The following is a 72,089-nucleotide window of genomic DNA, read 5'->3' as shown; positions in this document are numbered from 1 at the left end:
TGAGTCTCCGACTCAACTTTCTGAGTTCCGGCCTATTAGCTGCTATAATGTGATCTATAAAATTGTCTCGAAAACGGTGGCAAATAAATTGAAGATGGTTCTAGATAAGGTGATCTTTGTTAATCAGAGTGCTTTTATTCCAGGTCGGCTTATATAGGACAATGCTCCTGTGGCTTTTCAAATTTTCCATTCCATGAAGAGGGGTGAAGAGGGTAAGGATGGAAGCTTTGCCCTGAAGTTAGATATGAGCAAGGCGTATGATAGAGTGGAATGGGTGTTTTTGGAGAAAGTTATGGATAATATGGGTTTTTCGGGGGCATGGATTGGTCGAATTATGGAGTGCCTTCAGAGTGTACAATTTGCTTTTAAAATAAATGGGCAAATTTCTGGTTCAGTCATTCCATCCAGAGGGCTTCGGCAAGGTGACCCAATCTCTCCTTATCTCTTCCTAATATGTGCTGATGCTTTTTCAACCCTAATAAATAAGGCAGCTAGAGATGGAATTGTTCATGGTGCTAGAATTTGCGTGGTGCTCCCCGAGTTTCACACTTATTTTTTGCTGACAATAGTATCCTGTTTGCTAGAGCTAATACTCAAGAGTGCTCTGTGATAGCTAACATAATTAGCAAGTATGAAAGAGCTTCGGGCCAGAAAAATAATTTTGATAAAACTAAAGTGGCTTTTAGCAAAAATGTATATCCAACTCGTCGGAATGATATTGTGGATACTCTGGGGATTCGGGAAGTTGACAGGCACGAAAAATACCTTGGCTTACCGACGATAATTGGTAGATCTAAGATAGCTATTTTTGCAGGTATTAAAGAACGGCTCTGGAAGAAATTGCAGGGTTGGAAGGAGAAATTGCTATCTATGCCCGGGAAAGAAATATTGATCAAAGCAGTAGCTCAGGCTATCCCGACATATATGATGAGCATTATGAGGATACCCGATGGAATTATTGATGAGATTCACGCTCTTTTGGCTCGTTTTTGGTGGGGGACTACGAGATCGACTTAAATACTACACTGGCATAAATGGGATGATCTGTGTAAACCGAAGAATGTGGGTGGAGTGGGAAACGAGGTAGGCATTCCGGCTTGGGAGGCAGCGTGGCTGCCTGGTAATTCTTCGGTGTGTGTTCCTTCACTGTTGGCTGATAGTGATATGGGGTTGCGGGTGTGTGATCTAATTGATCATGTGTCAATGTCTTGGCGAACGAAGATCATTAGCAAGAATTTTAGTGCGGCTCAGCAAACTCAAATTCTGGCTATCCCTTTGTTATACCGAAATATAAGGGACAGTATGTATTGGTGGCCTTCAAGGTGTGGGCAATACTCTGTAAAATCTGGTTATTGGATTGCAAAGCAAGGCCCTGCTACTGTACAAAGGCAGCCACATGATGAAATTTAGCGAATTATATGGGGTCTAAAGGTCCCCCCGAAGCTAGCCCACTTTCTTTTGAGGGCCTGTAAGGGCTTTCTAGCGGTTAGAGAAAAGTTATATAATTGTCATATGGTTGATAACAAAGCTTGCTCCATTTGTGGAGGTGGGGATGAGACAGTGATTCATGCCACATTTGGATGCAAGGCAGCAAGTGATATTTGGGCTGCTAGCAAATTCACTCACATGATTGCTCAAGCGCCTACTACCTGTTTTAGCGAAAGGTTATTGTGGCTAGCTTCGAAGGCCACGAATGACGAACTGAGGTCGATGGTAACTCTAGCTTGGGCTGCGTGGTGGTGCCGTAACAAAGCTATTTTTGAGAATGAGAATCCATGTCCTATAAGTATTGCGACAAATTTGACAATATCAGTCCATGAGTATGTGGAATATGCCAAGAAGGCGTTCATGAAAAATGGAGGTCAAAGTCTGCCAGCTACGAGCTCTTGGTCTCGGCCTAGTGGGGGATTGGTGAAGGTTAACTGTGATGCTCATGTGGGAAGGGTGACTAGGCTAGGGGTTGTAATCTGGAATGAGGATGGCATGCTTCTGCTGTGAAACAAGAAAGAGCAGGGTGGACAGCAGAGCTTGCTGAGGCAGCAGCATGTCGCTATGGGATTCAGGTGGCGAGGAGGCTTGGTTACTCAGCGATTGTTCTGGAGAGTGATGCGTCTAGGGTCGTGCAAGGCGTGAGGATAAATGCTACCAGCTATTCACCCTTTGATATACTTGATGGTATTTGTACTCTCTCGTTCATTTGTAGCCTTTTCTATATCTCATGTTAAACGTGTGGGTAATACTTTAGCTCACCATGTAGCTAGATGGGATGCTAGAAGATGTAATGAATTTTTGTGCTTAGGTCCGTTTCCCCAACGTCTATTATCTTTGGCGGAAATTGATCTCTTTTAATGCTAATCCGCATGTGGTATAAAAAAAAATTAGTTATTTAATTTAGTGTGGTAAACGACTCGTATTATTATTCGTAAATATATATACGAAATAAAATTATCAAAATTGCACAGTAGAATTAGAGCTGATCAAATGAACAAACAATCGATCTATCTAGAACAGAACGAAGAACACAATGATTTTAAGCCATCACTGTTTTATCCTTAGATACCGAGCTCCGGCAAACTAGAACTAAATTTTATTGAAGAAGATGAAGTAAAGTTAATGGAATGAAAATAAGGTAGAACAATCCTATTTACTACATCTGAATTGTATTATATCCTTCATTGTATTATTTGTAAGTTATTAAAAATTCCAAAGTTGCATACGATAATAATCGGAGGTAGTATTACAAATTAAACTGGTTGGAGAGTTTGTTATTGCTGTAATAGACTCTATTGAGTCAGCTTATTGGTTGTTTCACACCTTTCCATGTGCCACGTCAGTTTCATTTATAAGATTCAATCTCTCTAAAAAAAATTGTGGCAAACTAATTGTTTTGAAAAAAATAAAATTTTACACTTACTAGTCACAAAGAAATCAGTATCAAGCTTTGAAGTGCTTCTCCAGAATTAGCAAGTAGTTTCGGTGTACGAGTACGTAGTGGTGGTTTCGGTGGGAGTTGTGGTAGTTTTGGTGGGTGTAGAGGTGGTTTTGGCGGTTTTCGATGGGAATGGTGGTGATTTCGGCATCGGCTAAGGTTTTAGGGTTTTATTGATGGTTTTTTCGATGGGAATGGTGGTGGGTGGTTGATGGTGGTTTCGGTGGGAGGTGAAATCACCTGTACAATGGTTTGGGGGGTTGGAGTAGCTTAGGTGTAGTTAATGTTTAAGAGTGGTGAGTGATTAATTAAGAAATGTAATGTTGTTTAAGTAAGGGTAAAACTGTAAATTCAATGTAATAAAACTTGCCATATATAATGTGTTAAAATGCCATTTCTATTTATAAGAAGTTGTGCATTAAATAAATTAATAAAAAAAACCGGAAGTATTATATATATTTACAACAAACTGACATGATATTTCGTAGTGTTTGATGAGCAAAACACATCATCAATAATAATTTTGTAATTGTTTCATTGATTCTAAACTTTTAAATCCCTTTGACGTAAAACAGTTATAGAAAAGTTTTCATTCATTTGATCCGAAAGTAAAGAAGAAACTGTAAATCAAATTGATTTAATAGCTAAAAAATAGGCCGGTTTAAAGTAAAGTAATCATGAATTAGTTTGAGAGGTTGCAAAATTATATAAGTACCATTAATGACACGTAAATCAACTTGTTCATTGGATAACATTGATCTAACGATGCAAATTGGTTTTTAATTCTCATTTTAGGTTGTGGTTCTCACTAGATTTTCAATTTAAGTTTATATACTTCCTCCGTTCTTTTTTTATTGCATCATAGAGGTTTTGGAGACAAAATTTGGTAATGGAAAAAAGTAAGAGAGAAACGTAAAAATACAAAATTGTCCATGTAATGTAAAGATATAATAAAAAAAAAAATAAGTGTTAAAAAGTAAGGGTATGTTGGGTATTTGCAATGTGAACATAGATATTTTTTATCCTAAAATGAAAGTGCTGCAATATTTGTGAAACTTCCTTAAAAGGAAAGTGATGCGATATTAAAAAAAACGGAGGAAGTATAAAAGACCCGACCAAGTTCTTTCCAAAGAGAACCGGGCTAGTTTATTAATGAAATTGGTCGGATTATCTGGGTTATATATTTTATGAAAAAGAAAATATATGATGAAACATTTTAGTAAGAATCCTTAAAAAAATCTAATAACGTAATAAAGATAAATCTAATAGGACTAGATTACCCAGCTAAGATTATTTATAATAATCAAAATTATTCATTGCTTAATCACATAAAGAGATAGGAAAAACAAATTTTCGATTTAAAATTTCCTAAAAAATTAAAGTATCTTCACCCTATTACCTTTGAAATCAAAGGTTGAATATTGATTTCGTTCCAAACCATACAAGGTTTAATAAAATTAAAAATAAATATACATAGAATGAACATACCATGATAAATATGTTAATTATTAGCACTGTCAAAAACCGAACCGAATCGGTGAAACCGAACCGATTCAAACCGATCCGAATGAGAACCGAACCGATTAAATACCGATTTTTTGAAACCAAAAACCGACCCGAACCGCATTTTAGTAAACCCGAAACCGAACCGATCCGAGTAATGTTAAACCGTTTTAGAACCGAACCAAATCTAAACCGAACTGGAAAGGAAACCGAACCGTTTCTAACCCGAAACCGTTTAAACTGGCATAAAAACCGTTATAAACCGAACCGTTATAAACCGAACCGTTTACAAACCGAACCGTTTACAAACCGAACCGTTTATAAACCGGACCGTTTATAAACCGAACCATTTATAAACCGAACTGTTTATGAACCGAATCCTTATAAATCGAACCGTTTACAAACTACTTACTACTAGGAGTGGTTATTGGGTGGGTCAGTGTGGGTCGATGCAGATCATTTACGAAGTGAGTCGGTTGCAGGTCAAGATGAATATTTAGCGGGACATAAATAATAACCAATAACTCGAGATAAAAAAAGGAACAACATATCAATATGTAATGTGACTAAAACTATTAATACTTGTTCTATGAGATTAAAACATTTTAGCAATGAAGCAACACAATATATATTAAGCATCACTAGTTCACTACAATACAACATCCATGTCTTCTTAATTAGATGCAAAACTTTCATCTATCACTTCTTTACCAATTTCAAGGACGTCTTCTTCAATATCACAATCATAACCACGTAACCAATTTTGTGTGGTCACCAACGCCTCAACATTCTTAGGAAAAAGCGCACTCCTATACTTGTTTAAAATACGACCACCCATGCTAAAAGAAGACTCTGAGGCTACCGATGTAATAGGAATGGCCAAAACATCCCTAGCCATAACAGCTAATATGGGGTACACACTACTTTGAGATTCCCAATACTTAAGAACATCGTACTTCTGCCCTTCATAAATTGGTTGTCGAGGAGTACACAAATAAGAATCAATCTCCATCGATGGCCGATTTGATGTGTCATCCTCCTCATCATCATCATTATCAACATACTAGAAAAGTTCAAACAAAATGCTTTTATTAAATAATAAAATTAAAACATAAAATTATTAATTTTGTAAACCACAATAATCAGAAATTGATTACCTTGAATATATCATCATCCAAGTGACTATTTGAATTTTCGATAACAGTTGGGATGGAGGGTGGAGCATTTGTACTTGATGTAAAACCGGAAGACAAAGAAGAATAAAAGTTATACAACTCTAAAAGAGCATCTTTAATCACCTTCGCCTTTTCAACACATGCCTCATCAACATAAAGCACTTTTAACATCTTCATCACTCGAACAAGCTTATAACGAGGATCAAGAACAATAGCAATTGATAGGATCAAACTATATTCATCCCAATAGCCCTCAAACTTTTCAAGCATAACTTTTGCCATGGGTGCAAGTTTAGGATCTATATGGGCTTTACTTATTGTGTGCTCAATTTTTAAAACACTAGCAAAATACAAATTTGCAGTAGGATATTCTGAACCAGAAAATAACACAGTGATTTCATGAAATGGCTTTAGGAAATTACATATTTTAGTAAGGGTATCCCATTCATCATTCGAAAGTTTGAATTCATAACCTATAAACCTATCAATAACCAATTTCAAGGCTTCCTTTGCTTCCAAAGCTTTTCGAATCATCGTATATGTGGCATTCCAACGAGTCACAACATCAAGACGTAACTTTCCATTAAACACACAGTTAACCTCATGAAGAGCATGCTCAAATTGAGTGAGTCTAGAATCTGAAGAATCAATATATTTACAAACCTCACACAATTTTTGAACACTACTATCAACTTCTTTTAAACCTCTTTGAACAATAATGTTCAAGACATGAGCTGAACATCGAATATGAAAAAATTTACCATTACAAGGAAGAGGAGAAGTCAACATTAAATCTTTCTTCAAAAGGTTAACCATAACATCCATGGATCGAGCATTATCAACAGTCATTGCCTAAGACACCAATTTTTATCAACATAATCTAAAATTCAGAATTTTAGACCTAAGACACCAATTTTTATCAACATAATGTGCCGTTAAAGTAAGATAACCTCGATTAGTACATGCTGTCCACAAGTCACAAGTGAAGCTAACTCTACCTTCAATTCCCGAAAAAGATTGCAACAACAAAGACTTAAACTTATCATGCTCATCAATACAATGTTTCAAAATAGTGTTTCTACACACATGATTCACGTTGGGGTTCAAATTCGTAAAAACTTCCCTAAGGCCATGATGCTCCACAATACTTAAAGGATAGGAATGCAAAATTATAGCTCTAGCAAGCAATTGTAAATGACGTGTTTGATTAAACAGGAGCTCAACACCACTTTCATGATTTCCAGGATGGTGTGGATTTTTATTCATGCATGTCTTAGTATGAGCTTTACAAGTTGAAGTACCAGCATTACCTGGAGTTTTATATTCATTACCGCAAACATTGCATCGAGCATATTTTATCGGAGCAAGACCAACCATCTTATCAAAAAAGGTGTAATACCTCCAAACATCTGATGTTCGTCCACGCTTACTACCACTAGTGGTACGTTGAGTAGAATCTTGATTCTGAACAGTAGAATCTTGATTCTTTACAGTAGAATCCTCATCAAAACCAATAAACTCTTGCTCCATTGCTGAAAAAACAAAAACACAACAGTATAAATCAAGTGAAAAAAAAAGGCAAACTAAGGGCAAATAAAAAAAGATAGGCAAATTAACACAGCAGCTCCGGACCTGCTTGCTTCAAGCAAAGCACACCAGCAACCTAGCCCAGCAACAGACAGACAACACAGCCCAGCTAACACAAGACGACAGCAAAACCACAGCTGCAATACCCTAGAAAACCAGCAGCAACCAACCCCAGCACCCAGCCTGCAGCAGAGACATCAACTAGGACAGCACAAACCATGGCCAGAAAGACTCTGCTCTGAACAGGGCAGAAAACACCCAGCAGATCCTACAATCTAGCCTTGTACATCTAGCAGATCTGGCCAGACATTAGAACAGCAGCAGCACAGGACAGACCCTAGCTAGTACTACATGCTCTAAGCTGAGGTAGTCCATCTACAATTCAGTCCTAAAATATACTAAACACTATTAGACAACTCCTATCTGAATGCACTTGCACTTTTGCAACAAAACAAAACCCAAACTTAAATCAAAAAATCCTGCTAGCATTCAGCATTAACCCACATAAACAGAAACACTAATGAGAGAACAATGCAGCTGATAGAACAAAGGATAGCATTCAGTATATTTGAAGACTAATAGAGCATTATAGACAAAGCCATACATTTTAAATGCTCAACAAACAGCAAACAGTCACAAAGGCAGACCAGCAACAACACAGCAGCCTGAAAAAAACCAAGCACAATTAATAACACGAAAAGAAACCACGAGCATGAATAAGGTAACCAAATCAACTCAATTGTTGCTCATGGTACTACAACCACAACCCTGATCAGAACTGAGCATAGCCAAAGCTGGTAAGGCCAGAACACCTCACAAATAGATATAACAAAAAATGAACAACAAGAACAATAAAATTAAAAAATCAGAAATTAAATGAACAACAAGAACAATAAAATTAAAAATTACATGAACAACATCAAAAAATCAGAAATTATATGAACAAATCAGAAATTATATGACATTATATGAACAAATCAGAAGTAAAAATCAAAAAATAAAGACATGCAAATCCTGCAAACAACGAATCAGCAACATAAAACCGAAATGAAAACAAAAAAATTAACATAAAATTACCTTTGAGCAGTGACGGCTTGAAGGAGAGGAAGATTTGAAGATGGAGAACTGGAGAATGAAAAAAAAAACGAGAATGGAGAGATCGAAAAAAAAATCAAAAAAAATGAAACGAAAACAAAAACAATTAACTAAAATTTACCTTTGAGCTATTGAAGGCTAAGAGTTCAGAGCTTGAGAGTTGAGAACTTGAGAGTGAGTAAGGATTCAACGCTTCGATTTGAGGATGAAGAAGAAGAACGGTGAATGCTGTGGAATGAAGAGGATGAATGAAGAACCTAATTGCCTTTCAGTCTTTCACAGTTTCACGTTTCACTTTTTTTTTTTTTTTTTTTTCTCTTTTGCATAATATATGAACCACATGTTTATTTAATTATTAAAGAATCAAAATATCTAAATTCTAAATCTAAAATGTGTTTTTCCTTTTGGTTTTTGGAGGGAAATTTCCCACCATATTTTGTTGAAATTGTCAACCAAAAAAATGAAATTAATTTTCCACTTTGTAAAAATCAAAATTTTTAATTTTATTTTAATAACATTAAACAAACTTTTATACAATTAATTAATTACATGACTTAAAAAAAAACTAATTACATTTCTCGGATCCCGATAAAACGATATTCACCTTCATAATATCAGCTTTTATAATTTTTTTTAACACACACATTAAAATATTAAGTTCTTTAAATTATAAAATGTGAATCGGTTAGCGTGTAATTTCTAGGCGTTGCGATTAATAAAAAATCGAAAATTGTTCAATAAATAATGATGTCATATCTTAGAGAGTTAGAAGTACTACGGATTTGTTATATGGTTATATTTATATCAGTTTAGCTGTACCTATAAGCAATACACTTGTAATCGTGTAAACTTATAAATGATATAGTTGACTAGTAGATTAGTACATAAATACAAATTACTTAATTAGATATGAGTTATGTCTACATGAGTGATTGACTAATATGACTATATGAGCAATTGTCAATTTAGCATAGCTGCATAACAGATTAGCAGCGTACTAGACTATCATACTCGGTAATATACTAATACCATTTCAGTATTTGATCTACTAGACTCAAGTTAAAAGTTACTCTTTCTGATTAACTTGTTAGTCTAATTAAGTAATTACTAATTACTAATTAGTGACTTAAGCCTTAAGGGTAAACCAGTAAAGGATATACAAAAATATAATAATCTTATGTTTCTCATCCCTTTATACTAATAATATCTAACTATGAGAATATGAGATGGTTATATGTTATGTATCTGTATAATCGATTGAAGGAATCAACATTACCTTCTTCTTCATTAATGTTTTCTTTCATTATACAAATCAAACTACTCTGTAATATCTTCATGTATAACTTTATGCAAATATATAATGATAAACGAGTCTTAATTATCAGTCTTGTTGACTAATTAAGTATCGAATACCAAATTGCAAATTTCGATGTCACAACAACTCATCAAATCATGATTATGACACTATTAACTAAATGATCAAATCAGAAGCAGATAATAATCTGATAGTAAAACAATAATACATTAATGCACTAAACTTTTATAATCTACTTCATAATAAATTAGTAAGATCAGTATAGCTAAACTTAAATCATAACATGATATGTATTTATAAAATTAATGAGAATTTGCATATAATATGATGCCTCAATATGAAGTGATGAAGTCTCGGCTTGATATAAAACTTGTTAACTAGCAAAAAGTTAGAAAGTAGTACAAAATTTTTTGAAATCAAAAACAGACTCGAACCGTAATTTAGTAAATCTGAAATAAAACCGATCTAAATAATGTTAAATCGTAGAAGAACCAAACCCGTGAACGAACCGAACCAGTTATAACCGAACTAAAATAAAACTAAACCAAAAAACAACCGAACCGTTTCCAACCTGAAACTGTTTGAACCGGGATAATAACCATTTACACCGAACCGTTAACAAACCGCAACCCGTCTGCACCGAACCGTTTACTACCTGGAATTTTTACAACCCGCACCGTTTACAAACCGAACCGAATTTAAACCGGGTTAAAAACCATTTACACCGAACCGTTAACAAACCGCAACCCGTCTGCACCGAACCGTTTACAACCCGAACCAAATTTAAACCGGGTTAAAAACCGTTTACACCGAACCGTTAACAAACCGCAACCCGTTTGCACCGAACCGTTTACTACCCGGACCGTTTACAACCCGAACCGAATTTAAACCGGGTTAAAAACCGTTTACACCGAACCGTTAACAAACCGCAACCCGTTTGCACCGAATCGTTTACTAACCGAACCGTTTATAACCCGAACCGAATTTAAACCGTTCAAGAATAAACCGAAACCGAACCGAACCGATAATTATTTAAACCGAACCGAAACCGACCCGTAAGACATTTGAACCGATTTCAAACCGAACGGATTTCAAACCGAACCGAAACCGAACTGTCAAACGAACTGTTTTTCCTCATCTTGGTGTTTATAAATTTTTTTCAAATCTAATTTTGTTATTAAAATAATTTCATTCTTTTAATTAGTTCCTTTCTACATACGGACTATCTAATGATTTTAATCTACTTAATTATATGTTACGCAAAACAAAATACACTACAACGAATTTCATTTGTGATTCAGAAATAAATTTTTCTACTAATTTCTGTAAAGTTACAAACAATCTCTCGTCTTTCCACATAATTATTTAATTTTTTTGTTTCCGTCTTTTAACCTCTAAAATAATCGCTTAGCTTGCAGAAAACATTCCAGCAGCATATGGAACACCAGTCTGAGGGATCCATTTGTCGCCGCTAACGAACAACTTAGCAGGAGTGAAACCATCAGCTTGTTGAGGGCTCAAAGTCTTGAGTCCCGCCCATTTAACTCTCTTAGATGTATCAGCACCTGTACCTTTGTTTTGGTACTCGGCGTAGAACAATGTGTCAAGGGCGAAGGTTCCTCTCCATTCTGTCCATCCTTGAGGAGCGATGCAGTCATCTATGTTCGAGTACATGAAGATGGTTCTAGAGTACTCCTTCCATGGTCGTCCCAAGTAGGCTGGGAACTGAGCCTTTACTGCCTTGTAGTCAGGCTCACCGGAGATTGTACAACCTTCCATCACGAACCCTCCTGGTCCTTTCTCCTCGGTCCTACCTTGGGCTGTTACCATACATTGTTGGTTGGGTCCTGGCTTTCTTACTAGCAACTTGCAGTTTTGGAACACTGCTTGTGCATCACCAAAGATGAAATCGATTGTGCCTGAGATTGTACAGTCTCTGTAGAATTGACGACCTCTTACTGCGTACAATGTGTCTTGGTGTCCGCTAATGTGGCAGTTGTATATGACGGCGAAATCACTCACCACCCTTAAGGCAACTGCTTGGTGGCCTTGTGGTCCTGCAGTGTTCTCAAATCCTATGTCCCTTGCCATGAATCCATCTCCAACAGCGCCTATATTAATTGTAATTGGAGAAAATTATTAGCATATAATACATTTTTGAGATATATCTAGCATATTTTATAAGTGAGAAAATTGCACCTATAATTTACACGTAAGTACTTACCAACCGTTGAAGTCTTAAAAGTTTGAATACCATCAGCAAAGTTCTTGCTCCCTGTGATGATAGTCTTAGTAGGTCCATCACCGACCAGAATGACATTAGTATGCTTCTTTTCGATGAGGACGGTCTCCTTGTATGTACCTGCCTTAATGTAGATAATGAAGGGGATTTCGTTCTTTAGGGGCACCTTTCCTACGGCTTCACCAATGGTCTTGTATTGGCCAGAACCATCTTGAGCGACAATAGCATCAGGCTTAATCTGAGAGACAGGGACGTTCATAATTTTGCGCTTAGGGTCATTGACCCAAGGAGGCATCTCACCAGCAACCCACACTCCCTTACCTGCCTTGTGAAGAAGACGACGGTGAGCTGAAGAACCAGCACCACTACCAAGGGCACTAAGGTCAAGCCCTGGGATGTCAAGGTATTGAAGCATAGATTTGGCCTCAGTGATGATGTTCAAGGCATTGCTGCTAAGCTCACGCGACACATTGAAGAAGCTACGCATCTTAGTACCTGCATCACTAGTAGAATTCTCAAACGCCTCGAAACAAACCTCTTGATAAGTAATGGCACCACCAATCCAAACCCTTAGATCTTCAAGGAAGTCATCAACATTATCCATCGTAAAGGCACCCACAGAATCCACTGTCCTCTCAAGGTCATTAACGGCATAGCCAACCACTTCCTTACATATCTCCAAGCCTTCAGCTGCACGAGGATCATCTTTAGCAGCCTTAATCGTGTTGGATTTCTCCAATGCTTTTGTTATCTCGTCCTTTGCCACCCTAAATGCCGTCTTCACCAACTCCTTTGGGTCGGTAGTGTTTCCAGCCGAATTACTCAGGGTTGTTTCACAAGCTTGCTTGTACCGCGTTGGTTGGCATATGCTTTGGATTGCTTTCGTACCGGAGGCAATCTTATGGTCATCTCCGCCACCTTTGTTGGGTCCGTCATTACCATGGCCATACTTCGAAACACCAAGTGTAACAGCCGCTACACATGCCACCACACATATGGCCGATATAGCAATAACAATAGGGCTCTTTCCCATTTGGTAAATTTTTTTTTTTTTTTGTTTTAAGGGTAAGAAAAATGTGGTGGGATTAGTGTTTTTTTTTTTTTTTTTTTTTTTTTTTTTCTTGTTTTTCTTTTTTGATTGGTAGAGCTATTGGGGCTTAAGTCCCTATTTTTATTTTAATTATTGAAATTGTACAAGCCCCCAGAAGGCTCTATAATGCTATGTAAGATTGCTGGGAAGAAGTGTTTAAATAGAGGTAAAATGCTAAATAAGAAAAAAAGAATGATGTAGCGCATCTATAGTCAAGATTAGAATTTTGTGGTTATTTTCTAAGTTAAAAAAGTGTTTTGAATCCTTTATCTTCGTTTGGTTATTTTGGGGTTGATTAATTTTAGGACAACCAGTGGATTGCAATGGTCTTAAGCTTTGGTGATTGATATTAGTGGAGCTAATAATATCATATGAAATGAACACTGTTAATTTACTTTATTTAGATTTATGCTATGTTTGGGGTAACTCATAATCATTGTATAATGCTTAACAAAACTATATTGTCAAAAGAAATACTACAATATAAACTTATTACTTCTTCAGTTTTTATTTAGTTGACACCATTTGATTTTTGCACTATTTACAAACTATACTTTGACTAACTTTTATGATCTAAAGTCATGTGTGATCTTATTTGAATTGTCCCAATATATATTTTATTAATATCCACTTTTTATAATATCACAATGCTTATAATTAAAGATATTAATCGTAAAAAATGTGTATTCGTGATAATAGAAAAGTGTTCATTTAAAAAAAAACAGAGGTAGTATTACACTTACAAAAACGAGTTCATACGAAATTTTGGTGATAAAACTGTACATGATATGAAAAGAGTAGTGCTAATCATGTATTTATTAGAATGGAAAATTATATTCATAGTAAATATAGTACTTCGTATTACAATTACTTGAATAGGACAAATTAATTAACATAAAGCACACTCACCAGTCACCACTATGATGTGACTTATTTCTTATCCAACGAAAAACACTATTTCATTTATTTAAAGTCAATGCTATAAGTCTAAGAACTGGAAAGTGATCAAATTTTATAATTGTATAGACTTTCTATATTTTTCATTTTACCTCCAAGGACTTTTTCTTAACAGACAAAAGTAGAATATATTTAAAGAAGGCAAACATACTGCCTTTGCATACAGCCGTCAGAAAGATTAACCAAAGCACCAACACTAAAAGTTTTTATCACCCAAAAAAGAAGACACAATCGGCAGTAAGATTAGTTGGAAGCAGCAGCTTTCATTTTAGTCTCATAGACTTATGGTTATTAATTATTAATTTATTTACGATTTTGCCGGCAATAAGATGATAAAGTGGGGCTTCCTCGGAAAAAAAATTGAGGAAAATAAGATGATAAAACGAGAGTAAAAAAATTACACATGACTTAACCTTTAAATTTCTTTCAATTACTATTCATTTTTCTCATAATATAAGTGTACATTATAAAAAAATACATTTATGTTTCTCCATTTGACTTTTGATAACTTGTGCATCACTCTGATCGAAGACTAATTACCATTGGAATAGTGTACACAAGAACATTAATTGTTTGTTAGAAGTTAATACATGGCTTAAAAATAAAGTTGTACTTCGTACCTGATGACTCCACCTTGATTTGCTATACTTTAGTTTTGATATGATCATATGATAGTGTGATGGAAGTCAAAAAGAGTCCAATATAATTATGTATTTATTTTGTGGTGGACTTATATTATTTTTGCTATTATGTTGCTCGTGTATGTTTTTATCTCTAACAAATTACAAATCTATTTTGCAGCTTACTTATAGAAATAATGATTAATTTTGTTTTAATCAGAATATTTGATTAGCATTGCTTTTGAATTTCGAATTTATGTTGCTAACCAATTTTTCCTTAAGTTGAATATTTGTTTGACAGATTTTTCTAGAAGATTTCTGTTAACAAATATTTTATATTCTGTGATTATATTTCTGTCAAGATAATTTTGTTAATAATTTTATCTTATAATCTTGTTAATTATTTTATCTTATAATATTGGAATTTTATCTTATGTATGTTGTGAATAATATTTATCTTATATTGCCTAACCTCGTTTCAAGGAATTTGTTAGCCTGCTATTGAAACAGATTACAGCTGGCTGATATCTTCAAAGATAATCGTTGAAAACAGAATGCAGCAGCTTGCAAACGTTCAAAATTCAAAAGGCTGAAAATTCTGTTGAAGCAAGTTTTAAGGAAATCTGTTGAAGAATTTCAAACCGTTTGAAGTCAGCTTCACAACGTTTGAAATCAGTCTTGAAGCCTTATAAATAGCGTGAAGACTTGCTGGGATTAATCATCGAAGAATTCAGAAGTTTTTATGCTATCTAAAGTTGTATTTTCTCTCATTCAATCATAGTCTGTTTATTACTTAAAGTGAGGGAAAAATCGAGAGTGTACACTTGTACTTAAATTTGTATTCTTGAGTGTTACACTTCGGAGTAAAGTTATAATACTCGAAGTTATTCTTGAGTGAGGGTTAGCTTTTATTTCTAGGAATTGAGTGTCTAATGTGTAGCGGGGATGCTACGGAGAGAAGATAGTGAGATCCTCTAGGATGCTTTAGAGCTCTAAAGGAGGAAATAAAAGTTGGTTTAAAATCCTGCGGGTCTAACAACCATAGGCGGAGACGTAGGCCTTTGTGCTGAACTTCGTAACAATTGTTTATTTCAGCATTTACTTTTGCCTTGTTCTTGCTTTCGTTTTTGTTTTAAATATATTTTAGCAAAATCCAAACAAACGTTTCTAACATTCTGATTAGTAACTGTTTTACTTTATAAATAGTTTTCAAAGTCTTGAATTTTAAAACAGAGATCAGTTTATTCCGCCCTGTAACTGATCTCAAGGTCTTGACTTATCAGTTTTGCGAAAATTGCCCATATTCTATTCAATCCCCCCCCCCTTCTAGAGTATTAGTACGTTTGTTTCATCACTATCGTGATCCTTTCAGTACCCAATAGATGCCAACTTCTATTGCCCAAACCTTCATTCTCCTTACCCTTGGGGGTGTTACTCTTTTCTCAAACACTATCATTGATCGTTTACCCACTAACCCAAATCGAAGTTGACCAATGTGAAAATCTGGCCCAAAAAGAATTTCTCCTTATAGAAAAAATGAAAACTAAATTATAACTTTCCAATTCTACATGTCTTAATTTTGGTCTTCAAAGGTATTGTGATATAACACAAGCATAAATCCGCTAAGACTTCCACAAATTTTATCTTCAATTTTATAAATTAAAGTTAACATAAGATTTCCTTGATGTCATACGTATGAATCCAAAAAAAATAAACTATAATTACAAACTTGAAAAAAAATTATGAACTTTAATAAACTTATGAACCTTTAACTTGAATGAAATTATGACGAAACCGTACAAGAATCTTCTCATAATCATATTGCTTAGATTTGTTGTTAAATCTTTCTTGTATGGATTTATGTATAACCATCATAAGACCAAATAAGAACTAAACATGAGTAATAAAATCAGAATTAATCTAGAAGATGAATAACTTTTTTCAAGAGCAACCCATGCTCACCTCATCTATAATGTTCATTACTGAGAATAGTAACACAAGAATCATCTCAATACTCACGAAGTCGTGAACACCATACGCCGGGTGAGCCAGATGACTCAAAAGCAGGACTAGATCTTCTTTCATCCCCTTGTTTTTTCTTTTCACAACACAAAAGAAATGGGTAATTAGCACCATGTCCTTCACCTATAATTTCTTCCCTTCTGCCAAGCTTACTCGCATTTGTCGGCCTTCTAATTCCTATGTTTAAGGAAGCGCAAATAATGTGTTACTATACAAAATTTTATAAACTATACTACTTCAGCAAACATCTGAACAAGGCGAAACAGATTGTAAAAGGAAAAGAATGTGATAAAAGATTACCACTCCATTAAGAGATTCAAGGGCACTTTCCATTTCTGATCTTGTTGAGTAACAAACGAAACCATAGCCTTTTGACTTACCGGTCTCTCCATCAAACAACACTCTTGCTCCCACCACCTTTCCATACTCTTGAAACGCTTGGTACAAGCTATCTGAGGTAACTGACCAAGACAAGTTACCAACGAACAATTTGTGATCGGTCTCTGGAAATAAGGGCTCTCTCTTCCTTGGATTATCAGCAAAATTCACTCTCAAATATCGCCCACCATATTCCTGCATCGAATAATCAAAGCATCTTAGTAATTATTTCGTCTTTTGGTTGATCGCCCTTGTGCATTGAATTTTAACAAGGCCATCTTAAATGATTGATCTCATGATATCCGCTAATTGCCAAACAGGACCAAAACGAATTCTAAATTTGTCATTTCACAAATTGCTACTTCGTATTTTGTACATGTGCTTTCAAATCACCTTGCAACATCCGACTAAACCACTATGTTATCATAACAACCAGTTAAAATCCGCGTTAACAAAACAATTAAGCATATTGACACATTCAATTCACATGTATAAGATGAATTTACACTAAAATCCTAGCCACTTCCAAGAAACTGTAACACTAGAACTATTTTTCGATAGAAACTTTTAACTTATGATTTTAAAACTAAAATGCAAGACTGATAGATTCTTACACTTCCATCCAAATTCTCAATAACAGCATTGCAATCCTCAACACTGCTCATGGTGACAAATGCAAATCCTCTGCTTTTCCCTGTGTCTCTATTATATAGAACCTGTAAAATGCAGTAAATTTGTAATATATTAAAAATGATGATATCTAATTCGTGCTGCAACACTTTGACCAGCATAGAGTATTAGGATGTTGGGTCGAATGTGTTAAACTAATTAAGAAAATGTGTAGAAGATTTTGATTTAACGAAATGTTTCACTAAGAAAAAACAATCATTTTTATACAATTAATACTTTAAAAAACAAAAAAAAAAAAAAAAAAAAAAAAAAAAAAAAAAAAAAAAAACATTGAAGGGATAACTAAATAGGAATTAATTAATAAGGTTGTGTCACAACGGTAATATATTAAAGCTAGTTTATACTCTTTCGTATAGGGGTGCTTGAGTTTCTAAGTGAATTGCAATCCACTTTCAAAGTCATTATGATATCAGCATAATCCATTATACACTCGGATATACCTAGCCGCTAGTCTGCCTAAATCAGAAGACTACTCAGAAATTTAAAATAAGAAATTACAAAAAAAAAAGAATAAATAAATAAATGTCAAACATGATACCTCAACCAATTCAGGGGTGCCATACTCTTGGACAATACCAGCAAGTTGAGCACTATCACAATGATAAGGCAAATTCCCAAAGTAAAGCTTAGTATTCACTTGAACTTCATCATCTTTCTTTTCACTTGAACTTTCACTTTCAATTTGTGCTTCATCTTGTGCCTGCTCCACATCACCTGCAGTTTCTACCACTTCCTCCTCGGTCACCGCAGCAGCTATCCTCGGGGCTCGCCGCTTGTGGGATACGCAAGCGATCGGAGTTGATTCATTTGTAAAACAATAATGTTGTGAAATTAAGGGTGAGTATGATTTCTTTGTTGAACCAAATTTTACTTGGATTGGGTCAGATGGTAGTTGTTTGTTAGTTAAAAATGCGAAGGATGGTTTCGGTGTCGAAAGCGAAGATTGCACGGTTGTGCTAGCGGTTGCTGCGGCAGCCATGGGTAAAAGAGTTAGAGTGTGGAGGTTTTGTGTGGTGTTTTTCCCCCTTTTGAGCAGCTCAGGCAGTTTGGTAAGAGTTTGTGAACAGGAGTTGGCTAAAATATGAGGTTGAGATGAGGAAATTCTGGCCAAAGAGAAAAGGAAAGGCTAACTTAATGGATTTTTGGATAAGGTTATTAGGAAATACTTCCTCTGTTTTTTTTTTATAGTTGCAATAATTTTCTTTTCAAACTTGTTGATATATGATTTCAATCATTAATATCTTTAATTACTAATATATAAAAATTATAAACATTTGATATTAAAATAATATAAATCGAGACGAATCTAACAACATCACACGTGACTATATTTTTGCATAATTATAAATCATTAAAGGTAGTCAAAGTGGAACACATGAATAATATAAAAGTCAAATTGTGACAACTATTAAAAAACAAAAAGGAAGAAATAAGAATTAGAATTTGGATTGAAAAGTGTTTTTTCCTTAGTTTCAAATTAGATGACACATTTGTTTTATCATATTTGTTAATGTATATATTCAACTGTAAATATATCTAATTATCAGTAAAAATTTTAAAAATTTGATATTTTGAAAATACATATTGAGAAAATTTTAACAATTCTACCCCCATTATGCTTTTTCTCATCTATAAATCACAAAGGCAAGTCAAAGTAGAATTTTAAATAGTGTTAAGAGTTGAGTACTTTCTACTTCTTCTGTTCCAAATTAAGTGAATCAATTTGGCTAAAATGATTGAAAATGTATAATTTTGACCATTAATTCTTTTAATTAGCTATACTCTTCCTTCATTTTATTTAAGTGTAACATTTTGATCCTCATTTAGGAGCTTGAGTTGGATTTGTCAAATTAATATGTATGTAGAATTTGTTGGGAAATTTATATATAGAAAAAAGAAAAATACAATGTATTAGATAATTTTTGGAACGAATGGTGTAATTTCTATATCCTTAATGGTTTCCCTACTTTTCTTCATGTGCAATCTAAAAGATTGTTGTATTTTAATATTTTTAAACTGACATGATCCCTTTTTCTTTTTTTTTTTTTTTTCTTTTTGCCATTACTACTTCCTCTATTACATATCTCTAACACTTTTCGTTTTTATCTGTTTTTATAATGTTCTTAATATATTCACGTTATTCTATTCTTTGACAAACTTTTAAGTAAACTAAATGTACAATAATGTAAGAGTGATGAATAGCTTAAGTGAATAGAGCTTCCCTTTCGATTATAGGAGATACATTATTTGTAAAATTAAACATTATCAAGAGGTTTTCCAATATGTTTCAAAAAAAAAAAAAAGGTTCTCCAATAAACTAGATATGAATAAAATTTAGGATATTTAGAATTTAACACCAGACAAAAACCCGAAAATGGTTTTTAACACCCCCATAAAAAATAAAAAAAAAAGTTATTTTAACACCAGACAAACTTTACAAAAATGGTTTTTACCACTACTTAACGGTCTCCGTCCAAAAATTCCGTTAAGTGGGGTCCACAGTGACATGTGTCACCATTTTACTTGTTTTTAAAAAAAAAATTAAAAAAAAAAAATTCCTTAATCTACCCAGCCGGCAGCCACCCTAGCCCCACCACTGCCCCACCCAGCCACCTTCACCCAACGCAGCCGCCGGCCAAACACCGTCGCATCCCCTCCCCCTCCCTTACCCAACACACCTAAACCCTCCCCCTCCCCCTCCGCAACCCTAATCCGCCCCAAAACCACCTAACCACTAATGATTGAAACCCTAATCCGCAACCCTCCTTCCCAAAAATGGCCACGAAATCGGCCATTAATGGCTGAAATCGGCCGGTTTTGAGGCTGAGTGGCCTTAACCGGCCGATTTCGGCCATCAATGACCGAATTCGTGGTCGTTCTTGGAGAACGATGGCTGTAGGTAGATGGTTTTGGGGTGGTTTAGGGCTGCGGGAAAAGGGTGGAATGGGTTTAGGTCGGTCAGTGAGGGAGGGGGAGGTGGTGCGCCGATGGCTGCATCGGCTGCTATGGGTCAAGGTGGAGAAGAAGGTAGCAGTGGTGGGGCTAGGGTGGCTGGGTAGTTTTAGTTTTTTTTTTTAGCCAATAATAAAGCGACACGTGGCATCATGGCCCCACTTAACAGATTCCTAAACGGAATCAGTTAAGTGGTGGTAAAATCCATTTTTTTTAAATTTGTCTGGTGTTAAAATAATTTTATTTTTTTTCTATGGGGGTGTTAAAAACCATTTTTGGGTTTTTATCTGGTGTTAAAATCTAAATTATCCTAAAAGTTACTTTTTTTTATTATTATTATTAATAACACTGCTCTTTTTCGAAGAGTAAAATTCAAATTCTAGTATTTGAAGGTAATCATATCATCCACTTATAAAACTTATACCATAACTTATTACCATTAAAATTATAAAGTTACCCAAATTAGTTAAAAATCACCATAAAATTGGTGGATTGCTAAACATCGCCTACAAATTACCAACTAAAGCCCACAAATTTCCATTGAGTTGACAATATTGCCCTTGAACAAAAAAAAAAAGAAACACTCCCTTATCACCCAAAAAATAAATTTCACCCACTTTCATTCTACGTTTTTTTTAAAAAAAAAATTCAAAGTACGGCAATGTCGAGGCGGCAAGGCAAGAAATTAGCGGCGGCAGCGGCGAAGGGAAGGAGGTCTCACGCTGGAAAGGTAAGTTTTTTTTCCCAAAAATAAAAAAAATAAAAAATAAAAACTGTTGTGGCAAGGCGGGGCGCATGGGGAGGACGCCACGCCGGTGGTGGTGGCGCCAGGAGCAGACGCCGGAACCACGGCCCTGGCGCCTGGGTTGGACGCCGCCGCCACGCACCTGGCGTCTAGATCTGTCGCCGCCGCCACCGGCGTGGCGTCCTCCCCATGCGCCGCCACCACCGGTGTGGCATCCTCCGCATGCGCCCCCCTATTTTTTGTGTTTTTTTGTTATTTTGTTTATTTTTTTTTTTTGAAAATCAGTTTTGTTTTGTTTTTTTTTTTGAAAATCAGAAAAAAAAAAAAAAAAAAATTGGTTTTTTTTTTAAAATCAGAAAAAAAAAATTTGTTTTTTTTTTGTTAAGTAATTCTTTTTTGAAATTAGAATTTTTTTATGTTTTTTGTTTTTTGTTTTTTTTAGTTTTTATTTTGAAAATCAGATTGTTTTTATTTTGTTTATTTTTTTGAAAATCATTATTTTTATTTTGATTTTTTTTTTTTCAGTAATTTTTTTTTGAAATTAAAATTTTGTTTTTGTTTAATGTTTTTTTAAGTTTTTTTTTTTTTTAATCAGAATTTTTTTGTTGTTATTTGTTTTTGTATATTTTGTTGTTTATTTTTATAAATTTTTTTCAATGTTGTTGTATTTTTTTTTACGTTTATACTTCCTTTACATTTCTTTGTATGTTTGTTTTGTACATTTTTTTTTTATATTTGTTATTGCAATTTGTTAGTAGGTTTTTCTGTTTAGTTTATTTGTTTTAATTTTTCTTTTATGTTTATATATATTTTGTATGTGTTGGTTTTTTATGTGTATACATTTTTTAATTTTTTGAAGGTGTCGCATTTTCGCCATGGTGCGGGGAAGAATCTAAACCTTATTAGAAGTGGAAACTACTCGATGGAGAGCTTGGGGCCGAGACATCTTAGATCCCGTGGTATTTCGGCCTCGGCTCGTAGAGAACGGGTTCACCATCGGGATGAGGATGAAGATGATGATGATGATGAAGAGGAGGAGGAGGAGGAGGGCGCATATGAGGATGTGGACGATGGGAGTGGACCATATGATGAGTATTGTCCATTCAGTCGGAGGCTAGATGACATGTACGAGACGCATAGGGTAGATGTGCGTAAGGGTAGGGATGGTAGGTTTGTTAGTAGATCTGGCACATCAACTGCGTCCACCGTGTCTGGGGCAAGCAGAAAACGGTCGAGGGTCGTTAATGATTCTTGGGTGGTTAAGGGTGAGGTGCCTGGGGGGCCTGTAGACGGGAGTATGATTCCTAGCTTTCTAGGACACATAGATACCCGTATCTAGGAGGACCAGGAGAGGGGTTTGGTGACGGGCATTTTGAAATGCCAAACCCGGGAAAAGACTTGTACCGTTTTGAGCAGATGGGCTGAGTCTTGGCCGGTGGAGAGCGAGATGTTTGAGCGACTGCAGGGCACCGGGGTGAATCACCTTCCTTCCACCAAGCACGATAAGATTGACTGGACACTGATCACGGCTTTCGTTGAGCGATGGCAGCCGGATACGAACCCTCTACGCTTGCTGTGCGAATGTTGTACCACCGAGGTATGATCGATGGGACAGGAAAATCGGATGACAGGTCCAGTCGGATGAAATGTTTGTATTACGACCCAAGAAATGCAATAGCTAACTCTCTGATCGGTGTAGTGACGGTCTCACGCGAAGACCAAGGGATAACTGTTGTACAAGGATAATAAGCTCGACTATGCAATCCCAGCCCGAAATGCATTACTGCGCACTTGTAAATGTTTGCAACGACAAAGAGATCTAGTGATGCGTCGAAATAGTGATTCAGACCGCAAGGTCCTCCTCCCCACCGGATACGCCGCAGAGCACTATCCAAGCCAACCTGGTACACATGACGATAAACATCTCGGTTAGAGGCAATTTCACTGTACATCAACTGACGCACTTAACCGTAGCTGTCTTCGCCCATCTGAAACACATTAGCCACGACCCGAAATCCGCAGTTACCATCTCCAACTACATCATTCCACCCGTCCAAGTATGACATGATGATGTTAGGTATCCTATCCTTGTATGGAAACTGGTCAATATCAAATCTTCCTGTTGAACATATCATTAAACACAGTGTAGAAATCATCAGTAAACTCAAAACCATTATAAAACGTAAAATTAAAGTAAGCTATTATACCAGTGTCGGGCATATTCACAGACGTAGAAGACTGGCTACGACTAGATGACGATGTACGACCACGACCACAACAGAATGTACTCAAACGCACTCCTGTTCCGCCGTTGGCGACCTCTAGGTCGCTCGACCCCTTCAGGTTCCTCGTGATCTAAGCAAGATGTGTTGAACATGTCATGAAATACGTGAGTAGCGTCACGAATAATGGAAGGATGACTGGAGGACACTCGGTCATACATCGAACGAAACTGCTCCAACTCCTCCTATTCATGGTCGACCGTCTACGTATCTGCATGCTCACCAATAACGAGCGTCCGCCAGAATGGATGAACCTGATCAACGTGTAACGACGTCCTATCTTGGGTAATTACGCGGTGAATGGTGCATACGCAAGGTAATCCATGAGTTACTGATATAGCACATCCACACCGAACATCCACTTCATCAGCCAACTCCCTCATCCTGTTATGCTCGTTCAGAATCAACCCCAAGCAGTAGTGTGACACACGCCCATGTAGAATCTTAAATATGAAATGGCTATACATCGTACCATGTCGCCGCCTAGAGTCCTCCAGAGAGTTCCTGATGCCGTTCTTCTGAGTTTCAATTGTCTTGTTTATTCTCTCGAACAGTGTGTCCAGAGCAGCGGTGGAAGAATCAGTCCAGTCCTTCGTAGCTCTATGAGCACTCTCAACTCTACATGTTGTAGTGTTTCCAAAATGAAGTACTTGGTTTGTCCAATATTTGACAAACTTTTCCCTGTGAGGTGTCCACTGCTGCATCACATAGTTAACCACTGTCGGACACCATTGGTACGAAATCTATGAAGTTAGCCAGGGCTCGATCGTACTCTGCCTCTGTGGTAGCTTGTAGGATCTTCCGCCACTTACCATTCACCAATCTCTCTGCCATTTCCAAATTCTTGTTGAAACGGTTGTAGGCTTTCACTTTCACACAGTTGTTGATGTGCCATGTGCACAACAAGTGCTTCGATTGTGGAAACAGCTCTGCTATGGGGGCAAAGAGACTTCCCTCACAATCACTGACGATGGCTAATGGCTGAACATTAGGGCCGATGTAGTTTCTCAGCTTCTCCAAGACCCAATAATAACTCGCAGCCGTCTCATCCTTAATGACTGCATGACCAACGAACCATCCCAATCATCTCAACTAGTGGGAACTTGTACTTGTTTGTCTTGTACGTTGAATCGATCAAAATCACAAATGGCCAAGACTTGATCATATCAGCACAATCAGGATGCACAAGGAATAGATGAGTCACCTCCGCTGTATCTTCATCAGAATCAAACCAGAACAGGTAACCACGTGCTTGTGCCTGGTGTAGGAGTTGCTGTATAGGGTTCCTTCCCTCTGACCGTTCAAACCTCAGTTGCTGTCTGACGTTGTAGATGTGTCTTCGGTTTGGCTGGTCTTCAGGAAATTTCTCTAGCACAGATGCTAAATATTTTAGCAGGCTTCACTTGAGCATCACTCATTTCTTTGACAAACAGTTTTGCAGCAGGACTTAAGCCGCTCAACTGTCGATGACCCACTTCATATACTATCATCTCATGGTTGTGATACCCCCATTTAGAGTAACCCTTCACTTCCCAACCTTCACGACTCTCTAGTTGCCGAACCTTTACTCTAAACTCACACCCACAACCTTTCCGCTTTGTATCAAACCGAGTGGATGTACTGAAATCTCTTTCTTCTCTTTTGCGATAACGGTCGCATTTCAAAATGCGATCCATTCTACCATCCCGTTGAGATTTATGACTTGTTACTACCAAGCAAAAACCAGAAGTAATTGCAACCTGTTTAGCCCAATCAATCGCTTGTTGAGCATCTTCGAAGGGACCATCATGTACAAATATCCCACTGTAATCATTTCCGTCTCCACCATAATCCTGCATCAATTAGATATTATATTTAAATACATATAGTTATGTAAAGCGTAAATTAATACATTTAACACAACATTAACACATAATTAATATCTACATTTTTAATTTGTAAATTTTATTTCAATATTTAACGCATAATACATTTAATTTATATATTTACAAATAATTAACACAAAATTAAAAACATAATTATGTATAACAGTATTTATACACATACAAAATTAAAACATAATCATTTATAAAATTATTCATACACATACAAAATAAAAACATAATTATGTGTAAAAGTATTCATACACATACAAAATTAAAACATAATTAATTTTTTTGTAAATTATTAACCCAAATCTAATTTCCACAAATTTATTAACAAATATATAAAACATAATTTCAAGTTATAAACAAAAAAATATAATTTCCACATACTAATTTCAAGTTATATACATTTTTTCCTTACAATTTAAATTTATAAACAAAAAAAAAAAGGCAAATTAAAAATCTAATTTCCACATACAAAACTATAAAATAAATTTATTAACAAATATTTAAAACATAATTTCAAATAAAACATTTTCTTTTTTTTTTTTACAATTTCAATTTATCAAATTTATAAACAAAAAAAAAATTAAAAAAAAAAACACATAGCTAGTGGCGCCTGGCTAGACCACCACCACCATGGCAGTGGCGCCTGGCCAGGACGTCGGCACCGTGGGAGTGGCGCCTAGCCTGGAAGCCACGGTGGTGGCTTCCTGGCCAAGCGCCACTACCACGGTGCCGGCGTCCTAACCAGGCGCCACCGCCATGGAACCGACGTCCTGGCCAGGCGCCTCTACCATGACGGTGGTGGTCCAGCCTCACGCCGGCCGTCATACCGTTACAACGACGATGTTTTACCTCGTTTTGCTGCGACGACGACGGCTTTTCGACGTCCCTCGGCTCTCCGGTCTCCCACGGGGACCCATTACGGTTCCACATTTTTCGATGTCAAAATTTTTCGTTTTTGGTAAGATTTCACAAATGGGCTAAAGTGTCAAACCAAGTGTCTTTTTTAATTTGATTTTTCGATGTCAGAATTTTTCGTTTTTGGTAAGATTTCACAAATGGGCAAAAGTGTCAAACCAAGTGTCTTTTTTAATTTGATTTTTCGATGTCAGAATTTTTCGTTTTTGGTAAGATTTCACAAATGGACAAAAGTGTCAAATCAAGTGTATTTTGTGAGCTTTATGTAGTAATTTGTGGGAGATGTTTAACAAATCCCTAAAATTGTTGATGTACACTAATAGCATTGTACACCCAATGTACAAAAAAGTTCGCATTATCTACTTCTTCATTTTTACATACTGTTGAGTCCCTTAGGTTTTGATTGATAGTTTTGAATGATGACAAACAGCTAAGGGAAACAGGTCCTTGAAAGTGTTCGATACAGTTGGGGGAACCAGCTAACATAGAACACTGTTTCCCCAGACAAGTTATTACTTACATGAGTTTTCTTATTGAACTAACTTGTCTTTATACAGGGAACAGTTATATGATAAAAGTGTTATGTACTGGTAGGGAACCAGTATGTACTGTTTCCATGGTTGCTACGTGGTACAGCAGTCACTTACTCTTTATTGTGCATTAACCATGTTACATGTGCAGTAGTTGAGTTGATTCCAAGACTTGGAGCATAGAAGCCTTTCGAAGATATTTCGAAGAAAGATTGTTTGCTCATAATAGAAGTATTCAAGGAAGATTCAAGTCTTGAAAATTACATGAAGAAAAGACGATTTATGCTTTAATATGTTATCTAGGTTTTCATGTAATATGCTCCGTAGTATGCTTGCATGTTTGGGTTATATAAGTGCTTAAAAGTATATTGAAGTATGATATGAAATCTGGTACAGAGTTGGAACAGGTTTCATAACATGTTTCAATTCAGGGAACCAGGTCGGGGAACCAGGTTCACTGTACGAAATATTCGAGCTGCTGTTTTGGAAAAAGATTTTACAAAAAGATTTTTTCGAAAAGATTATCTTGAAAATATTTTGTGCAGCTGGAAATAAGATGAAATATTCTTGGTTACCTAAAAACTAGGAGTATTTATCTTAATTGATTCTATCTTTGTGATTAAATCAAATAAGATAAAAACTTTCCTAAAATTACATTATATCTTATTCTCTAAGATTGTGTGATTTAAGGAAACTAGGTTTTAGGAATCTAAGCTTATATAAACTCATCTTATTTCACATATTTCGTGTGCCTCTCCAGAAATTAAAAGAGCAATTATTTGAGAGCATTTACTTAAGCACTAATCCCATTCATCAAGTCATATACAAGAGCATTCTAGTACTTAAACTTTTTCTCTTAATTAGCTTCGTAGAAGTGAGATCAAAGGAGAGTTCTTGATTCTTGTATTGAGTCTTTAACAAAGGGGTTAAAGGCTGGGTGAGTGTTTGTGAGTTCAAACACATTGGGCTTACGAGTGTAAGTCGAGAGCACACTCGGAGTAGAGTGTGGGGTTTGCTGGTTCCCAGAGTAGGGAACAGCAGAGTGTTCTTTGTCTTTGTTTTTCGGAGTAGATTAATAAAGAACTTAGGATAGGAGGACGTAGGCCTGAGTTGGCTGAACCTCGTTAAATTTGTTGTGTTCTTTATTGCTTTGTTTCGTTAAATTTGTTGTCTTCTTTATTGCTTATTTATATTCCGCTGCGTACGGGAACCAGCACAACTGGTTCCTCACACATAATCCGAAAAGAAGCAAAATTAGCCAACGATTACTTAACACTCAATTCACCCCCCCCCCCCCCTCTTGAGTGCCCATTGAACCTTCAATTGGTATCAGAGCCTAAGCTTCTCGAAAGAGTAACATCTAGAGGAGTTAAGAATGAGTACTCAAGAATTAAGTGCAATCGGTTATGACAACAAGTCACCCAAGTTTAATGGAAATAATTATGCTTGGTGGAAGAACAGGATCCAGAATGTTATCATGGGTATTGATTATGAATGCTGGCTCGTAGTTAAAAATGGTCCTAATATCATTCTCAAGACAGATGTTGAGGGGAACCAGGTTCCCAAGAAGGATAGCGAATTGGTCATTGCTGATTACAAGTTGCTGGAAAAGAATGCTAAGGCAATGTCAATACTACAACAAGCAATAGGTGAGACCGAAACAAATCGTATCTCTGGCTGTAGTAGTGCTAAGGAGATATGGGACACCCTTGAACTTGCGTTTGAGGGAACCAGCGAGGTAAAACGGTCTAAAATTGATTTAATCATGTCTAAATATGAATTGTTTGCCATGAATAAAAATGAAAAAATCAATGACTGCTTTCGTAGGTTTATGACTATTGTAAATGATCTTAGATCTCTTGGTAAAAATTTATCTGACGAGGATCTTGTGAGAAAATTATTGCGTAGTTTAACAGATGCATGGACAGCCAAGGTAACAGCAGTATATGAAGCAAAGGATCTGTCTACCTTGTCTCTGGAACAGCTGATTGGTTCCCTTATGACTCATGAGATGCTGATTGACTCTAAGTCTGAGAAGGAACCAGCAAGAGGCATGGCGCTTAAGGGAACAGTAGAAGATGATGAAGATGAAATTAGCATGATTGCAAAAAGATTTGAGAGATCTCTTCGAGATCAAAGAAAGAATTTCAAAGGTAAGCATTTTAAAAACTATAAAAAATCTAACTCTAATTCTTCTTCTACAGGATGTTTCAAGTGTGGAGAAAAAGGACATCTTATTCGAGATTGTCCTAAGTGGAATGACAAACAGTCTAAATCCGGAGATAAACAAGCATACAAGAATGCCATGATAGCTTCCATGTGGGGAGACTCTGACTCAGGGTCAGATGAAGAAGAAGGATCATCCAACTCAGATGTTTGCCTAACTGCCTTTACAAACATCAAGGAAAACAGCACTGGTCCAGGAACCAGAGGGGGAACCAGTACATTCAACAAATGCTTTATGGCAAAGAAGGATGTACTACATGAACGCAAGGTAAGCTTAGAGCAAATTAGAGAAGATATGCATGAATATGATAGAGAAAATATGCTTGCTTGTATTGATTCCTTACTAGATGAATGCTATAAACTAAGTGAAACATACATAACTTGCAAAAGAGAATTAAAAGAAAAACGTGGTGAATGTAATATTGCTATTGCTAGTTGTGATCATCTAGAAGGAGTCTGTTATGAACTAAAAAATCAAGTAGCAGAACTAGAGGTTGAATTGGACAAGTGTAAAGTGGAACTAGAAAAGGAAAGATCGTTTGAACCAATTGATGGTGAAGAGGATCTGACCTCCTGGTTCCCTAGAGACTTATCAACCACTAGTGATACTCTTGATTTTTCAGTAGCTATAAGTAAAGCAAATTCGTGTACTAGAACTTCCTTGTTGAAGGCCTTTGAAACATTGGCTTACAACCTGGAAAACTCTCACAAGGAAATTGCTTCACTTAAAGCTGCACAGTTCACTGTTTCCCCTACAGGTACCAGTGTAGATGTCAGTAATACGATTGATAAGTATGAAAGTAATATTTGTGATTTGCATGCGGAAATCAATCAACTGAAAAAGGACAAGCAACCAGTGATTGTTGACATGTCTATTGACTCTATGGTTTCAAAACTTAATCTACAATTCGAAGCTTTAAAAAGTAACTTTGATTTTCTTAAAGAGAAAAACGAATTGTTAACTAAAACACTTGAAACCAGAGAAAAAGAACTTAATGATAGTCATAGACATGTGGACAAATTATTGAATGCTCAAGAATCCTTAAATTACCTGACTTCATCAAGAGGAAACAGAGGAAAAGTTGGTCTTGGTTATACTAGACAGAGAACCAGGACTAACTGGTCTCCCAGAGAAACCACCTGGATCAAAGAATATCAACGAGGCAAGTATGTCATGACTAAAGAGATGCATGTGTGTTTTCATTGTGGTAAAAATGGACATAAGATACATGAATGTCCAGCTAAGAAAATTAGTGCTAATAAGAACAGCAAGGGTGTAAAATATGTGTGGAGAAGAAAGGATCAACAAGATGTTAATGTTGTTGAAAAGGGACCCAAGTATGTTTGGGTTCCTAAAACTAATGTTTGATTTGCTCTTGCAGGCTAGAGTGAAGGGAGACACCTATTGGTATTTGGACAGTGGTTGCTCAAGACACATGTCCGGGGATAAAGATCAATTCCTTTCACTAGTGGCCTTTGATGGAGGAAGTGTCACCTTTGGGGATAACAGCAAGGGAACCATCACTGGTTTAGGTAAGGTTGGTAAGACACTTTCTAACGCAATAGATGATGTTTATTATGTTGAAGGCTTGCAACATAATCTCTTGAGTATTTCTCAATTATGTGACAAAGGTAATATAGTTGAGTTTCAAGCCAACCTATGTCACATAGTTAACTCACAAACAGGAGAACTTGTATGTGAGGGAACCAGGAAGCATGATGTTTACATCACCTTCTTAGATAAAATCCCTCAAGACAAGTCCATCTGTTTGAGAGCTGTTTCTGACAATAATCAATGGATTTGGCATAAGAGGTTTGGACATGCTAGCCTAACACTTCTAAACAAACTTAAAACACGTGACTTAGTTGTAGGCCTTCCTAACATTAAGTATGAAGCTGATAAAGTTTGTTCTGAATGTGTAAGGGGGAAACAGGTCAAAATTTCTTTTAAGTCTAAAACTGTTTTGAGTACCAGCAGACCCTTCGAACTTGTACACATTGATTTGTGTGGTCCCATGAGAGTACAAAGTCGAAGAGGTCATAGATATGTCTGTGTTATGGTTGATGATTATTCTAGGTACACTTGGGTAATGATGTTACACACAAAGGATGAAACGTTTGAAGAATGGGTAACATTGGTGAAACAAGTGGAGAACCAGCTCACCCACAAGCTGGTCTCGGTAAGATCAGACCATGGTACTGAATTTGATAATGCTAACTTTATTGATTATTGTAGGGAACATGGAGTTAATCACAACTTCTCAGCCCCTAGAACACCTCAACAAAATGGTGTTGTAGAAAGGAAGAATAGAACTCTTGAGGAGATGGCGAGGACGATGCTCATTGAGAGTGGTCTCCCAAAGAGTTTTTGGGGAGAAGCTGTTGACACTGCTTGCTATATATTGAATAGAGGTCTCATTAGACCAAAGTTAAATAAGACTCCCTATGAACTGCTTAAAGGTCGAAAGCCCAACATTACATATTTTCGCATTTTTGGATGTAAATGTTATGTGCATAATAATGGGAAGGACCAGCTTGATAAATTTGATCCTAGAAGTGATGAGGGAATCTTCCTTGGATACTCTTCTCACAGCAAAGCATATAGAGTCTTTAATAAAAGGACTCTTCGTGTTGAGGAGAGTGTCCATGTCATTTTTGATGAATTTAACATGTCTTCTGAGATTGCGCAGGTACAACCTGATGAAGTGATTGGATTGATGGATTTCACGGGGAACCAGTATACTGGTCCCACGGATGAAGTGCAAGCAGATCTAGGCCTACCAAATACTCCACCAGATGATAATGATGAAGTGCCTAGAGAAGAAAATGAAGATAATGAGAACTCTGAAGGGGAACCAAGTCCTGATGGTTCCTCAAATAATAGACAGGTAATGAGTTCAGGGGGAACAGAAGAAGGTACCACCCCTGAACCTGAGGTAAGTAATGATAGAGGAAACAGCATGAATGTGAATCCTCCTGGCTCCTCAGAAGAAGGAGAGATCCATGAACATGCTGGTTCCCAACTTAATGAGAAAGCACGAAACAGTCTTAATTTTAAAAGTTATAGATATCAATCTTCTCATCCCACTGATCAAATAATTAGTGATATAAATAAGGGGATTCAAACGAGAACAAATGTTTTTCAAAACTTTTGTGCTTTCTATTCTTTCCTGTCTAATGTAGAGCCTACTGACTATAAAATGGCATTGACTGATCCTGATTGGGTACTAGCTATGCAAGATGAGTTAAATCAGTTTCAGAGGAACCAGGTTTGGCACCTGGTTCCCCGTCCCAAGGAAAGATCAGTCATTGGCACTAGATGGGTCTTTAGAAACAAGTTAGATGACCTTGGTACTATAGTCAGAAACAAAGCAAGGCTAGTGGTGCAAGGGTACAATCAACAAGAAGGAATTGACTATGATGAGACGTTTGCACCAGTAGCTAGGCTAGAGGCTATTAGGATTTTAATTGCTTATGCTGCTCACATGAATTTTAAGCTGTTTCAGATGGATGTAAAGACTGCCTTCCTCAATGGATATTTAAAGGAAGAAGTATATGTGGAGCAGCCACCTGGTTTTGAAGATGCACTGTTCCCCCAACATGTGTACAAGTTGGACAAAGCATTATATGGATTGAAACAAGCTCCGAGGGCTTGGTATGAAAGATTGTCCAATTTCTTGATGGCAAATGATTACAAGAGGGGAACAGTAGACAAGACCTTGTTCATAAGAACCAGGGGGAAACACTTGATTGTAGTACAAATTTATGTTGACGATATTTTATTTGGTGCTACTAATCAGGTTTTATGTGATGAATTTGCTAATCTTATGAAGAGTGAATTTGAAATGAGCATGATGGGAGAACTAGGATTCTTCCTAGGGCTGCAGATTAAGCAAATGGATGATGGAATAATGATCCATCAACAAAAGTACTTAAAAGAGTTGCTGAAAAAATTCGGCATGGAGAACAGCAAAGCTTATGATACACCTGTTCCCCCATCTACAAAATTAGATGCTGATCTTAAGGGAAAAGATGTTGAAGCTTCTCTTTATAGAGGAATGATAGGTTCTCTACTTTATCTAACAGCTAGTAGACCTGACATTGTGTTTTCTGTTGGTTTGTGTGCTAGGTTTCAAAGCAATCCAAAGGAATCTCACTTGAAGGCTGTTAGAAGGATACTTAGGTATCTTGTAGGAACAGCAAATCTGGGATTGTGGTACCCCAAAGGCAGTACCATTGATCTTATTGGATACACAGATGCAGATTATGCTGGTTTCTTAGTTGATAGAAAGAGCACATCAGGTATGGCACACTTTCTTGGCTCTTGTCTAATTTCATGGGGTTCTAAAAAGCAAAATTCAGTGGCCCTATCCACAGCAGATTCTGAATATATAGCTGCAGCTTCATGCTGTTCCCAGCTACTGTGGATAAGGAACCAGCTGAAAGATTTTGGTGTTATTTATAAAAGTGTTCCTATTTTCTGTGATAACACTAGTGCAATCAATATTTCAAAGAATCCTGTGCAACACTCCAAGACAAAACACATTGAAATAAGACACCATTTTTTAAGAGACAATGTGGAAAAAGGATTGGTGGAGATGTTGTTTTGTAAAAGTGAAGATCAAATTGCTGATATCTTCACAAAGCCTTTGTGTAGAGAGTCTTTTTGTAGGTTAAGAGTCCTTTTAGGTCTAGTTAGATTTTAGGTTTTGGCTTCAATTACTTCCTTCAATGATTGGTTAGAATGGTATTCTCTTGTATAGTGTGTGTACATACTTATGTTGATATCTTTCAAGTGTTGTGTAGATGGTTCAAAATCTCAAAAAGATTGAGAATCATTGTTGTAAGAAACAGGTGAAATCAGGCTGAATTGCCAGAAACAGCGTGACATGGTTCTATACAGGTACCAGCAAAGGGAAACAGCAGACCAGCTCTGATATGTCATCCGATAATATCTTTTATTTTCGGAAGATTACTATAAGATATTTCCTTTTGGAAGGAATTTATCTTATTTCAGTTATTTAATCCCATATAAAAGGCAAACATATCATATGCCTTATTTATAGTTGGTTGAGATAATTATGGTAAAAGATAATTACCAAATTTTTGATTTCAATTTAAAAATATCCTTTACAGTTGCTTTTTATTGGCTCAACTAACTCTTTTCTTTCCTTCTTCTCTCTTTGTGCTTCATTGTTAAAAATGTACACTAACCCTTTGTGCAGATCATCAATCATCATCACTCGAAATTCTCTTTCTCTCTCTCGTATGCTTTAAATTCATCATTGATCATTCGGTTACTGTTCACTCAAGGAACCAGCTCAGTCTCAGGGGGAACATCAGAAGGAAGCTCAAATGTCCTTAAGCCCGAAGTTGGAGGAAATTCAGAAAAGTCAGAGTGAAAAGGATGAAATAGAGGTTGTTGGTTATTATGAGGAGACACCCACTGCTAAGACCATGGTACGAAGTAGAGTAACTCAATTAAAGAAGTTCACTGAGAAGGTGCAGGAGGAACAGTCCATTGACGCTGTTCCAGGAACCAAGAGAAAAAGGGTACCAGCAAGAACCTCTTTGCTTGATTGATGTGATGCTAGTTTTGCACTCGTTATGCAACAAGGAGAACAGTTTTGCACTCGTTATGCAACAAGGAGAACATTCTGAATCAGTACATATCTCTCATGATTTAAAAAAAAAAAAAAAAAAAAATAGAGGAACCAGCAGGTCAGGAAGTGGTTTTGAAACAGATTGGGGAATCACAAGAATATGCTTAGTAATATAATGATTTTGGTTTAAGCAGAGCATGGTGACAAAGATGAAGAGGAATCAGATGATAATACAGAAGATGTTGCAAAGTTTGAGGAGGAGGAAGGGAACGAGAATGATGATGAGGAGTGATGCTGTTTCTGTTCTTGTTTCCTCACCCTCATGTTTATTCTAAAATAACTGATTTTGTTGGTCTGTCTACTTCTCTCCATTCCATGAACTTTCTTTTTGGATGGATTTGGGCTTCTTTGGTTGAACTTTGTTGGCTTGTATGAACTACTAACTCTGCTATGGTATGAACTGTTTGACTAATCTCTTTTTGCAGCATAATGCTTGAATGGTGGTTGATGCCATTGTATGGATAAGCACATTAACTTGTGCACATTGCTTTTACTTGTGGATACTTTTTAATGATGCCAAAAGGGGGAAGTAGTCTGAAGTTGAAGCCTAAGGTTTAGCTAGTTTAGATTGAGTCAGTTTGAGTCTTTTTATTTCGTATTTTCTATTTTCTGTTTAGGGAACCAGTTGGCCTAACTGACTTGTTCCAAAGAGTCTTGAGTCCTTGAAGTTTTTGATGGTTTTCTTTTTGAGCATGTCCACAGGTTCAGGAACTTCAAGAGTTTGTCATCATCAAAAAGGGGGAATTTGTTGAGTCCCTTAGGTTTTGATTGATAGTTTTGAATGATGACAAACAGCTAAGGGAAACAGGTCCTTGAAAGTGTTCGATACAGTTGGGGGAACCAGCTAACATAGAACACTGTTTCCCCAGACAAGTTATTACTTACATGAGTTTTCTTATTGAACTAACTTGTCTTTATACAGGGAACAGTTATATGATAAAAGTGTTATGTACTGGTAGGGAACCAGTATGTACTGTTTCCATGGTTGCTACGTGGTACAGCAGTCACTTACTCTTTATTGTGCATTAACCATGTTACATGTGCAGTAGTTGAGTTGATTCCAAGACTTGGAGCATAGAAGCCTTTCGAAGATATTTCGAAGAAAGATTGTTTGCTCATAATAGAAGTATTCAAGGAAGATTCAAGTCTTGAAGATTACATGAAGAAAAGACGATTTATGCTTTAATATGTTATCTAGGTTTTCATGTAATATGCTCCGTAGTATGCTTGCATGTTTGGGTTATATAAGTGCTTAAAAGTATATTGAAGTATGATATGAAATCTGGTACAGAGTTGGAACAGGTTTCATAACATGTTTCAATTCAGGGAACCAGGTCGGGGAACCAGGTTCACTGTACGAAATATTCGAGCTGCTGTTTTGGAAAAAGATTTTACAAAAAGATTTTTTCGAAAAGATTATCTTGAAAATATTTTGTGCAGCTGGAAATAAGATGAAATATTCTTGGTTACCTAAAAACTAGGAGTATTTATCTTAATTGATTCTATCTTTGTGATTAAATCAAATAAGATAAAAACTTTCCTAAAATTACATTATATCTTATTCTCTAAGATTGTGTGATTTAAGGAAACTAGGTTTTAGGAATCTAAGCTTATATAAACTCATCTTATTTCACATATTTCGTGTGCCTCTCCAGAAATTAAAAGAGCAATTATTTGAGAGCATTTACTTAAGCACTAATCCCATTCATCAAGTCATATACAAGAGCATTCTAGTACTTAAACTTTTTCTCTTAATTAGCTTCGTAGAAGTGAGATCAAAGGAGAGTTCTTGATTCTTGTATTGAGTCTTTAACAAAGGGGTTAAAGGCTGGGTGAGTGTTTGTGAGTTCAAACACATTGGGCTTACGAGTGTAAGTCGAGAGCACACTCGGAGTAGAGTGTGGGGTTTGCTGGTTCCCGGAGTAGGGAACAGCAGAGTGTTCTTTGTCTTTGTTTTTCGGAGTAGATTAATAAAGAACTTAGGATAGGAGGACGTAGGCCTGAGTTGGCTGAACCTCGTTAAATTTGTTGTGTTCTTTATTGCTTTGTTTCGTTAAATTTGTTGTCTTCTTTATTGCTTATTTATATTCCGCTGCGTACGGGAACCAGCACAACTGGTTCCTCACACATAATCCGAAAAGAAGCAAAATTAGCCAACGATTACTTAACACTCAATTCACCCCCCCCCCCTCTTGAGTGCCCATTGAACCTTCACATACTCTCACCCTTTTTGGAGGGAAATTACTAAGAGAAAAATTACAGCTTAGTAAAAAAACAAACTTTTTCTAATTTAATTGTGTATTTCAAAGAGTTGAAAAAACGTAATTGTCAGTGTAATAATAAGCAGGGTACACAATACTTGGCTTTTTTTTTTTTTTTTTTTTTTTTTGTGAATTTATTTATGTTTTCGAAGAGCAATAAGGGCATTTCATATTACAATGCGGTGGGGTTACAGATGCGGTGGGCGTGGGGTGAAGCTTCAAATCTATAACCATTGTACACAAGCCCTCAGTCTTTGTCACTTGGTCAAGACCTCATTGGTTGTGTTAGTAGTAAACTAGTAGTATATCATAATAAGTCGTTACAGAGCAATATACAACATTCTTGCTCATGAGCCGACTTTAATGTCTCAGTTTCATGGGCTAAACTCAAATACCATATAAACCTACCTTCATACAACATAGATAATTATGTTATCATAAAGCAAGGTTTTGCTTTAGTAATGTTTGCTACTGGAACCCTTACTTGTATAGCTGACCCTTCCTCTGCTTTCATATCACTGATAGTAGTCATTTCCTTATACTCCCCTCTATTTAAGGGTTTCTTAGAGCGTGTACTCATTTGAGTGCACTTTCCTTCTGATTGTTTGGTCTGAGCTAAGTTGTGAGCTTTTAAGGTTGATGTGGTACTTATTACCCCATACCTTCCATCTGATTGTCTGTTCTGTGCCTGGTTGTGGGTTTTTAAAGTTGATGTCGTACTCGTTTGAGTGCACTTTCCTCCAGTTTGCCGTCTTTGAGGCAAGTTGTAATTTTTCAAAGCTGATGTATGGCTCATTCGAGTGCACTTTCCTTCCAATTGTCTGCTCTGAGACCTCTTTTGGTACTTACTTCCCAAGATTTGGTCATTATCTAAAATAAACAAACAGAAGAAGGGTTGTCAAATTTGTAGAGGCTATGCAATCATAAGAAACCAAGTTCTCAGGATATATTCTTAACTTCTCATAAATGCAATCTGATATGCAGCAGGCACAAACATAAAAACCACCTAAACTACTAGGTAAAGGAAAATTGAAAACCATGCAAGTAGTTCATGGTCAAAACATCTTAGCTAACAGGTCCAAAACATCAGAAATATAAGCAGCTATGAAAAGAGGCCAGGATCATGTTTGTTTAATCCATGAACTGATGCACTGAGGCACATAACTGAATCAACACAAGGAAGAGTTATTTAGCCCAAGTATTTCTGCAGCCCAAAGCCCCAAAATGCTAAAGAAAGTGTTTTTTAGTTTGTGTATAGGGTAACTACACAAAGAGAAACAAAGGGCTCTACAATTTGTATTTCCCTAAGATTAAAAAAATGAAGAAGAAGGAAAAATAAAAACAATAACTTAGGTGGCAGCCTGGCAGGAAGCTAGGCAGAATTGACTTGCTGGTGTAAGTACGAATATGTCTTCGCATACACTAAACGTATAAGCTGCATAATGGAATAAGTGTCATGAGGTCAATTGATTCACACTTGATTCATTTAGAGCAGCGGGTTATGTTAAAACCGGCAAAGTTCCTCAGCGAGAAAGGCTTTTCAGGTACAAGGACTGATCAAAGAGCATCCCAATCAGCTCGGTTAATTATTAAGGTAGTGGTTGAGTACAAGGACTGCAGGACTGGTCACAGTCACAGAGCAGTGAAGCAATAGGTTTCCAAGTATAACAAAAAGGAATATAAAATGACAATCAGATCCCAAGATAAGAGATACCAGATGTGGCACTATTACAAGTCTAGAACCAATATGGCACTCCAGTGAGCACCATCAATTGATTGAGGGTCACACATATATTACCCTTATCCCTTTAATGCCTTTTAACAGTTGGATGATCTGTTCATACAAACGCATATTTGTAACCTGAACTTTCTCTATGAAGAGAATCCCACATAGGCTCTGAACTCCAAGATTAAATTAAAGGGTTAAATTTTAGTCACTGATCCTCTTTTACCATACATGTACTCAACAGTCACTACCCCTCGATATATATTGATCCCTGCAGTTAAAAGTAATCATTTCTAAGAGTACTTAACCTCATGATCTTCCAAATAAAATAAAAAAAGAGTAAAATGAAACATCCTTAATGTTAATTCATTAAGAACAAATGGTATTTATCATTGTGAACACTGAACAGAACTTATTTTCTAAAGGTAAACAACTTCTTACATTAAGGGCAATATCTCCTTTAAGGCTTTAACTCATTTCTTAGTTCTTGTGTACAGTCCTAAAACAATATCAATTTCCAACCAAAATAAGTATAAATTCTCATGCAGTTCTCGTTTGATAGACAAAGTGATTCCTGTAGAAAGCTACAAGAGTTGACATCAAGGGAGATCTTCCTACCAGAAAAGGTAGGTAGAAAGTAATAACATCAACTTCACAGAAAACTTTCCTAATGTAGCCGGACAGAGACAAATAAATTCACACATAGATGAAACATCATCAGGTATAAAATTGCACACCAAAGCATCTCAAATATAAACTTATTACGACATTTGTTGTCAAATGACTGAAGTTTAATAAACTTACCAGGGCTAGAAATGACAGCACGTGGTCTTGGGATTGAACTAGCTCTGATATGAGGTTTAATGTCATCTTCTTCTGTGTCACTCTTCTTTGCAGCTGCCATTTTAAAATGAGAAATAATTAAAAGCTCCTAGCTTTGTTAATAAAAGCACTGAGCAGCTGCTATGCAGTAAACACGTAACCTTACGTTTTGGCAAAGAAGGGGGTGGAGTAATTGATCTTGGGATGTATGACCTTGGTACCTTAGCAACTGATACTGATGAGCAATGTTTAACTCCTTTTACTGTCAGCAATAATCAAATTACAATGGCCACATATATAAGTGAATTACAAGAAACCAGCATGCAGTGAGGAAGATAGAGGCCCAAATGTCACAAAGCACATGAAGTGTTACGATCATACACGGCATCAATCAAAATAGTATTTATAAAAACATTTGACCTTTACAATACAATCAAAGCACATACCAGCACTTTGCATGAACCAATGATGTGCACCATGGTAAAGATGAATGCATGCAAGATCTCTAAAGCATATATACCAAAAATATAATGAACCAAAGACTATACCTACAGTAAATAAGACATAAGGACACATAGATAGATTAAAACATAAAAAAGAACCAAAGACTATACATATACATAGATTTTTTTTTTTTTTTTTTTAAATAAAAAAGTTATATGCATTATATAATCTGGAGAGGCAACTCTTCAAGCATTACAAAATGTGGATTAGCTCGACAATAGATAGGCAAACAACAACTTCTCTCTCTAGCTAGAAGATGCCTCCACAACTTTTTATATGCATTTATAAGAAACCATACCCAGAAAAACTTAGGGAGGCCGGCCCCTGCCCGCCATAGACAAGATCAGCCCCTTCTTGTGGGGACTATAACTATCACACCAAAGAGAATAAGATTGAAACAGTAGGATCTGGCTCGCCTCAGATGAATATAGATAACCAAGAAATTAGGACAGCTACATCAAGACACTTGCTTATGAAAAAATGCTTAAAAGTAGCCACAATTCCACATTCTAGCAATAGGGTGTTAGGGGGTCAGAGTCCGAAAGGACATTGATGTATCGCATCTCATAGTTTTCACATTCCAGAAAATTCTAAATGTGGGCCGAACGAAAAACGTAATTTACATGGTATATGAAGCTGGAACAAGAAGTTGTGCGGACATGTAAGATTAAAAATGGACATCAAACGAGGCAAAGAATCTTCGATGACAAAGGTAGACAAAACAGAAAATTATGAGGATTTATCATACAGATACCCCAATTCCATGAATAAAGAGAAGCAACAAGTAATAAGGTACAGATGAAGCAAAATGTAGACATTAATCTGACCATCCGAAAGCAACAGTATTTCTAAATTGATGGAGCATGCCAGATGCCACTGTAGCTCAAACCAAGATATGAGAATATTTAAAACTTAGTTAATTAAGTTCTGTTGTGGAGGATGCAGTCAATATCAAGGATCAGGGATTACAAAAAATTAATTTAATGCTAGATAATTGTCCAAAGTTCAGGAAGACTATAGGGGATCATTTGTTCAAGAAAGAGAGCCAGTGGAGACAAGAAAATCGGGGCTGGCTCAGATCAAAAGGTCTAAAAGAGAGCATTAGCTTTGATCTCAAAGTTTGCAAGGATAAAGTAATCATCAAGCTTCTGTACATGGATGACAGTATCCACCCATGAGGTACTCATGGGATCTTTATGACTTTTATAAACCTTTTGTAACACTAAGTCTTTTATAATTCAATAAAACTATTGGAAGAAAGCACCGCAGAACAGCTAAGTTCCTTGCAGATGTATCTTAAGCCTGAAGATTTGAGCTCTTAAAGTAGTTTATATATGCAGTAATGGGCACTGACAGTTTCTTGTCCTAAAGATGTTATCGCCCATAAAGGAGATAATGCTCTTTGCTAGCATTTTTTCATTTTCATGCTTACAGCCATTTCAGGTGTGCATCTTCCAGAGGGTTGTGTTTTGTGTTGTTGACATGATATTGGAGTCCTACAAAAGTTATGTTGCTGAAATAGACAAAGGATGTAATTGGCAAGTGTATGAGTGTATTAGAAGTTCTCCCCTCCAGTGTTAAGGCTTTAAAGAGAAGAATCCATGATCAGAAATTCAGAATGCACAAAGGAAATTTTGTTAAGGCTTTAAAGAGAAGAATGCATCATTTGTCCATGATGTATCTCTGCTCAGTGTTCCTCTCATTGGTCTTGTATGTAGAGCTCAAACATCACAGTTCAGATCAAAATGCCTTGTTTGAATTCCAAAAAATTATTGAAAATGGATTCACTTTGTTGCATATAATAAGAGATGTTACAAGGCTTCAAGTTTGGTATGATAAAAATAATAGCCACCAAATCACAAAAGCACCATTCAATTGTGTTAAATTGATGCATAACAAGGCAAGCATCCAGATTTAGATGACCATAAATCTTCTTCGATTATATAGGAATCCTTCTGTTCTTATTAATTTCAACTACTTCCTTCACATATATGATCATTAATGGTAATTTGCTTCCTATGATCCTATTAGAGTGAATTTAGAATCTTTAAAATAATTTGACTTGCTTCATAAACATTGGAGAACTAACAGATGAAGGGTTTATGATCATTATATATAGATCAGATGATTACAGTTTTAGTTTGAGAAAATAATCCTTAAATAAACACTGTTCTTGTTACCCACAGATCAGGATCAAATCTTGTTGCCTTCATTTCTTACACAGCTAGAATTGTGAGAACTAAGGAGGATTAAAATAGACTTGTTGAAGGATTAACACGGACTTGTTGAACCTTACAGCAATGTAGCAAAATTCAGTAAAACAAGGATTAACGCAGACTTGTTGAACCTTACAGTATATTTAGAGCACGTTTAACACATTGTATCTGCGCAAGGCAGAAACAAGTGATCCTTCCTTCTTCCTACTTCATGTTTTATTTTTTTTCCATCTCATTTATGTCACATTTCAAGGCACCAAGCAAAAGTGTGCATTTTCAGGAATTCCTTCATTCTCTCGTCCACTTTATAACCAGTCATGTCATTCAAATTGGCAGACACTATATCGTTCTTATAAAGCCACACCATTTTTTTTTTTTTTTTTTTTTTTTGAAACATAAAGCAACACCATTAACTATTGTAAATTTGTACCTTTGACTCTTTTTGTTCCCCATCTCTCACACAAATAATAACAACGTATATATGAAGTATTTTAGATGGTAATAATATCATTACACAAAAATGGAAAGAAGTAAAATAAGATACTCCATATTTCATTTGATAACAATATTTGGAAAAACATACAACAGTCCATAAAGAGAGGACATTTGGCTGATTATCTGCCTTATTTATTTCACAGATGTAGGCATAAGGGTAACTAATACAAAAGCCAACAATTTGTATAAGAATGCGGCTAATACATAAATTACAGAAAGCACATGAAATCAATCTATGATTTTGGTTTTGAAACGAATATATGACTTAACTAAATGACAATAGAATCACTACCAAAAAATGGAAAAAAGAAATTTAATAGTAAAATTTACCAACATGTACAAGTCATTCATATATGGAAACCAATTACCAAAGGGTCCAACTAAAAACAGCTTGTACAGACAAAATTACTTGATTAACTGCATACAAAGGCAGCCAATATATACAATATTATAATTATGATTGATAAATAGTGACACACAAATCTGGAACACCAAAATGCAAGACAATCCACTCTATTTTGCTACATTACTCTTTTCACTCTGTACAATAGATACTATCACCAAATAAATTGTTAGTATAGTTCATCAAGGATTTAAAGCAAATCTTAATATTTCAAAATGGATGTATTACTAAAGTAATATTCATAAAAGCTCAAAAAACCCTATTAAAAAATTCTAGTAGGCAAACACTTATAAATCATTGAGAAACTACAGATGCCAGTTTAACAGCCAAAGTATTCCTAATTTTCGGATGCCAACTAACTTAGTTGGTTCGTTTAAACTTTTTAAGGTCTTGTAGGTGGTACCCAAAAAACTTGAGATCCCGCCATTTGTTACTCCCATCACACTCATTTAGAAGAGAAAAAACACAAGTTTAACAAGGTAATTCAGTGATCATGAGCAATACCAGGAGGAGTAGAATCTCGAATGGAGAGAGAATTAAAACCCTGCAGTGGACTTCTGGGGCTATTAAATTCATCATCCTGCTCTACAACCCTAACTTTCACCTTTGGATACACTTCCAAAAATAAATTTATAAAAAAAAAAGAAAAAAAAAAACAAAAACCAAATTAGTATAACTGTCATGTACCCAATTCAAAATTTCAGCTTCTTTTAAATTAAATCACCATTAGAACAAAAACACATCAAAAAGTTAAACTTTTTCCCCATTAAATTAACAAAAGATGCCAGAAAACCGCCATTAAAGTGGAATGATCATGTAAACTTATGAAACAAAACAAAAAATTTAAAATAATAAAGTAAACTTACTTATGTGAGGAATTGTTAAGCAGGTTGTTGTTTCAGCATGTGAAAGAATATATTGAAGGAAGTGTATTTAGTTTTTGTTAGAGTTTCTAAGAAGGTTGACTAAAGAAAATAAACACGACAATTGTATGAACAAAATGAATGTTTGAGGGAATGAAAGAATTAATAAAGGTCTTTGATTGCGTAACTGAAAATTGTTTTCATGACATATGTTAGGTGAATATAATAAAGTGACTCTTGTGCAAATGGAAAGGAACAAGGGAGGGTCAGCTTTTGAAATTGGTGGGTGATATTGAGGTGTCAAAACCAAATCCACCTGACATCAAAAAATAATTCATTTTGAATTTTAATCGATCTGATTTAATCTGAAAAAATTCGAGATATAATTTCAATCTATAATTGACTTGAACTCAACCCGAATTCAAATTTGAATCGATCATAACTTAATCTGACACCGATTTAACTAGACTTAAACTCAACTCGTAACCGATTTAACTCGACTTAAACTCAACTCGCAACCGATTTAACTCGACTTAAACTCAAACTGAACCAAGTTAACCTGACTTAAACTCAACCCGAAATTGGCCCAACAAATACTTAATTCAATCTGATTTGTTTTGACCTAACTGATATTAATCCGACCTGATTTAACCCGATCTGATTTCAACCTGACATGATTTCATACCAGACATAATTTTAAACCCAACCTGTTTAGGGTAAAAATTACCCCATCACAAGGTTCAATCCTATAGTGACACGTGGCCTAATAAAAGGGCAACACGTGTCCCAATAGGAAGACGACACGTGGCAAAATAAAGGAGCACCTGAAAGAAAGAAGGTCTCCTTACATCAGGAGGCCCAAATTCTGATAAAGGCGTCATGACGGCGCCCCCAAAGGACACGTGTCCTACTCTGATTGCGCCGCCAATCAAATCACTCCTTTTTAGGGCACTAACCCTAGAGTGCACACATTCCAACCCCTATAAATACCCCAATCATTTATGATGGGAGGGGTGGATTGAGACATATCATTTATTGCATAAGCAAATTGCTCTAACTTCTCTCTACTTTCTCTCTCTAAAATACTTTCGTTTTCCGATCACTAACTTGATCGTCGAAGGCAAATATTCCGTAAATGGAATATTCGTTGTTTTGCAGGTGTCCGCAGCTGTCCGGCTATACTCAAGACCTGTATCTCGAGGGATTCCAAAAAACCCCGAAACATTTGGCGCCGTCTATGGGGATACACGTCTAAGATGGCTAAAGATGGTCAGACATCCGGTCCTGGTCAAGACGGACATGTAGAGAATATTTAGGTTACTATCAACAACAACGATTCTCTGACCGCCTCGTTTCATGAGGCCGAGGATCCTCCTATGACGGCCGGCTCCCTACAGGCTGCTTTGGCCAAGTTCCAAAAGGAGTTTGAGGGCAGGATACTCTCTTGAGGAGGAGCCGCCTAGGAAAGAAGGAGTGGATACCAAAAAGAAGCCCTACGCAAAGGCGACCAATACTAAAGATGCGGGAGTTACTCCGTTCAAGAGGCAACCGAGGTCCCCTAGGGTGCCTTGGACGAACTAGTCGAGGCTGCTTGAGAAATCGAAGTCGGCTGGGGGGGCAAGTGAGGCCGCCTCTGAGGCAGCCAAACGAGCCGTCCCAGCGCTTCAAGGATAATAGAGACTACCTTCGGCACAAGCGGCAGGAGAGAGCACATTCCTTCTACTCAGACACTGCTTCCACTCCCACCATGCCGGATGAAATGTCAAATCATACCCTCACCAAGCATATCGACTTGGCCAGGACCAGTAGAAGTCAAGCTCACTGTACTCTAACTCCAGTTCCTTTATCTCAACCAGCTCAGTTTCAAATGCCCCATAACTATGGTGCAATCCAGACGCCTATTGTCCCTATGTACGGGCAGTACGGGCAATATGGCAAGCCGTATGACTAGGCAGCTTACTTGGTCAGACCGGCAGCACAACCGCAGTCTATTGATTAGCAAATGCGCTTGATGACTCATAGTGACAAGCCGCCTTCGTTATCTCAAGAAATTCTCAACTCTCCCCATCCAGCTAAAGTGAAGAGTATACTTGTGGGTGCTTATGACAGTATGGGCAACCCAGAAGAACATATTTCCTCATATAGAAATTTGATGTTCTTGCAAAGTGTGGATGATGCCACTTGATGCAAATGCTTCCCGTCCACCCTCAAGGGTGTGGCTCAAGACTGGTTTAACAGTCTACCGCCCGAATGCATCAATTGCTTCACAACTCTCAACTTGTTGTTCGTTGGAAACTTCTCCTACAATATACCACCCCGGAAGACTAGTCTTAACTTGGCGATCATCGTCCAAGGGAAGAAAGAGGGGTTGTGTTCGTACGTTTAAAGGTTTAACATGGAGAAAGCACAAATTCAGAACCGGCCAGATGAAATGGCCTACTTGGAGTTTCTTCGAGGATTAAGGCATAATGGTTTCAAGTTTGATTTGATCAGATAAAAGATTCAGACATACGCAAGTGTTCTACGGGAGGCCGAATCATATATAGAGGCAGCTGGTTTCCGTTCGCTTACCAAAGCAGAGGAGTCGGCCAAGGGCGCCGAGAAGAAACCCTCTTCTCAGCAAGACTCGGCCGGCAAAAATAAGGAAGGAGGTAACAAAAGAAAATAAGTCTAGGTGGCTAATTGCCGATAGACCAAGTCCAAGAAAGCCAAGACGTACAAACCACAGTATGAATATAACAAAGATTGTTACTCGATTTTGATGGAAATCAAGGATAAGTTTGAATTTGAGAAACCCCAGCCTTTGAGGGGGTCGACCCAGTATCAGAACAAGAACAAGTACTATCACTACCACAAAGATGTGGGGCACGATACGAACGAGTGTAATAGCCTGAAAAGATTGTTGGACAAGCTGGCCGAGAAGGGCATGCTCAACTCGTATGTCTTGAGGTCGAAATTCACTTACTCTCGGACGGACAATAAGTTTGAGAAGAAGAAGGAAAAGAAAAAGATGATGAAGATGGGAATTTCGTGGTCGTCATTTAAGGTGGTTTTGTTGCAGACGGCCCAACCATGAAGGGAATCAAGCAAGATATTTGGCAATCCGGAAAGGTCATGTACACGGAGAATGTAAAAGTGGAGCCATTCCCATAGGTGACTGCCTGCGAGGCAGACATAGGCAAAATTAGAATTCCCCATGATGATCCAATGGTGTTCATATTGAAGGTGGCCAATTTGAAGGTAGGACGAGTGCTAATAGACATAGGCAAATCGTCCGACATAATCAGCTTAGCCTGTTTGAAAGACTTGAAGTTCCCAGAAGATGCACCAAAGGATATCTCCTACCCGTTAGTTGGGTTTGGCGGGGGCATTATCCACCCAGTAGGCCGGATAGACTTGCCAGTCCGGTTCGGGCCAAAGAGAGAAGGAAGAGACATGGTGTAATCCCCCATATTTTTCTTAGTAAATAATAATTATATATTTTTATGTATACGAATATTTTATAATAATTTTATACTTATATAAATATTTTGGAAGGATTTGACAAAATAAAAACTATAACTTATATTTCAATAGCATTTTTACTCACTTTGGGCCATGACTACCATCCTAACTCTACAAATAAAAAAAAAAGCCCATATTCCCATTTTTAATTAAGTAAACTCTCCTCTCAAAACCCTCCTATAAACTTCTACTGCTTCCCCTTGCTTCCCCCTTCATTCACGACTCACACACAAAAAAAAAAAAAAAAAAAAAAAAAAAAAAAAATCGTTGCTGCCCTACACCGCCACTGCTGCCGACCACCACCTCCACCAGCGACCGTTTGCTGCTGCCACGGCCGCCTGCCCTCAGCCGAAACCTGCAGCCACCACCGCCTAGCCGGTTTCCTTCCCCTTCTCTTTTATCTTTCTCTCTTTCTTGTTTAATCTTCTTTAAAGTTTCAATCTTTACATGAATTTTTCAATGTTTAATAATTATTATAGTTTGATTATGTTTATGACTATGAAAGATTGCAAAATTTATGAGTATACTTCATTTGATTTATGAAATAAAATTTAAGATTTGGTTTATGCGAAAATTGAAGGTTTAAATGTTAATTTTTCATGATTTTTAGGGTTTAATAACGTGTTGCTATAGTTACTCAATTTAAGCATGATTTTGTTGTGATTTTGCTATGAATATGATGATGTGTAATTCAACAGCAAGTTCTAAATTTTTCGGAATTAATTTCTGAATTTCGTTCGTAATTTCCCTTAATCACGTTTTAATCACGTCTTGACTCTGACTCGTCTGATTTTTTGCAAAAAAATAGTGTTTTTCGTGTGTAAACGACGCTCTAATCAAAACTCACTACCTTTCGTTGTGAGCACCACCTTCTCGTGGCCAAATTCAGCCCCTTTTGGGCAGTTTTAGATTTTTAACGAAGGATTGATGTTATAAATAAATTTTCAGATTATAATCCTACTTTAAAGTTGCTGAAATTTTATGCTATAAGCTATATTTTCATGATTTTAACATATAAACTTGTAATTGAACTTTGAATTATTAACTTTGACTATTGTGAGCAATTTAAAGGCATTAATTCAATAGTTTAAGGGGTTTTAAAGTAGTTTGGTATTGCTGTAAATTATATTGCTTGGGTATTAATTGAGCTATTGTTGTTTTGTTTAGGAGAGGACTTCGTAGAAGGTGACTTCTAGTCTTAAGGTGGCCAACCAATTCGTGTACTCAAGGTACGTATAAGAATACGAGGAACCTTGATTTTAGGAGCATGTTTAGGGACTTGGAAAAACCTAGAATCATGCTAGGGAACTTGTGGATTGGTTGGAATTGTTTGGTAATGAGTTGATTGATGATAAATGTGATGATTGGTTTAATTTATGTATGAGAAAATTTGCATTGATTTTCCTTATGAGCATTATTTATGCAATAATTTGCAAAGTGAGCTTAGAGGCAAAGATACAAGGATATATGGAAGGAATTATTTTGGTTACTTGTTCATTTATATTGAAATGGAATGAGTAAATGAAGAATTAAAGTCTTATAAGACGAGGTTGAGAATTTGAGGTGCCTTATGCACTTAAGGTGTTTATACATCGAGGTAGTTAAAGGATGCAATAATAAATATTGTTTGTCACTAATAAATTAAGAATTGAATTGGAAACTTGAATGGTTTGAATGATTGATGTATGATTGGTTGTGTTGTGTTGCATTTGAGTCATCACCAAGTTTAAACCGGTAAAGCACGTAAAGTGCAAGAAGGATGAGCAATAAAACTCTGGATTTGTGCACATCTAGAGTAATGACAAACAGGGGTTGGGGTTCACGGGGTATTAGCCGTGTACTTTTCAGAGGTCGTCTGATCTACGAGTCTCTTGTTTTAAATTATTTTAAAATTATAATGAGTTAGATGAGATCTCATACTAGCTATGGCCACAGAGTCGCGCCCGTCTGCCATTGGATGTTTATTAATGTCTTCCGAAAGGAGGCATAGGGTTTTTCTTTTATTAATGTTCTGAAATGGGGCATAGGGGGACAACCCGGTCAATTGCTTAATCCAATTAAATTAATGAAATTATCAATGCTATTTAGTGAAAACTTAGTAATGATCGACAATTGAGTTATGTGTCCGAGTCAATGATTATATTGTGTGTGTATAGAATGCTTGATAGTATCATGCTAAGGCTCTTTACTATATTTCGTAGCTTATATGTACTCAGTGTTGCTGATTGCGTGCTTTTGTGTGTTTTCTCTTGGTCATGGCCTTCGCCCTTCAATGAGCCTGTAATGATCCAATTCTTACACTTGTAATATTGGGGAGCAGACTAATCACAGGTTTTTGCATAAACTGAACTTGCATCAGGGTGATGGGATTTGAGTGGAGCGTTGGTTAATCACTTAGCTTATTTCATTTCATAAATTGATGTTATTTTGACTCTAACTCTACCAGTTTCCTATTTTACAGGGTTTTGAATAAGGGCCGTTATGGTTCCAACTTGTAAGTCTAAATTTGGTTTTGATTATTAGTTTTGAAACTTATATTTTCTTTTAAAACTAAATTAGTTTTCCGCTGCTGATATCTGAAACTAGCCGTAACGTTTGAACACGTGGCGGTAGCACGCCAGTAATTCTCTTACAGGTTATTAAAAGTATTTACAGGTGATTACAGGTTACTACAGGTTATTACAGGTTAATACAGGTTTTAAAGAGAGAATTATTGGGGTGTTACACATGGTCGTCCTCTTCTTAGTTGTTAAAGAGCTTACAGGTTACAATGTCATCATCGTTCGTCCGACCTTGAACTCAGTAAAGGTGTAATTGTCCCAACTTAATGCTGATTAAGTTCGAGCGGTCGGACGTGCAGATAGGCTCCATTCAAGGAGACCAAGCGATGGCAAAGGATTGTAATCAGCTGGCTGTGAAGCCAACTTCACTCGAACACAAACGGGCATTCGAGCAAAACTCTGAAGAAGGGTCACTCCAAGCATACCAGGTCGGCGAAAACTGCAAGTCAATCAAGAAAGAGCAAGCATAGCAGTTAATGACTGTTGGCCAGCCAGAAGAGTTAAGGCCGTAACCGGCCGGCGATCATACGGACATAGTGCTAGACCTAGACCAACCTGATCGGATTGTCAAGGTAGGCACTAAGGGATCTCCAAAAGCGAGAAAACCTTAGTTCGTAAACTCTAAGTTATTTTGGTCTAACCCCGTGTAAGCTACGGGGTAGGGGCCGGTTCCAGTTCGGTAAGTGAGGGTGTGAGCCGTCGGAGGTTTCGCACTTGCGGAGCTTGAAGCTTTCCAAGAACGAGCTCGTTGAGTGAGCGAAGCACGCGTCTAGGGTGAGTTTCTTTCTCTCTCTTCTTTTTATGTGTTTGTGTTTTGCTTATTTGCATGCTTTTGTTTATGTTGTAATTATTATGCATGCGATCTGGTTTTCGGGTTTTATTTCCGCGCGGTGTCGAACACCGCAAAACCCAACATAATAATTACAACTAAAACATACAATATTGAAAGCATAAACACATAAAGGAGGAGAGAGAAAGTAAAGATAAGACTTGCTCACCCTTGACGCATGCTTCTCACGATCCCCGAGCACGAACACGGAAAAACTCTAGACCCGCAAGTGCAAGCCCTCCTCCGTCTCACACCCTCGCGCGCCGAACGGGTCCCTACTAGCTTAGACGAGGCTAGACCAAAATAAACTAAAGTATTACGAATTTAAACGCTTTCTCACGCTTTTGGGAGATACCTTATTGAGTTCAACTCAAGTGTAAATTTCCCAACTCCTAGAGTTGGTATTTATAGACTAGGCACCCTCAAAAACTTCAATCATCTTTCCATGTGGGAGAGTTAATAAAGTTTGAAAACAAGTAATTAATTTAATTCTAAATTAAATTAAATAGCGAGACAAATAATCAAACAACACTTGGCACACACATGGGAGGGGTTAGGTGAGGATCACAAGGGAGGACCACATGCCCCCCTTGCTCCCCAAGCAAAAGCTCTCCCTCACTAAGCATGCGCCACGTGGCCGCCCTTTGCCTTGGGCAACAAGAGTGCCTAGTAGGTTGCCCTTGTGCTCTCGGCTGGGCCAACAAGCAAAGCAAGCCCGCATGCTTGCTGCTGGGCGTTGCTTGCTTGCGTGCTGGCCTTGCGGTTAGCAGCTAGCGAGGCCTAGCTAGCTAGCGCTGCTAGCCTTGCTAGCATTGCTGGAACGCACACTAGCTCGGCCAGCACACATAGCCCCGCATGCCTCGCCCAGCTTGATGCTCGGCTTATGCGAGGGCTTGTGCTGCGATAGCACGCACAACCTCGCATGCCCCGGCCAGCACCATGCTGAGCCTATGCGAGGTCTTGGGTTGCGGTTCAGCCTTGCCTCCACTAGAGTGGTGTGGCAAGGCCTCGTGCTAGGCTTGCAAGCCTAGTACGTCGTGTCGTTTGATTATTTTACGTCTCGTCGATTCTTAGAATCATCTCGACGCTTGACGCTCGGCTTCGACGCTCTAAGCTCGGAATCTGACGTCTTGGTTCGTAAAATCCTTATTGACTTATTTAATCCTTCGGATTAATTTGACGTCGTAGTTTGGTTACACGATTGGGTGTGACCCAATGGTTCAGTCAAGAGCAAGCTGTAATATAAATTATACATTAATATTACTGATCAGAAGCGGCCTCTAGCTAGGCATTCCGATCACTTGACCTCACTGAATAATTAGCTTTCCTAATTAATTCCGAACCCTTTATCGGAATAATACACTTGTTCGAAGGACACCATTCCTTTCAAAAAGTAGTATGAGTTTGTAATAAGAAATGAAATTGGGGTGGTATAAAGCTAGATTTTGATTCTTAATATCTTATTGTTGTTCAGAAATAAATTTTTGCCTTTTAATTGATATCTAGAGGTGTGGTATAAGCCATATTCGACCACCTCCCTCATTTTTTTAAACATGTATTTGGTATGAGTTTCACTCCTTCCAATCCCATATCTTATACTAAAACCTACGAACCAAACACTCCCTTAGATATTTTTTGTACTTTTAAAACAACGTAAAACCTTTAATGCCATTAGCGGTTCTACTTAGGTAAACCACTAACAGCATTAGCATTAATTTTTATTATATTTTCTTAAAAACGGACCTAGTACCTGATTCTACGTGAACAGTACTTTGTGAGAAATCGTTCCACCATGGTAGTGAGCGCACCTCCAGTCCTCTACCAGAATATTACCGTAGTGACTCTACCACAACAGTACAACACACGCCCATAATCACTCCTTTTTTTCTTTTTTTCCTACGCGTTAAACCCCAGCCCATCATCATCTTCATCATCATCATTCATCTCATCCTTAAAAAATAAACCCTATCTCCTCCATCCTTCCTTTCTCTCTCTCTTCAATTTTAATAAATAAAAAATCAAATAAAAAAAATCTGTTTGCTTATCCCAGTTTTATTCCCCATTTTTTCTCCCCGCAAATCTTTCAAACCAAATTAAAAAAATTTAAATTTAAATTTAATTTAATTTTAAAATAAAAATCACCTTCTCTTTCTCTCCTCTTCTTCGTCTCTTAACTCCCTTACTCCGCCCTTCTCTTTGCTCTCTCTGATTTTTTTTTTTCCAGATCTAGGGTTTCGTTCTGAAACCCTAGATTTTTTTTTTCCCCCTTTTTCTTCTTGCTTATCAATGGCGACTCCTTACATGACTGCTGCTCAGGTATTTTAATTTCATTTTTTTTTAATCCTAATTTCAACTTTATTTTTTTGATTTTTTTTATTATTATTTTTTTTTTCAGGTGGGCAGCTACTTTGTAACGCAGTATTACTCAATGCTTCAGCAGAGGCCGGAGTTTGTGCACCAGCTTTACTCTGACGCAAGTACGATGCTTCGTATTGATGGTCATACTCGCGAGACTGCTACTGCAATGCTGGTCATTTTCACTTTTATCTCTCCTCTTTTTGTATTGCTTGCTTTGTTTTAGTGGCTGCTTACTTAGTTTTGTGCAAGATTTGATTGTGAAAATTGTGGGGTTTTATTGAAATGAATTGTTTTGTGATTAGTGAAATTTGGATTCTTTTGTGAAATGGGTAATTTCGCCTTTGCTCGCTGACTAATAACGGAGGGTAATGAGTTTTTTGGGCGAAAGAGCGAGGTGTGCGGATAAAGTTGGAAATAGGGTGGTGGATAAAGGATTAGTTGATTGTGCTTGCCTTAAGTGATGTTAAGGTGGTGGCGGAAATTGATTATATATGGTTCTATGTTCTAAATGACGGCAAAGTGTGTTTTGCATATTGGAATTTGATGGGAATATTTGTGTAGTTTATGCGGGTGGAAATGAATGATTGGGAAAGCTGTAAATTCATGTAGTCATAATGAGGTTGAGCCTTTGGAATTTGCCTTTATTTATTTATTTATTTATTTTGGTCCATGAATGAGTCTTTAATTATTCTGCACTTCAATTACCAGCAGCTTAAATGTTGGTGCTTCATGTGCCTGGATACTGATGTGTGGTACTGGTCCGGATTGTCAGTTTAGTTGTATATCTCTTAATTAATAAAGCGTTTTCCCGTTTTGGGACCAAGGACAAGGTTGTAGTTTGGAGTAGAATAAATCAAAAGTTGACAATTTAATACCGGACGGAGTGTCAACTTAGGTGTCACTGGCCACAAGCTACTTATAGTTTGATGTTTACTATGAATATATAAATTGTTGAATAGAATATATAGTACCAATCTTTGACCTGAATTGAGGATGCCAAATTAAAGTGATAAGTACTCTATGGAGATGAAGCTATCCCATATTCTGTCCAGCTTTGTTTGAAGTGGCAGACATGTAGCCTCAACCTACAAGCCTGTTTTCAGTCATTGTACCATCTTGTTTGAGCTCTTCTCTTCATTGGTATTATATTCTTTGAACTGTGGACTTAGAGGAGTGTATTGATTAAGGTCCACTAGTTTTGCTTCTTCTTTTACATCCTCTCCCTAGTTCTGAAAATTCTAAGTTTACCTAGTCACTTCCTGTCAGTAGTAGATGGTTTATAATATATATAAGCCATCTTATGGGGAACTTTTGGTTGTATGCTTTCTTTTGTTTATTTTCCGTGAATGCTGTTCTTCCCACTCTTTCTTCATGCAACTGACGCACTTAACATATATACCCTGGCAGCAAATCCATGCACTTGTTATGTCAATGCGTTTTACATCAATTGAGATCAAGACGGCTCATTCCCTTGAATCATGGAATGGAGGAGTAATTGTGATGGTCACAGGGTCTGTACAGATAAGGGATTTCAGCGGGAAAAAGAAATTTGCTCAGACATTTTTTTTGGCTCCTCAGGAGAAAGGATTTTTTGTTCTCAATGATGTTTTTCACTTTATTGAAGAAGATCAAGTTCATCCTTATCCTGCATCACTGATGGGGCAAGCCAATCTTAATGTGAAGTTGAATGCTTCTTCACCCATACCTGAGGCAGGTATGTAACTTTAGCTATGATTGTGGAGTCCCAACTTTTTCTTAATAGACTAGGTCAGTTGGATGTGGTTAAGGTTTAGAGTAGAGTATTCCCTTTAATTGGAACAAAAATGTTGTGCCAAATTCTCAAGGCAAAGCAATGCTTTGTCATTGTTATATTGATGATCGAATTTACCTGTTATAGATACACTTGCTTGGACCTTATTACTGAAGGTTGAATTTGTTGCTTTGAATGCTTTCTGAAGTTTAGTCATGAAATTGTTATTGCATAGTTTGAGCTATTGTTGTACCTTAATATACGACCTTGGTGATGTAAGATGATTGGCTTTTTTATAGTGTCAAACTACATGATTAGTGGAGGAATGCAGGCCAGGGACTACATGCCTCCTGGGGATATCAAAGAAAATGGCGCAGTTGATAATTATTCAATGCCTGAGCAGAGGCTTCAGCAAGCCCCTGAAGTCGAAAATATACTCGATGTCAATTCTAGGGAGCAGGCGAATGGTTTCCTTGAGAGCCCAATAAACCCCATACAGGAAATTCCACCATCACAGATAGAGGAATCTGCTGAGGAGCCTCAAAAGCATACCTATGCTTCTGTGGTATGTGTCTGCTTGGCTTTAGTTGCCTTTGAATTAATCTCTATTAATGTTAAGTTGTCATTTGTATTTTTGTATATCATAGCTTAGGTTTTATTTCATACTAAACTGATTGAAAATTCTATGTGCTTTACTGAAGTTACGCGCTGCCAAAGTACAGTCAACGCTATCTGTGGCACCTCCATCTTCTTCTAACAAGGCTGTGACACCTGCTTCAGAGTGGCAGCAAGCCCCACAGCAAGCCCAGCAAGCTGCTGCCCAACAACCCCAGCAGCTGACGAATTCAATGCAAGTTGCAAGTGAGAATTTCACAACAGACATGAGTGAGGAGGTTTCGGGTACAGATGATAGAGGTCTGCCAAGTTCCTTGTCTTTTTTTTTTTTTTTTTTTTTTTTTTTTTTTTTTTTTTTTTTTGTCTCAACCCTTTGAATCAGAATTTTTTCAAACAGTTTGAAGTGATAACTTATCATCTGGGCTGATCTTAAACTTCTAAGATTCACAGTCTCTCCTCGCATGCATCATATCTCTTTAGATCAATTACCTGCTTGATTATCCAGAATTCCTGCTTCTGCACCATCTAGTATGATTTATTATTATAATAATTTCGTTTGCTGTTATTGTAGGTGAAATAAAGTCGGTCTACGTGAGAAACTTGTTACCGAATGTATCTGCCTCGGAGTTAGAGGAAGAGTTTAAGAAATTTGGCCAACTTACTGGTGAAGGTGTAGCCATCAGGAGACTGAAGGTTTAAATGTGCATTATTTAATTTTTTATTTGAAGTTTTGGAATAATTTCTACCATCAGTTTTCAAAATATTGGGGTGCTTATATGTTTGTCTGATGTGAACTATATTCAGGACACTGATGTTTGTTATGCATTCGTCGAATTTGAAGATATTGAATCTGTCCAAAGTGCAATCAAGGTTTGTATCTTAGTATTGTTTGTGGTGCTATCATGCTCCTAATACATTTTTATCTCATCTTGGATGTTCTATATGCTTCCGCTGGCTGTGGTTGTGGTGACTGGCTGGAATTTAAATTAACTGCAAGCTTCAATTTATTTAATTTATTTTGTTATGGTCACTGTGCTTATGTTTTGTTTTACCATTATTTGAAGGCTGGCTCAGTTCAGGTTGCCGGACGACAAGTATACATAGAAGAGAGGAGAGCAAACAGCAGCTTTGCCCGTGGAAGTATGTATACCTGCTCTGTATCTGTTTAAATGTCTTTATAATCTCTATTTCTGTTTCTCAATTAATTTGATCTAGTTGCTGATGTGTTAAGAAATATCAATATAAGCTCTCCTGAGTTTTCATCTCTGTTTATTTCGCCTGGACAAATGTCTAGTTGTCTTGCCTCTTTCAGTTTCCGTTGCCCCCTCCTGGCTCTTGCACTAATAATTTCTAGTATGTATGACAAAAATGGAAGAGAACAGACATCCTTTTGTCACTGGTCAATAGGAAAGAAATAGTCCTCTTTGTACAGCTGAAGATTTTACTTGAAATCTTCTGGTTATTGTTGCATCATAATTAGTGATATAAACGACATTGAACCCCTGGTAATATATAACACTCATTAAGACTTAAGCTAGCTGACATTAACTATTGCATTACAAATCTAAATGTGCTGAAGCTGCTGTGTGCCTTGTTTAACTTTGCATGGAATGATCTGAGCAGGGAGAGGGAGAGGCAGAGCTACATATCAGCCTGATTCTTCGAGGGGACGGTTTGGAGGTCGTAGTTATAGCAGGGGTGGTGGTCAAGTTGGAGGAGAACGTGAGTTCAACAGGCCACGAGGGAACGGCTATTACAGGCAAACTAGCCGACAAGATAAAGGGTATTCCACGAACCAAGCTTCAAGAAACGGACATACCATATCAGAGTGAACATTGTAGGTTGATGATGAAGAAATAGAGAAATTTTAGCATTACTTTCAGTTTAGTTTTCGAAAGTCAAACATAAATTATACTTAATATTTTTGCAGTTCTTTTGGCATTTGAAGAAATGCATTCTTTGGGGAGTAGCTTTCAATATCAAGCCTCTTTTATTGTTCATTTTTATAATTAATTAATTAAAGAAAAATGTTTGTCTTCAGTCGAAGCTTTCATTGGCATAAAACTTTTGTTAATTTGTTTTAATTACTTTGCCCTATTTGACTTTACACAACCTTAAAGACATATTTTACACGTAAATATCTCTAACTTTATTTATTCAAATTTTTTAAAAATGTGATCCTGGAAAGGAGTAATTGGATGAAGTTTGACTTAAAGAGAATTTAGACCTTTTCCATTTGGTAGAAAAATTGATTTTGAGAAATTGTAGGTTGTGAGAGATTGCCGATCGTGGTGGTGGAGGTGGTGGTGCCTGACGTGTGTGCAATTGCTTCTACTTCTCTTCCTTGGTGCCATGGGAAAGAATTTCAAGCTTTTTCTCACTAGAAATTGAAACCCTTAGGTTGGAAGTATGTATTTTGAGAAAGAAAAATATGGGAGAGAAGTAGAGAATGGAGTAGAAAGTAAGTAGGAAAAAGAAATTTGGTGAAGAATTGAGGTGTTAATGGAGATTTGTGGTGAGAAGGGGTTGAGTTCTTTGAATTTTTGTGAGAGAGAGAGTAGTAAAGGAAAATAAGGAAGAAGAGGGATTTGTATTCATATTATGTGATTAGATATTTTCTACTCACACTTTATGTCAAATCGGGTGAAATTTTGCTGCTGATGTGCTTGATGATTAAATTCTGGCGCACCCGATAGCGGCCTTGTCCGAATTCAGATATGCATGGCTTACGAATGTTAGATGTAAGAACCCCTTCTTTATGTGAGAACCATTTCTTATGTGAGAACACTCCATATGCTCTAAATATTTACTCGTAAGTTCTAAATTTTAATTCTAATGTTCTAAATATTTACTCAAGTGTTCTAAATTAAGTCAGATGCTCTAAATTAGTACTCACATGTTGTAAACCATAGATTAGTTAAGTTAGATGTCATAAACTTAAAATAACTTGTTCCAAAATTTAACTTATATGTTCTAAATTTTAAAACGTGTGTTTCTGTGATTTTAAATAGTATGTTTTAGAATTTAAAGCATATGTTCTAATTTTTACTCGTATGTTCTTAATTTTTACTCACATTTTCTATATTATATATAAGGTGTTCTAAATTTTTATTCACATGTTCTAAATTTTACTTATATATTCTAAATTTAGTAAAGCAGATTTCTAAATTTTTACTCACATGTTCTAATTCTTAAATCAGATATTCAAAATTATTACTCACACAGATGTTCTAAATTATTACTCATATGTTCTAAATTTTAATTTGAGTAACATGTTCTAAATTTTAGATTAGTTCTCATATAAGTATGTGTACTCACATATGTACCTATTCTCACCGGATCCCTCCCCTATATATATAAATAACGGCCTTAACTTCTCACAGGAGCTTATCAACATATAAACCTTTCAACAAGAAGAGAGGCAAAATCACATTCTTTTATAAAAACAGAATTTCAACTATTGAACATCACAATTTAGTTATCATGCTGTTCATATAAATGTACAACCTGAAGTTCACTAAGAAAAAGAAGTGGGTTATTATTCATCATCAATGGTCCATAGAAAACGAGCGTAAGCTGCAAGAGTGTTGCTGCAGGAAACAAGCATAAGAAAATCAGTTAATTTCAGATTAGAAATTCTGAAAATTGTGGGGATATGCATACTTTGAAGTTTAAAATCCTGGAAGACTTGGGAAAGATCAATACCTATCTCCAGGGGCAACTTCAATAGCTCATTCCATGTAATATAAAGTTTTTTCCTGGTCATGATGAATTTCCCATAGTAACGTTGCATACTGCAACAACATCTCACCATCTTGTGGGTAAGCCAATATGGCAAGCGAGTAATGTTCTTCAGCACTCTGAAGATCACCCTTTGTCTGTCATTAGAACACATCATCAACCAAAAAAGTCATATTCCGGACATAGTTAAAAGGGGCTTACACAATCCAAAGTTCACATATACAAGAAATTTCAACCAAAGGAGCTAACACGGTCCAAAAGTTCACATAATACGAGAAATTTCTACCAAAGGAGCTAACACGGTCCAAAAGTTCACATACTCAAGAAAACACTACCAAAGGAAAAAAGTTCACATTTACAAGAAATTGAGATCAAATATACATCGCAATAATGTCCTCATGGAACTCATTCAGAACTTTAAAGGAATTGATACCGGACGCTCCAAATTCTAGAGGGTGCTTGGAATTAGATTGAAAAGTTGGGGTAGGCTGCAACAGTTTTAGGACCAGGGAGTAGTAGGGAGGGGAGCTTAAGGAAGCAATGCGTCAAACAAATATGTACAAGTCAGTTCAAATTATAATCTCCTGTCACTATGAATCTATGACTTTGTCTCAGAATCAAATACCTTCAAATGACCAATGCAGACAAATTACAAATGCAAAACTCACTTTATATTTTTTAATTAATTGTTCCGACTTTTTCACTATTCACATGTTTTACTTTGACCAATTTTCTTATACTGATATAAAAATAAATGTTATTTATGTAAAATGTTTCATCTATATACCTATCTCTAGAGATAACTTCAATTTAAGATAATTTTCAGTTCAACCATTTGAGATTGAAGAAAATATGGTAGCTTGAAGGAAGAAGCATAGAAAAGCCAATCCGAATGGCATGCAATTTTCTGAAGCAATATTATCACATTTGACTACGGAGAAATCAAAGAGTTTGCAATGGCAACATTTTCGACTGTAACGCTACTTTAAGTCAATCATCATTTTAATTGCTGGATACTGCTGCTAGCTTATGATTCTGTCTTCAACTCTTCCTATAAGGTGGGGAGAGAGGGGGTCAAATGAGCATGAAGCTGTGTTGCACTAAAAGTTGCTGGAGGTTGTAATCAGATGTTAGGATTTCTTTGTTGCTTTAGCTGTAATAAAACTCTCTTGGTAAATATTATATTCTATTCGTCCCATAATATAATGTCCATTCTATTTTAATGGTTAAATTATAAAACTAATGACCAAAAATTTTCATTAGGATATACAAAAGACAATCATGTGAGATATTGTTACATTCCTCACAATGTTTAGAATATCAACTTTTTATAAAGTTTGTTAATACTTGATTAAAGATATTGATGGTCAAAGGTATACTTGGAAAACCGTGGAAATGGCACTATACTATGGAATAGAGGGACATTATTTGCTTTATTTTTCCAGTAATAGAGTAAATGCCTTAATAATACAGTTGGAGTTTCACCTGATACAAGAACTGAGCATACTTCTTCAGAAACAGGGGATCCGATGGATCTTTCTCGATCATCATTTTATAGTAATCTTCTACATCAGCACTGTTTATCGGGGCTCCTGCTTCAAATTTTGGACTGTCAATGCCACCATCAACGCCCACTACAATCTCATCTGCAGGATGCAAGTGAATAGATTTTTGTAGGTCTACCTGAAAGCCAACCTCAGTTAGGTTCCCAAGATTGAACGATCAAACATTCACTTTAATAGGAATTTCATACCTGTGCGAGATCAGGTTGAATAGAACCCTCGTGTTCATCATCACCTACTTCCCAAAGGAACTTAGCATATGCCGCCAGAATATTGCTGAAGCATGAGGTAAGATGTCAGAATTTCAGCAAATTCGCCAAATTACACTTTAGAGCATCTTATATATACCGCGACAAGAATGTACGTACTAACATAGAAATTCCTAATACTCACACATCACAACAGATTACGCTGATACTAGCTTAAAGCCACAACTAAGGGTTTATATCTTCCTTTGCAGTTACAGGGGAAAAGGATTTGCATACGTAACATAAGAGGTCTGTGTCAAAAAAATTCGTTGTCTAAAATGCTGCTCGAATATGTGTGCAATTCGGTGCTGATATATGTACTTCAGATACTGTTGTTACAAGTGCACATACAACAGAATGGCAAATAAAAAATTTCACTTAATTATTATTTCTCCAAATATATTGATTACGAGTTAAGCATATCTCTAATCATAGTTTAGACACCTACATTTGTACTCCCCAATGACCAATGATGAAATCAAAACCGAGATTTACTGAAGACTGGAACTTTACATTAGCATAACCATAACCTGGCTCAATTATGAAATAATTAAACCCCAATCCTTTTAATTACTATAATCAAAGATAAGTTCTGCAGAAAAACATGTCCGAAAGCCCAGTTACTTTACATTTAAAATATGAATTTAAGTTAAAATCAATTCAAACTTAGAAGTTCATATAACTTGAGTTCAGGGATTAAAAGTTCTAATAATCAAATAAAATTCAGATTTAAATTCGTATAAGGGATGATTGATTAATCATTGTCTCCCTTTAGTTTTTCTATGTCAAGCTAACATATAGTAGGAGTATGGTATAAAAATTACACACCTATCCTTGGGAGCAGTTTGAGCAGCAAGCTTAAAGTATCCCGAGGCTCTTTCCTGATCGCGATGGAGCTCCCACACCAATTGAGCATACTGTGAAAGAATTTCCCCATCACTAGGATCAGCTGTTGTGGCGCGAAAATAATACTCTTCTGCTCCTTGAAGGTCTCCTTTTCTCTGTTTCGCAACAAATTATTCATCAAGTTTATCCAAAGTTAATACAAAATAGAAACTGTTTAATAAGTTTATTTTCCTATATTGATGCAGAATGTAGCTTAGTTAACACAGTAAAAAAATATTGCTACAAAAGAACCTATGGTAATTGGTTTCAAGGTTTTTTTTTTTTTTTTTTTTGGCAGAAGTCTAAACAATACAGTATATTGGTTTCAAGATATACAAATCTACATTGACATGATAAAGGGTAAAAAAAAATAACAAAAGCAAAGTTTGCAAAAGCTAACAATGGGTCCAAATGAGCTATGCCTGGTTGGTCTCGTGCAAAATTACTGTATTTGGTCAAAGATTTTCTTTACCTGTTTCCTCATCACTCGAGTCTACTTTTTTCCTCTTTAATTTTCCAAAACTATGCACCCCATTTTGCAATTAAAAGAGAACGGATGAAGTACATATCAGCATTCCGCATAATATATTGACTAAGACGAGTTTAAGATCATTTGTTAAGAGAGCCTATTAGGGGTTTACTTCTGTGATTTTTAGGCAAATATAACTATATAAGTCCTTGTTTCTATATCTAAGATATAAACTCGGACTTCAAATATAATACCCCACTTCAAATTTAAACTTCATGATAAACAGATTCATATAGAATATAAATACAATACTCGTATACAGTATCATACAAACTCATAACAGTTTTCCTTACAAACCCATCAACAATTTCACCCAAATCATCACCTTCTTCTTTGATTAAATCCATGTTTGGTTTCATAAAACTAAAATCACTATTACCCTGAAATTCCCCATCAATCTTTCCATCCTGTTCTTCAACACCATTATTATTGGTGTATATCGATAAAGACAGGGCCGTTTCTAACATTTTAGAATTTTTTTTCTGCTTGATTTTGAGATTGAAGATGGTATTATTCTATGTTATTAGGAAATTAATAGAACTGGGATCTTGATTTTGCCTTTGCTTGAGAGTGAAAATTTCCTGCAATTAAAGGACCTCTAGTTTTATTTTATTTTTGCTTAAAGATTCGATACGCAACACGTGTAGAGCATACGTAGGAGGGTAGCGTGGGTGAAATATAGCTTGGGACTTGCACCCATCGCTGACAAGTTACTGTTAGAGGTGTCTAAGAGTTTGGGTTGGTTTTGATGGGAGAATGGTGTGGCGGAAATATTGCATATAGAATGACAATGTAGTAATAAAGTTGAAGTTGTAGTACGAGTATAAAGTACCATTTAATATTGTAGTAGTATAAATATTATGCTATAGTACAAATAAGTACCTATTAAATGTTGTAAATGGTATATCAAAATATTATACCACTATGAGATATAATAGTACTACTAAGACATAATGGTACAATATGCATGCATAATAGTACTAAAAATGTACCACCGTAACCATAAAAAATACCATTTTAAATGTCAAACCTCAGCGCTTTTCCACTTTTGCCATCGTATATGCAAAAAAATGCATATAGGGACTATGCGACTAGTGGGACTCGTTTCGGTGAAGTCAAATTAGATCTGATAGGATCTAATTTTGAATTTGAGTAATGCTAAATTATTAGTTCAAATAAGTCGATATCCGAAGTATTTTAGGATCAATTTCAGATCAGGTCGGTTGGGTAGGTTTTCAACACCTTGTGAAGCATTGTCCCATATCCTTTGAAGGACGAAGTCGATTTTGTAGGTTATCTTTATACACTCTTAAATACACTTAGTTTACATATCTTTTGTGAAATACTTATATTAGGGTCATCATATTTAAATATTGTTATCTAAACGTCGTTATATTAATAAAAAGGTCACTATGATAAAATAAAGAGAAGTTATTGTAGGGCTGTGCAATGTGCGGTTTGGTGCAGTTTTGATCTCAAACCACACCAAACCACAAAATTGCGGTTTGTGATTATTTTTCAAACCGCACCAAACCGCACCGCAAAATACGGTTTGGTGCGGTGCGTTTTGCGGTTTTTTTCCACAATTTTTTTACCTCACAAATAATGATTAAAAAAGGTAGTTTTATTTTGTGATTATGAAGTTAATATGCAAATATTAAAACTCATTTTTTTAATTCTTAATTAAATTATACTAAAATATTATGTCATATTGACTCTAAGTCTTTAAGAAGAAACAGAACCTGTCCACCTTCAAAAGTGATTAACAATTCTAGTAAAGTCAAAAGTCCTACTTACATCCAACATCAAAATAAACTAATAATGTTTAATATCTAACACACAACATAAAACACTTGCATCCTACATCAACATAATGTCTGATGTCTTAAATTACAATACATCACTAATTCATTAAATTGCGGTTTGGTTTGAAATTTTTTTAAAACCACACCAAATCGCAAAACCGCGGTTTGATCAAATTTGAAAACCGCAACGCAATTTCCAAACCGCAAACCGCACTAAATTCGATTTAGTGCGGTCTAGACCGCACTCTGCACAACTCTGAGTTATTGGGTGAGAATTGCCTCACCAATGACTTTGTGAGATCAACACAAAATAAGAAATGTTCGGCCTTTAAAAATGTTAATTTAATTACAATGACATCATTCAAGTAATTGTTGATATCATCTAAACAATAAACCATAACATCTAATAACCAATTAATCATACAATCTAGCATAGTCACTTAAAGATATCATTCAAACAATTAATCATATCATCTAAACAATGAATGATATCATCTAGCTAATTAATCATATCATCCATCCTAGATACATAACGATATCATTCAATTGATTACTAATATATATTAGCCGACAATTACATATATATTCCAAACAACGAATTTTATCATCAAGCCTATACAAATATACAAAAATATATTTAAAAATATCAAAAAACATTAAAAAAAAAAAGTCAACGACAAAAAAAAAGAAGAAATTAAAATATTACTAGTGATTAGAATTACAAAAATCACAAATATCTATTCATAGCCCAATTAGGACCAACAAGAAGCTCGCAAGTAACCTTATCAAGTCGACTCGTAGCTGAAGTTGATGACGAAGAGTCGAAGACGATAACGACAACTACAACATCTTTCTTCTTCTTCTTCTTCAAATTCGTCAAATTAATTTTTGTAAGAATTTTCTTTTTTGCAAAGTAATAATTAATTTTAGAGGATATAAATATATAGATAAATAAATAAAAATATATGAAATCTCTTACGACATCGATGTTTAACCTAGGCTTGATTTGAAGTTTTAGATTAGTCGTCCGCCATTGTTGTAGAAATTCGAGGTTATACTAGAGATGGCGTCGGCCAGTGGCTACGATTTGAGCTCTAAAGCTAAAATTGTGGGAAAAAGAGAAGGAAGAAGATGAGCAAACTAAAAGTGAGGAAATTTATGGAGTGATGAAGTAAAAATGGAGGAGAAAAAGTTGCATTTGAGAGGAAAATGGAGAGAAAGATAAAATTGAAAGTTAGGCCCGTTCATTTCAACTTACAAAAATAATATTCAGTAAAAATAATTTCAGTCAGTAAATATAAGTTCAGTTAAATAAAATTAAGTTCAGGTCAATAAAAGTAATTTCAGTTCAATAAAAATCAATAACTTTAAAGAAGAAATATAACAGAAAATTAGTAAAAATAATTTCAGTTCAGCAAAAGTAATTTCAATTCAATAAAATTAATTCAAGTTCAACAAAATAATTTCAGTTCGGTAAAAATAGTTTCAGTTCAACAAAACTAAGGTGAAGTGAACGGGGCCTTAGAGTGAGATATGAAGGAAAAAGAGAGATGAAAATGTAGAGTGTTGATTGTGTAGCAAAATTGTACTTGTGAAGAGATTGCTAAAGTTGATTATGACATGATTTTGTCTCACCAATAGTTGATACTTTGTGAAAATGTTACTTCATCCGTTCTAGTAATATTGCAATAATTGGACTTTTGCAATATTCATCAGGCTTGTTTGACCATAAATTATGATTTATATGTAAAGTAAAATATAGTCATGTGGGGTCTTGTTAGATTTGTCTTGTAAAATACTTTCACAAAATCAACTTATTATAATTTTTACTTTTATATAATTATAGATATTTAATATATAAAATGTGCATTGAGATGTGTAATTTCATCCTTGTTGCAATATTTATGGTACAGAGAAAGTATTATAATAAAGTAATAGTCATTGGGTTATAATAAAGTCATAAGAGAATTTTATGAGAAAAATACAAGTTTAGCTCCTTGAGAAACAAAATATGTTTATCAAATGACAAAAATATAAATAGATCAACAACTTTTTGTCATATAAGAGTCTCACAGTTTTTAATTTATTTACCAAAATGCCATGTTAATTGGACAAAATGGCAAAAATGTAAATAAATCAACAATTTTTTGTCATATATATATGGGTCTCACAAATTTTTATATATTTACCAAAATGACATGCTAACTAGACAAAATTATTGATTTATTTTACAAAAATACCACTTGATAAACATATTTTGTTTATCAAGAAGATAAATTGGGGCTTCCTCTTAATTAATAATTTTTTTTTTAATATATAGGTCAATATATAATAAAGATCACTATAATAAAATTAGTATTACTATGTTCAATATAACGTAGAATACTACGTGCTATGTTTAACATGACGTCAGTTGGAGCGTGGAAACCTTAGGTCTACACAGGTTCTTTCCTCCATAAATACATATTATATACATATAATATTTTTAATAATAAAAATATTGATTTATTAATAAAAAAAATTCATATATCTACTATCCATAGATAGATTAAATTTAAATCAATCAAATATATAATACTAAATTAAATAAAACATTATAGAGATATGATAGTTGTTGTATATCATATTCTTTGTATTTTCTTTCTTATGGCTAATTTCATATGTTGTTAGTAATAATAATAATAATAATAATAATAATAATAATAATAATAATAGTAGTAGTAGTAGTAGTAGTAATAATAGTAATAATAGTACTAGTATATATCTTTTTGTGGGGTCTATGCTCTAGTAATTGATGTAAACGTCACGAATTTATTAATAATATGTTAACGTAAAGGAAAATATTGTTACTCATTAAATTAAAATTATTTAGAATTTGAGCGAAATATATAAGATTCTAAAGCATGCATATCAACGGGGACTGTAATATTTTAAGCCCTCTAAAGTGAGATATAATCTAATATAGCTATTTCATCTAAATTTATCTATAGAAAAAACATGTCAACCATGAAAGTTCTCATTAAATTACAACAATTAGTATTTAAAAAACAAAAAGATGTCACATAAATATTGTACAAAACCAAAATTAGATTTGCATATAAATTAATTGAGTGGGAGAGAAAAGAGAGAACTGTTAAATAACTAGGCGCATTCCATTTTTTTCTCTATCTCGCTCTTTCTTTTCTTGTTCTCTCTCCATCAATTTTTTCTTTGCTCTTTCTCTAAATTTTCACCTTTTCTCTCTCTCCTCTCCTTTGGTTTTTGCTTCCATTTTCTCTTAGATTTATGTCACCCTCCTTTCATCGTTCTTTAGGACGATGATGAGTGGGTTGACCTTTATAACAACTTTTATACACGACCATCTTACAAAATTGTTTTCCTTTGAACATAAGCATTTTTACAAAAAAGAAAAAAAAAACAAGCACAAAATAATAAAATTTATTGACTTCACACATTATAAGAAACATACTTTTAGTAATGGCAGGTTTATCACCTTTCCAACTCTTAGAGATAAATCTAATATCAGCTCAAGATATAGCTAAGGTTGCGCGGTCCATGCGAACGTATGCTGTGGCATGGGTTCACCCAGATCGAAAGCTTACCACCCGTGTCGACACACAAGGTGTAACCAACCCAACATGGAACGATAAATTTGTCTTTCGTGTCGACAACCAATTTCTTCAGTCAGATACATCAGCCATTATGATTGAAATCTATGCATTACATTGGTTCCGTGATGTTCACGTGGGCACGGTACGAGTCCTTGTAGGCAATCTCATTCCCCCACAAACAAGGACCTTTAATCACAACCATCTTGGCATGCGATTTGTTGCTCTTCAAGTTCGTCGCCCATCTGGTCGACCCCAAGGCATTTTAAATGTCGGTGTTACCGTCCTAGATAGCACCATGCGTAGCATGCCATTATACACTCAACTTAGCACATCAGCTGTTGGGTATCAAAAGTTGATGGGTCAAGATGAGAATCATAATAACCATCCACAAGATGGTGAGCTTAATGTTCAAAAGGGTTTGAACCAACTTCGACGTGTGAAAAGCGAAAGAAGCTCTATTCTTGAAAATGAATATGATCAAGGTTACATATTCCCCAAGCCTAATAATTCAATAATCAATGGTTCAGAAAATATTAATGAAGAATATAATAAGAAGGGAAAGCACATGTTTGATAAGCCATTATCTATAATAAATGGAGTTGAAGCTGGATCAAATCTAAGTTTAGCTGTTAAATTAAAAGACCAAGAAGGTAAAAAGGTTGAATCAGTTGTTAGTTATGCAGCAACTTCATCGATTAAAGGGATGTCAAACAACAACAAAAACACAAAAGAAACGCAAGATAATACAATAATATCAACCAACAAAAAGCACAATTGGTTGCCACATTACTCATCTATCACAAAAGACTTTGCAGCAGGGTCGGTATGGTATGAATCAGAAATAGGGCCATCGCCATCGGAAGTGGCAGCAGCAATTGCAGAGGATAATAAGTTCAAGAACTTTGAGGAAAGAGGGAGCTCAATAATAATGGATTATGAAAGTGAAGGGGTAAGGACAAAGCTAGAAAGATGGAGATCGGAGATGCCAATGGCTTATGGTTATGGTGGTTCTTACATTGATGGTGGTAGTAGTAGTAGTAGTAGCACCATCTTCCCTAGGACGATACATACTCGTCGATACACCGCTGATGGTGGAGCTGGTAAATTTTCTTGTTTTGGAAATATTTGTGGGTACGAATGTTCCATAGTATGTGGTAAAAACGATGAAGATGATGATAATAACAAGAATGGTGGTGGTAAAGCTAAGAATAAGTATGATGCTCGATCACCTTCTTTAGATTCCGTGTCCACATATTTTTGAGTGAGTAGGAGAGTTTTGAAGATATTGGGTAGGGGAAGAAGACTACACAATTTACTTTCTTTTAATCATAGTAAATTGTGAATGTTAAGCAAAAGAAGATTGGATATTGTTGGTGGTGTCATGCCCGATTCTCCCCCCTTCGCTAAAATGAATTTATTTGTGCATTAAATTTGGGAAAATAATTTGTAATATGATCTTTAATTTTTTTTCCACCTTATATTACAATTGCTTTTACATACAAGACATACATAGTGTTCTTTTATAGTGGCCTGATATCCAAACCAAAGAATCAATCTAATCTTCTATCATTATTATTCTTTTTAGCTGCCTTTACACATGAATGCTAGCTAATTTTTCATATTTATTTCAAATGCAACACAATAACATAGATAATTGATTTACTTTGTACATCATTAGTTACTTATGATTTTTTTTAACTTCTAAAAAAATTCAAGAAAGGTTTAGAAGAATACAAAATTTTGATGAAAAAAAGTCCCCTTTATTAAGTAAATGTTGATAATAAATTAAATTTATTGAGAGCTTAAAATGTATTGATATTGATACACATGAAAGCTGGCGAGTATAACCAATTCTTTGCTTCCACTTATTTTTACTGGCAATACAAAAATTTCAACGAAATTAATTTTTAAACCTTTGGTGATTTTGATTTTTTGTTCTTCTTTTTTTTTTTTTTTTTTTTTTTTTTTTTTTTTTTTTTGGGGGGGGTGGGGGGATAGAGATGGGAGCAATAGACATATTTCAATAGAAGCTATACTACCTGTATTATTTTTCTACATGATCATCAAAATGTAAAGGTTGTGCATGTGTACAAAGATTTTTTTTTTTTGAAATGTCCACAAAAAGTTGGCTAGCTTATTGTATGAACTTCATTAGATCAATAACATAACCACTTGATGTTAATGCTACTATCATGTGTTTCGGGTGAAAAATGTGGTCAAAACTTTGATCTTTATACTTGGGCCGAACACTGAATTCGGACCTTGTATAATGGGGTCGAAGATCACCTGCACAAGAGAGCACGTTAACTGGCCTTGGGGGTGTGTTCGAGGAACGAAACCCCTCCGATGCCTAAGTCAGTACGTGAGATTGAGAACTCAAGGACAGAAATCAATGCTTGCAAGTATAAAAAATGGGAAAGTGCTTGTAGATACCTTGTTAGGTGTAAATTGGGGTATTTAGACCTTATAGGCGAGGCAGGCCCCAACTGTAACACCCTAGAAATTCCTTTCCTTAAAAATACCTGTTTTGCCTTTTTTTAAAATACGAAATAGGAAAATCTAAGACATTATTACTGCCACTGTGACAACGGCTAAGGCAAACAATAAATATATCATGTCATAATTAAACTATCACTTCTTATCATGCTTGTAAACAAGTCATTAAACAAAATTCATCAAACAATCCAAGAATCATGATCTTCTTATCATGATGTCACTTCAATTTTCAAAGTCTATAGAATACCTAATATGATACTATGCGAGTATTAAAAATTCATAAATGTATACATACCAAATAAAATTATGGTGAATAGTCACAATCACTAAAAATCATCTCACTCGAATTCTCCTATATCGTAAAAATAATTATTGTCAAAATAAAACTGCATAATTAAAATATTCTAAGCCTAAAACAAGAAAAAACCTTCTCATATGAGAAATAAAAACCTGTAGAAAAACTTCTGAAAATAAGGACTAATATCATCCGTAACACATACACATCAAAATTCCTTCCAATTCAAAGTGAATTCTCAATTTTGATAACTTTGATATGAATTATTACTATGAAAAAATAACATTCATTAAAGATATCTTTATTTAACTACAATTATAATATTATTATTTTATAATAAATTAAGACATTTAATGCAAGAAAAATTATCCCTCTATTTTTAAAAGTGCACACTACTTAATCGGCATAATTTTTTAGGAGATTGACTTGAATTCTGTAAATAATAGGGACAAAGAACTTGATACATTGTATAGAATTTCATAGTATTGTAGGCGTCATTCGAAGCGCGCCTACTTAAGTATGTGTGAATATGCTTGGCAATCATAGGAAGTGAGAATTGACATACGATTAGGGACAAAGCAAAGGGAGCCGCAAACAAGTTTTTAAGGAACTTGTAAACGTTCACGGATCATTACAAGGCAACCACGATAAGAGACAACGAAAAGTAACAACGATTGACCCGTGAAGGTTACACCCCATTCATAATCCATGAGACTACTAACTCCATATGGTTCAATTGGGAACCACAAAAGGAGGATCGGGGATGATGGTACGAAGTGAGTCATGGAGTCACATTCGCCCGCATTGGCCTCTACTCGATTCTTATTGTGAAAAGTAATTCCTGATATCTCAAAGGCACACAAACAAATATTCAAATTTGATCCAAACTATTATTAAGATAAATTGGTTGATTGTTAATGCAATATATAATTCTAAAATATTGTGATCACTTCAATTAAATAACAAGATTAAAAAGGATCCTAAATCGGTCGTCCAAATTATCTTATTAGGCGTTATATTTAATTACATATTCCCTTTAACATGCAATATGGTTATCAATATAATAGAATAAACATCAACATTGGAAGCAATTTAACCATAATAACAACGATCAGTATATGAAAAACCGTTAGAAATATAACAAGAACAAAAGAAACATGATTCCTTACTTTGATTGCTTTTGCTTGCAACTATAAAACAATAAATGCGTTAGTAACTTC

At 35.9% G+C, this 72,089-nt stretch overlaps 5 protein-coding genes and 1 pseudogene across 5 annotated transcripts; 2 read left to right on the top strand and 4 right to left on the bottom strand.

Annotated features, from left to right (window-relative positions):
• Positions 1–10,740: 10,740 nt before the first annotated feature.
• On the bottom strand, positions 10,741–13,560 carry LOC110734974 (pectinesterase-like). Its single transcript, XM_021915097.1, has 2 exons — positions 11,829–13,560; positions 10,741–11,715 (listed from the first exon to the last, which is right to left on the bottom strand). Exons 1-2 carry the CDS (start codon positions 12,877–12,879, stop codon positions 11,012–11,014), a joined length of 1,755 nt encoding a protein of 584 aa, XP_021770789.1. The 5' UTR covers positions 12,880–13,560; the 3' UTR covers positions 10,741–11,011.
• A 2,693-nt stretch (positions 13,561–16,253) lies between these two features.
• LOC110734973 (28 kDa ribonucleoprotein, chloroplastic-like) lies at positions 16,254–18,807 on the bottom strand. The gene is made up of 4 exons (XM_021915096.1): positions 18,142–18,807; positions 17,528–17,629; positions 16,836–17,108; positions 16,254–16,712 (listed from the first exon to the last, which is right to left on the bottom strand). The coding sequence occupies exons 1-4, from the start codon at positions 18,580–18,582 to the stop codon at positions 16,659–16,661; spliced, it is 870 nt and encodes a 289-aa protein (XP_021770788.1). The 5' UTR covers positions 18,583–18,807; the 3' UTR covers positions 16,254–16,658.
• Positions 18,808–37,257: 18,450 nt separating this feature from the next.
• On the bottom strand, positions 37,258–44,278 carry LOC110734972. Its single transcript, XM_021915095.1, has 5 exons — positions 44,084–44,278; positions 43,722–43,832; positions 39,766–39,861; positions 39,582–39,674; positions 37,258–37,921 (listed from the first exon to the last, which is right to left on the bottom strand). Coding segments are annotated over exons 1-5 (744 nt in total). The 5' UTR covers positions 44,085–44,278; the 3' UTR covers positions 37,258–37,478.
• An 8,636-nt stretch (positions 44,279–52,914) lies between these two features.
• LOC110734971 (putative G3BP-like protein) lies at positions 52,915–57,737 on the top strand. Its single transcript, XM_021915094.1, has 9 exons — positions 52,915–53,290; positions 53,370–53,504; positions 54,740–55,046; positions 55,382–55,647; positions 55,784–55,997; positions 56,269–56,390; positions 56,502–56,567; positions 56,762–56,837; positions 57,321–57,737. Exons 1-9 carry the CDS (start codon positions 53,261–53,263, stop codon positions 57,527–57,529), a joined length of 1,425 nt encoding a protein of 474 aa, XP_021770786.1. The 5' UTR covers positions 52,915–53,260; the 3' UTR covers positions 57,530–57,737.
• Positions 57,738–59,235: 1,498 nt separating this feature from the next.
• On the bottom strand, positions 59,236–63,129 carry LOC110734812 (annotated as a pseudogene).
• Positions 63,130–67,462: 4,333 nt separating this feature from the next.
• Positions 67,463–69,703, top strand: LOC110734844. The gene has a single exon (XM_021914986.1). It carries the CDS (start codon positions 67,945–67,947, stop codon positions 69,337–69,339), a length of 1,395 nt encoding a protein of 464 aa, XP_021770678.1. The 5' UTR covers positions 67,463–67,944; the 3' UTR covers positions 69,340–69,703.
• The last annotated feature ends 2,386 nt before the right edge of the window (positions 69,704–72,089 follow it).

This window comes from Chenopodium quinoa, unplaced genomic scaffold, assembly GCF_001683475.1.
Source record: "Chenopodium quinoa cultivar QQ74 unplaced genomic scaffold, ASM168347v1, whole genome shotgun sequence".
Lineage (NCBI taxonomy): Eukaryota > Viridiplantae > Streptophyta > Magnoliopsida > Caryophyllales > Amaranthaceae > Chenopodium > Chenopodium quinoa.
Note: the sequence above shows the minus strand (reverse complement) of the source record. Positions and strands in the feature narration are given on the sequence as shown.

Excerpts from the sequence above, each read along its gene's own strand:
- LOC110734974 (XM_021915097.1), bottom strand. The coding sequence starts at position 12,879 with ATGGGAAAGAGCCCTATTGTTATTGCTATATCGGCCATATGTGTGGTG. Across the intron at positions 11,716-11,828 it reads TTTTAAGACTTCAACGGTTG|GCGCTGTTGGAGATGGATTC; the intron begins GTAAGTACTTAC and ends CAATTAATATAG.
- LOC110734973 (XM_021915096.1), bottom strand. The coding sequence starts at position 18,582 with ATGGCTGCCGCAGCAACCGCTAGCACAACCGTGCAATCTTCGCTTTCG. Across the intron at positions 17,630-18,141 it reads GCACCCCTGAATTGGTTGAG|GTTCTATATAATAGAGACAC; the intron begins GTATCATGTTTG and ends TGCATTTTACAG. Across the intron at positions 17,109-17,527 it reads TTGAGAATTTGGATGGAAGT|GAATATGGTGGGCGATATTT; the intron begins GTAAGAATCTAT and ends TATTCGATGCAG.
- LOC110734972 (XM_021915095.1), bottom strand. Across the intron at positions 39,675-39,765 it reads ACCCCCTTCTTTGCCAAAAC|CTGCAAAGAAGAGTGACACA; the intron begins GTAAGGTTACGT and ends TTAAAATGGCAG. Across the intron at positions 37,922-39,581 it reads TGCTGTCATTTCTAGCCCTG|ATAATGACCAAATCTTGGGA; the intron begins GTAAGTTTATTA and ends TGTTTATTTTAG.
- LOC110734971 (XM_021915094.1), top strand. The coding sequence starts at position 53,261 with ATGGCGACTCCTTACATGACTGCTGCTCAG. Across the intron at positions 53,505-54,739 it reads AGACTGCTACTGCAATGCTG|CAAATCCATGCACTTGTTAT; the intron begins GTCATTTTCACT and ends ATACCCTGGCAG. Across the intron at positions 56,838-57,320 it reads CAGCAGCTTTGCCCGTGGAA|GGAGAGGGAGAGGCAGAGCT; the intron begins GTATGTATACCT and ends TGATCTGAGCAG.
- LOC110734844 (XM_021914986.1), top strand. The coding sequence starts at position 67,945 with ATGGCAGGTTTATCACCTTTCCAACTCTTAGAGATAAATCTAATATCA.